A 72,089-nucleotide genomic window follows, 5' to 3' on the forward strand; every position below is an offset into this window, starting at 1 on the left:
AATGGGGAAGGGAATAACCAAACCCTAGAAGCAATAAGAGTCAGTAAATTTCTTCCACAGTTTACAGGGGGTGATGATTTTGATAGTTTTATTCATGTATTTGAAAGGGTATGTAAATAGTATAATGTTGACCAAGAGCTCTGGGTACAGTTCCTGACCCATTTACTCCATGGTAAACCTGTAACTGCTGTTTCTAAATTGTCTGATGCTGATTGTTTAAACTATGATAAGGTAAAACAATGCTTACTAGAATGTTTTAAGTTAACACCTGAAGCTTACAGAAAATGTTTTGTGAGCATAGACTCATGGTAGATGAAAGTGCATGTGATTATATTGCTGAGTTAAGCACTTATTTTCATAGGTGGGTGAGTGAGTAGCAGGTCACCACTTTTTAAAGGCTGGCAGACCTTTTGGTGAGGGAACAAACCCTTAGTACTTTGCCTGAGGACATGAGAATCTGATTGGCAGACTGGGTATGTAACTCTGCAGATGAGCTGGTGAGAAATGGGGATCTCTACTTAGCAAGCAGGGCATCACTGCACAAGGAGGGGATACCCAGTGCTGCACATGGTTATAGGGGAACCCATGGTGGGCAGCCTAACCCACCCCAACAGAGTACACCGATAACAGGGGAAGCCACTAGTTCAGGTACATGGCCCAGACCAAGGGTTAGATGTTTTAAATGTAACCAGAAGGGCCATGTAGCATACAGATGTCCACTAAGGCAATGTGGGGAACAAAATGTGAAGAAGCCAGCAAGTGGGAATAACAGCATGCCAGTGGTAAGTTGTCTGGAGACAACAGGGGTACCAAATTATCACTGAAGTTTGTATCCTATCTTAATGGATGGAAGACAGGCCACTGGTAAGAGAGACAGAGCCTCTGACATAACCATTGTGAAGCCTGCAGTGGTTAAAGAGGAACAGTACTTGCTTGAGCTGTCCACACCAGTCAGAGCTTTAGGAGGGACCCCATTCCAAATACCTTTGGCCAGGGTTCACCCTGACTGGGAGGGTGGAAAAGGAAGCAAGTAGGTAGGTGTGTTTGAGGATGTCCTGCAGATGTCTTGATAGGGAATGATTTTGATAATGCAGTACCTTGTGTGCATGCAATTGCATGCAGTCAGGCTTGGAGACAAGCATGTGGGTCAGGTAGCCAAGGGGAGACCCAGATAGACCCCACACCTAAAGCTGGGGCTAGTGTGGTGGCTATTTCAGGAAGGGAGATATCCTGTAGCAGTGAGCCTGAAAGTGAGCCACAGATGCTGGTAGATTTTGATATTCCCATGGACAGGGTGACTGCAAGGGCAGAGGTGAGTGGTAGTAACCAGGCTGACAGTGAACTGTCAGAAGAGACTGGGCTTCTGGTGGAAAGGGAGCTGAGAGGGGTCACAAAGGTAGAACTGAGACAGGCTCAGCTTTTGGACCCTACATTATGAGGCTTGAGAGAAGGTAGCTAAGGAGGTACCTGATTCTCAAGGAAAAGGCGAGACTGTACACTGGAACAAAGGGTTACTGTATAGAGGGTGGACCCCTGTGAGAGGGCTAGAGGGTGAGGTAATACAGCAGTTGGTAGTGCCCAGAGCCTACCATCTGGCACTTTTAGCCATAGCACATTACATTCCTTTTGCAGGTCATATGGGCATAAAGTGTACCAAGATACATATTATGCAGAACTTTTATTGGCTTGGGATTGCAAGGGATGTAACAGGGTATACAGGATCCGTGAACAGTGCCAAAAGGTAGGTAAGGCAGGACAGACGGTCAAAGCTCCTTTGATGCCTTTTCCAGTGATTGAAGAGCCATTTCAGAGGGTAGCTATGGATATTGTGGGGCCTCTGAGTACTCCAAGTTCCACAGGGAAGAAGTTTATCCTGGGGTAGTAGATTATGCTACTAGATACCCTGAAGTGATGTCTCTGTCCTCCATTGAGACAGATGAGGTGGCAAATGCTTTGTTAGAGTTTTTCAGCAGAGTGGGCTTCCCAAGAGAAATACTGACTGACAGAGATGCCATTTTCATGTTAGACCTGCTGGCTTGCCTGTGGAAGTGCTTTGGAGTGAAGCACCTAAAAAACACTGTAAACCACCAATGACCAGCAAAAAACGATAGTGAACACGCAGTAATGAAGAAATAATGATTATTTATTTATAATTCTTTCAAATCCATACCGGTTTTGGCTATTCAGCCTTTATCAATGAATACAATAAAGTTTTTTTGAATGAAATGAAGCAGCCTGCATTTATACTAGTCTCTGATTACCTGGAAGCAATATTACAGCACCACCCAGTGGCTGGAGTAACAAAGTGCATGTTCCATTCTTGATTAAAGCATATGACCAGTGACATAAAAATGCCAGAGGTATAGATATTAAGTCATATTTTTAAAGATAAAAATCAAAGCTCTGGAAGTAAGCCATTATATGACATACATATTACAAGGTAATAGACCAATACCATAGTCACTATTTGTGAATGCATATCATAGTGTAAAAAAGCAGAAAATATATACCACTAGTATATATATATTTTGAAGGGTGATAACCACAAGTTCAAAAGAACTGAATAATAATGAACCAAGTACTGATCATATAATATATTACAAAATAAGGCAAAAAGAGTATAGTGGCCTCATTCTCAGCTATATTATAGATTATAATAAATTGAAATAATATGCTTGTAGATAATACAAGTTCAACATTGTAATTGTATAATACTTAATGTTTAACACCAACATACCAGATACGAATACCAAACCATACATATACATATTCGTATCCTGAACAATTTTTTGTCATGCTTTATAGAGTATAATATGAGCGTTGGTAGGCCTAACCACCACTGAATGGTTCGTACTAATTCTTAATCTATATGAATGTTTGTTGTTGTAACCATGATTATGAAATCCTCCAGTGTTCAGTGAAACTCACAGATGGTCATTCAGACCTGGGGGAAATAAACATCCAAGGTTGGTTATCCAATATTGTTCCTTGTGGTTTAAAATGGTGTGCCAACCCTGTTGATTGTTCCTATCTCCCTGAATTTTGTCAATGATCATGAACATAAACTGGGCATTGGGATGTTGTATCGTGTGTCTGTATAAAGCATTTGTTTCTTTTTAGTTCCTCATGTCACTACGATGTTCTGTCATCCTTATTCTAAGAGACCTAGAGGTTTGACCAACATAAAAAGCTTTACATTGGCAGGTAGCTAAGTAAATAATCCATGTACTGCTGCAATTACCAAACACCCTGGTTTTAAATACCCGATTGGTGTTGGCACTGGTGAATTCTTTTAGTGTACTAACATGTAAACAGGAGCAGCAGTGACCACATGGAAAAGTACCAATTAGTTTATCACCACTGATAGTGGTCTGATGATATATCGCACCTCCCCCTTCTCTGTTTTCGTAATGTGAAAATAGCCCTCCCAAATTCTTGCCTCTTCTGTATGACATTTGACATTGAGGGCCTAGTATTGACCTTAAAGTGTCATTAGCCAAAAGAATTTTCCAGTTGCAATTAAGTATATCCCTGACAATAGGTTGGTTCCTGCCATATGTGGTGACAAATCTCAAGATAGAATCCTGATGAGCATGCTCTGATTTTTTTGTATTGTAACAATGTTCTCCTGTCTATGGTTTTGCTCCATGAACTAGCTTGATATATATCTATGTCTCTATATCCTCTGTCCTGAAATCTAAGGTATAAATCAAGTCTGGCATGTTCAAATTCATCATGAGATGAACAAATGCGTCTGATATGCATAAATTGAGACTTAGGGATGTTGCGGATGGTGTGGTTCGGGTGCATACTGGAGGCGTGTAGCAAGGTATTGTATTGAGGGTATTTTCTAAATGTTTTGGTACTTAGAGTATCATCTGTGTTACGGTAAACAGTAACATCCAAAAAGTCTATGGTACTCCTGTTACATGTAACCGTAAACTCAGTACCCCAAATGTTACCATTCAGGTACTCCATAAATTTCTTTAGATATGCTTCATCCGTCTTCCACACCATCCAGCAATCATTCAAATATCATCGCCAGATATCAATTTCCACCATGTAAATATTGTGTGATTTGTCATATATCATACATTCTTCAAAATAGGCCATGAATACGTCAGCATAAATGGGTGCAAAGGAAGCTCCCATTGCTGTCCCTTGTAGCTGCCAAAAGCATTCTCCATGGAAATAAAAGACATTTTTGTTTAATACATGTTCCGCCATGCAGACAAGTAAGGTGTTGAAGCCCGGAGGATATAAGTTTGTTCTCTCAAGCCAGTATTGCAGGGATTGTAGTCCCGCCCAGTGTGGAATACTTGTGTATAAAGATTTAACATCCAACGTGCACATTAACCAGTCTGGTTCTAGCTGTGTATCCTCCAAAATTTGTAAAAAGTGCATGGTGTCCTGTAGTCGGGCCCTAACTGATGTTAAAAGGGGTTTGAGATACTGTGTTAGAAATGCTGATAGTGGTTCCGTCAAGGACCCTATCCCTGATACAATGGGTCTACCTGGGGGTTTTGAAATGGACTTATGTATTTTTGGGAGAAGATACAAGATTTGTTTCTGTGGGTCTTTTACAGTAAGATGTTTAACAGTATTTTTTGTTATGATACCCTCATCCTCAGCTAGTTTCAGAAAAGAGTCTATTTCTTTTTTAAAAACCCCAGTCAGGTCAATGTACATTTGCATATAACATCTAGTATCAGCTAACTGTCTTTTCCCCTCATCAAGGTATTCCCCAAATGTTCATAACCACCACGGCACCACCCTTGTCTGCAGGTAGAATGTCAATGTCACGATTATGCTTTAATTCCTCCAAGGCTGCCTTTTCCATGGGTGACATATTCTGGCCCAGAATGTATGATTCATTATGATGAAAATGTAAATCCCTGAGAACAGATTGTTGGAAAATAGACATGTTTGTTCATGGGAGTTTGAAAGTCTGATTTCAAAAATTTGAAATCAAGTGATCTTTGGGAGCTGATGTCTGAAAAGAATAATTTCAAATTTAGGTTACGACAGAAAGACAAAACATCCTTAACAATGCTATGTTCATTAATAAAAAAACTAGGAATAAAACCAAGTCCTTTATTAAGTAGTTTAGTTTGTACATCTGTCAGTTGAACATTAGAAAGGTTCAAAACATTATGAAACTCAAATTCCGTCAACTCAACATTGTTTGTAACAGCCCTTCCATGGAATTGGATCTTATTCCTATATTTGTGCTTGCGACCCCCTCATCGCTTGTTTGTATGTCTAAAGGGTACTGAACATTAGTTTTTTTGCTTCTGGGTGATTCTCGATAGTTATTACAGTCATTGTCTGTGCAAGATGAGTTATCCCCTGAGGTACTAGCTAAAGTCTTGTCAGAGGATTTTAGAATAGACCTAGGCCTTTTCTTGGGTTTGTTTCCTGGTGTTTTTTGACCAAAATCATAGAATCTCACAGTTTTTAATGTAGCAAAAGGACGGCCTCTTTGGTAATCAGCACAGTCCCTATTGAACTTACGTATTTTCCTATCTTTAGTTAGTTGGTCAAAATTAGCCAGATCTTTGGATAATTTACTAACCAAAGTGGCATATGTTGGTTGTGATTCATATTTCTTACATTCTTCACATGAAGCTTTAACTTCCATTAAACAAATGTCCACCATTCTCTCATAATAGGATGCAAGGATCTTGACAAAAGTCATTGATGATTGTTGGAGAGCTTGGTTCCATTCTTTGGTCAGCCTGTCCTCCGACCTACTGACCAAAGGCTGTAACTTAACTCTAAGTCCTGTTGGTGTGATATCTTTATTAATATATGCCTTAAAAAGTCTGAGGTGCCATATATTGGCACGTAAGTTTTTAAGATCCTTGTTGAATTGGTTGAAGGCCATTTCACAGCCATTGTTAAAGTTAATATTTGAGCCACTCGGATTACTGCTTGACATGTTATTCATACCTAACACCCCAATATCATGTCGATCAGCACATAATCCCATTAGTAGTTGCTCCAAATCCATTTTTCCAATGTATTTATGAATTTTGACCAACTAGAAACCAAATCTGTTTCAGTCAATATGTCCAAATTAGTAATAGTTCAACAGGGACTCAATAAAAAAATATATAAATATTTTTCAACAGTTAAACTATAATATATTTGGTCAAAGAACATCACTTAGAAAAAAACATGCTCATGAACCCTGACATCCACACTTGTCTATATATGTGTCTATCAGTATATCTGTATTATGCTTGGCACATATATATTTGTGAACACAATATATACTTTATATTCAAAATGCAATGCTGAAAAGGCTTGTAGTTCTTGTTAAAGAATATAGAAAGATGTATTATTATCTGTCACATGATATCTGGCAATAAAACTTTTGAAACCCCTTAGCACATATTGCCTTTGCCAAAGATTTCAACACTGGGTTGCCCTCGTAGTACATGTAGCAACCTAGTCCATCTGTGAACTGACAATACAATTTTCAAGCGGTGGTTTTGCACACATAAAACGATTACAACACATATAGTTGTTCATACACAAGATAAAAATAAAAATAAAAATAAAGGTGTTATTCCCTCCTACACTTACATTAAGCTGTTATAAATATGATTCACTTATCATTCACCCAAGTCAACTGTACTGTTATGGATCAATTCCTGTTGTTATATATCCTAGACCAACTATGGCATAAATAGTTTGTCAATATACATGCATACTAAGTAACTGTGGTGAATGAGACACTTCAATATGATATCAAATTCTGTAACAAAGACTGTATCCCACTTGGTTGACAAACCTATCCCAACATATAGCTGATGTTATTGTATGTATATCAGATATTTAAAGAATATAGCATTTAGAGTCAACCATTCACTAATACATTTTGAGATCAAATAAATCTCAAAAGTTAAAGTCAATATGATGTTTTCACCAGTTCTAATCCATCAACAATAGTCCAAATGCCTTCCATTAATTTCGGATTTATCAGCCTGTAATCCACCAGTATTGCCAACCTCTAACAGCACAAATGCAAAAAAGATCGCAAAATGTACAAAAATGGTTAATATATAATGAAGCTGAAAATTTAGATTTATGTCCTGCCACTAGTCACAGTACCTGAGTTATTCCTGTTGTTCCTGGGTTTATAGGCTTTTGATCCATAAAATGTTGAATACCATGGATGAATCTCTGAACACCAGTTTGCACAGAAAGGAGTTGTTAAACAGATGCCACAAAGTAGTAGAATGAACCACCATACATGATTTTAGGCCCCCAAGCTTATCCGCATGTAAACCAAAGCAATTCCAAGGTAATTCTTCCCTGGTCAAAATGTTAATTCCCCATCCACTTTGAACTAAACAATTCACCAACGTGGTAAGTGCTGGACAAGAAATATGACATCCACTGCTTCACGACCAGAAAGCAACTAAAAAATATACCAAAATGTTGCAAAAAAACAGCTGCCAACACACCCTTTGTCACCCTAGACTAATGGTCTTCTGGAGAGGTTAATCTTTACACTAAAGACCATGCTACGGTCATTTGCAGATCTGTTAAGGAGTAAAGAGAAATAGTAGTCCCATCTTCTGTTTGCATACAGAGAGGTACCCCAGGAATCCACTTTTTTTTCACCCACTAAGTTGCTGGTTGGGCATAGGGTGATGGGACCTTTAGTTTTGATTTGTGATGAGTGGGAGGGTTAGTGTGACTCTCACAAGGAGTCTGTTGTGGCATATATCCTAAACTTCAGGACAAAGCTTAGGGAGGTCATGGGCTTGGCCCAAGAGAACCTGACAGGAACCCAGCAGCAGAAAACGGTCTGGTATGACTGGAATGCTCAAGTGCAAGATTATGCTGTGGGACAACAGGTTATGGTGCTCATTCCTGTCAGGCACAGTAAGCTGCAGGCAGCTTTGGAGGGACCCTTTAAAGTAGTAAGGAAGGTCAGTGATGTTAATTACATGGTAAACCTGCTAGGCAGGCGGAAAGGACACAAATTGGACCGTGTTAGCAAGATGAAGCCTCACCATAATAGGAAGGCCCTGGTGCTGAGTATTTGCAGTGGATGGCAGGAAGAGTCTGAGGGGGATCTGGTGATCACAGACCTGATGAGGAAAAACAAGCAAGATAAGGTAGTGTGGACCACAGCCTGCAAGCAGGTATTCCAAAAGCTTAAAGGGGCTTTGGGAGGACCCCCTGTGTTAGCCAGTCCAGATTACAGCAAATAATTTGTTGTGCAGGTGGATGCTTTGAACCAAGGGATGGGGGATGTACTCAGCCAGGTTTTCTCACAGGGAGAAGAGCACCCAGGTGTGTATCTCAGCCAAATACACCAACCCAGGGAGGAATGTTATGCAGCTGTAGCAAAAGAGTGTCTAGCTATAGTATGGGCACTGCAGAAACTTCATCCCTATCTGTATGGAAAGAAATTCACTGTGGTTATGGACCACAGTCCCTTAACTTGGCTGCATCGTACTAGCCAGCAAAATGCCAAGTTATTAAGGTGGAGCCTAGGGTTGCAGACAAATGACATGACAGTGCAGCACTGTAGTGGGGTCAGCCATACCAATGCAGATGGGCTGTCAAGACAGTGTATAGGTTAATGTGTTCCCAGACAGGCCCATTTCTCTCAAGCAACATTTTCCAGGGTGACGTGAAAAACTAGCTTGAGTTTTCAAAGGGGGCAGAGATGTGATGTTATGAGGTAGTGTCATCTGTGCCAGGGAGTGTAGGGCAGTACATGTGTACATATGCTAGCATAGGTAGCTGGAGTTTTGAAAATAATTTTATGTTATTTGACTATCACATTGATTTTTACGGATGTTAGAGTTAAAAATATATTTGTAAAGTTCAAACAAATAAAAGCGAGCTGGAGATAAGGTTCACTAACTAAAATAAAGTGTATAAACTAAACAAAAATAGTATAGTGAACCATACAATGGCAATAACTTCACTTAAATCACACAAGTCAAACGTAAAAACAAAAAGGCATTTAATCAGAATGTCACAGTCTGATTAATTGCCTTTTTGTTTTTACGTTGGGCTTGTGTGAGTTAAGTGAAGTTATTGCCATCATATAGTTCACTATGCTATTTTGGTTTATATTTGTAAAGTTATTTGTGCTAAAAATGCATCAACAGTATGTCCTGCTGGACAGAATGAATGTATGCATGTATATTAGGTTGTGTTGTAAATGATGAAAAGTGCATGTTTTATCAGAGTACCCTGGAAGGGTGGAAAGTTTGAAATTGTGTTATAGCTTTCAGATGCTGGCACAGACTTTAGCAAAGCTCTGTGTATGTATTGTATTAGACTCAGGTGACCAGAGGTGATATCATCCTCTAACCAGAATCTGGTTTCTTTGGAACCCTCCCAGCAGCACTTCAGAACATAACAGGAAAGATTTCTGACAGGATATATACCTCACACATCCACAAAGACAAAGAGAGACATCATCTGGCTTTTGCTGTGGTAAGACACTCAGCACACATCAGCTTGCCTTGCTTTAGTAAGTAATTAAGGAATAGTAAATCTTTAGTTAGTCAGGGACATTTAGTATGAATAGTTTAGTAGTGTTTTCTGCATCTGTGGTTGAAACTCTGTTGTTTATTCTATTCAGTATTCTCCTGTTTTCTGTTTTATTATTTATCATTAAATATTTTAATACATTTCATTGTGGTTGGTCCTTTAAAGAATACTTTTAACATCTTGAGAATACTTCTGTTTGTGTCAGTGACACTGTGGCCACTCCTGAAAGCCTTGCTGCTTTGGTCACACCCTACCATTTATATTAGTATTAATTTCACACAGTATAATTGGGTACCCTTTGTAAGAGCCTTAGGGTAGCTGACTGGTGGCAGTGTGATTACCTCAGAGTCTGGGCAGAAAGGGGCACAGCTAATAAATATGTGCCAGCTTTTCCCAGGAGTGTATGTGTGTATGTGAAACTCAAATATCCAAGTGTGTGTGTGTGTGTGTGTGTGTGTGTGTGTGTGTGTGTGTGTGTGTGTGTGTTAGCTACTAGGAAAAGGAACACAGAGCTCTAAAGTGGTCAGTGTGGAGTTTTGTGTGAGTCTGGAGAGAGTAAGATATCCAGCCCCAGGTCTGGAGTGTGCTTCCTGTGGGCCCTTAAGGGAAGTTGTGCTTGGTGCAGGGAGCTGCATTTGAAAATATTGTGTGAATCCATCTTTACTTTTAGTGACTGTCCCTCACCAGGGTCCATTTTGAGGATAGCGTCTCCTTGATTTCTGGCCCGTAGTAGCGAACTGTCACATTGCAAAAAAAAAAAAAAAAAACTTTCATTTGCCAGAAATGGTAACAATGTTTAAAAATATGGAGACAAAGAAAAACTACTACTTTAAAAGTGCTATTCTCTAGAGTGAATGGAATATATATGCATGCAATTTGCCAAGGTTTTTTACACAGAGTTTTATTGTTAAATGACTACAGATGTCAATAGCATAACATATATATTTTTATATCTTTTATATATATATCTGTATTTATATCCACATATCTGTATCTTTACCTATACAGATACAGATACACACACACACACACACACACACACACACACACACACACACACACACACACACACACACACACACACAAACACACACACACTTGCGAATTTAGGCTGTGCAAAGTAATGCTCATTGTTCAGTGTATTCCCCTTCCATCCTCCCCAACATTAATGATGATGTTCATTTCCTAAGGGAACCCCCCTCACCTCTCCCATTACTGTTTGTAGATGATTGTTATCCTGGGGAACCTCCACCACCCATTACTTATAATAAATGTTTTTTACCTAGTGGAACACTCCCTCACTTTCTTTTATCTATAATGAATGCTTGTTATCAAGGGGAATCCCCCCTTCATCTCATAAGTCAGCATCAACAGCATTGTATGGAAGGTCTTTGGTATGCCACATATAAATATGGCTTAGCAGAGTGTTTCTTGACTATGCTGAATTTGCAGCTCATTTAAATATATTTATCATTTTCCCAGATCAGTATGATGCACAGTTCAACCATGTTAACACAAAACACATATGCTCTAAACACAATGGCTTGTACATTTCTGCATGAAACTTGTTTCCTCAAGTACATATATACTCTGAACAGATGTATTTAAGGAGAACAGGAATTTGTTCACCTATGTAAAACTTTGAAATAAATATTTTAGCAATGCCCTCCATGCTGCCCTTTTTTATATATTCACATTCTGAGATTGCTCCAGCTCAAACAGCCATGATTTTAAGAGCATGAAAAGAATAGTCTCTTTCTCCTGTAGCCATCAGTTTCACAACAGGAATAATGCTACTATTTCAAGCTTAAACACATTGCTACAACAAGCAGTGAGCATCAGAAGAAAACAACACTTTAAGCCAAAGATCCTCGAGCAAATAGAAAATTGAGAAATACAGTTGGAGCATGTCAAGGTAAACTGTAGTATACTCATGTGGTGTACAAGCCATGTATGCCTGCATAAATCTGGCAGAAGTAGTCCAGCCAGATACAGTTGCACAAAGTGGGGTGTGTGCAACTGGGAACAGAAGAGCTCATAAACACACTGTCCCCTGTAAGAGAGAAGGTAAGGAAGACAGCTAAGAGAAGACTGCTGTAGCCACATACCTCTCAACTGTCCAGATTTTCACAACATGTCCAGATTTTTGCCTCATATTTTTGGTCAGCTCCTCATAAAATTTGTGGTTGTCTGGCAAATCTTGGAGGAATGAAGTCACTAATTAATGACGGACATTTGAGTTTCAGACTTCATATCCTTAAGAAAATACATACTAACACAAAACTTATTATTCTAGAAATGTTCTAAGTTTATAAGACCAATATTTAAAATCTGTCCCTATTTTTGGGCCTTTGTCCCCCCATTATTTTAGGCTTTGTTCAGATGTCTTGTGCTAAGAAGTTGAGAGCTATGGCTGTAGACCATATTTGTATGTCATCTTGCTGGTTCAGTGCTACATCTCTACACATCTGTGAAGAGGGTGTAGGGCTGAAAATGTCACTGCAGAGCGCTCATCTGCATTCCCTATGCCATGCATTTCTGCACAGACAAATCCACGTAACTCTTGTATACCTTCCTTCTCCATTCCAGCATCAACATGTTGGCAGACTGAATCTGAGACCGGCATGCTGGATGTACAGACTTACCTTTATGCTGTTCTTGAGAACGGTGTATCATTTTATATTCTGCTTGGCAGCAGTGTCTCTAAAAATACTGTATAAGGCAGGTGGAACAAGGCTGGAGAAGGAGCTGTTAACTTTCTCAGTGAACAAATAAATAACTAAATTTAATCTGTTGTGTCATATGTAATGATTTCTGGGCACAGGTCCCATACTGCCAATGAAAAAATGCAAAACAAAACTTTGCAGGCATAATTATGCAGTGCACAATGAAGAAAATATGTTAACAACAATTGTGGCATAACCCACAGATAGAGTCTATATTATCAGCCTACGAATTACATCTGAAGTTTAATACGGTACATAATCCTGAACATTCGACTAATGTCTTTGATCCTTATTACTGCTGTGTTTTAAGCCCCCTAGGCAGTCTGGCACACTCCTAGCACTTAACCCACCCACACCTAACAGGCATCAAATACCAGGGAATGGGCCAACCTTCTCAACCCTCTGTGTTCTACTGCCAGATGAAATCTGATTTAACGTGCTCACAAAAAAACCCCAAAAAACAAAAAAGCAAACTGAGAGTGAAAAAAACAAGACAATGTGGACTCCCTGTTTTTTTTCTGTGATTGTCTAAATGATATTATTTCTACACCATTTGTATTCATAAAGCAGGTTCTGCTACTTGTTTGCAGATCAGTCTTTGCCTGTAGCACCTTTTTGCAAAGTTCAAAAGTGCAATCAGGTGTCAAAGATTAACACTGCCTTAATGTGACAGTTTATATATATATATATATATATATATATATATATATGTATATATATATATATATATATATATATATAAAAATATATATATGTATATATATATATATATATATATATATATATATATATATATATATATATAAAATGTATATAAATTGATCAATCCAAGAAGTCTATGCATTTTCACCCACACGCTAAATGAAAGTCAGTGCAAAAGGACATTTCTTCAGCTCTTAAAAAAGAAAAAGAAAAACTGTGGTTTCTCTTATTCTATGCACTAAATCTGTATGCTTTTCATGCTGCACCCACCTCCAAATAAAGGTTTACATAATATGAAATTGCATTTACCAACTATACCTGCCATTCTGCATAGTTTCCACCATATCTCAGGCTCTGGATAATATTTATATATTGATTATGGAAACTCCCAGCAGGTACTATGTCTTTAAGATATACTGCTGTTGTCGGCAGGGCAGCAACAGTCAAATGTTTGATCAGAGATATTAGAAGAAAACAGAAAGAAAATAAACCAAAACACAATCACCTTTTTTTTCTTTTTTTTTTCCCCCTTCTTCTGATCAGTTGTTTTGTATTTGTATCTCCTCCTCTGCAGCCTAACTGCTACTCTATCAGTGACGTTGATTTTTTTTCCAAAAGCAGCACTATTCCCACTAGATATAACACTCTATAACCACCAAATAAATATGTTGTTCTGAAATCATCCTGGAACAGCTTAAGACTGTCTGTACATTCAAACTGCAGTATGTTGTATCTTAAAGGAAAACTTCACCTAAGATTGGTTATTCACCTTATCCTAGAGTTAATTTTTGTCTATATAATATCACTTCATGGTATTCAGTGCTCAAAAAAGTCTTCAGAATCTTTTCACCTTCAATGTTTCCCTTCCACTGACCATGAAGTTCCCAACTTTTTTCATCCTTTTCAAATCTCACCATTGTTTCAGGAAGGGATTTTTTTTGGGGGGGCTGCATGACCAGGGCTAGATGTAGAAATCGCCAATTCTCCAGTCTCAGTTGTACTATGACCACACTGTAGGTTCCATTTTAATTCTGCATGTTGACATTTCTGATGCTGACATTTATGTTTTAACCTTATGTCACTGGATGTTCATACTTGTTGAGATATTGATGTACCCCCATCTGAGCATTCAGATGAGCTTCAGGAGCAACCTAGTAATATGGCAGACGCTAAACATTACTTGAGTGTGAAATAATCCAAGATAGGGCTTCTTGAGTTAAATCTGGCACATTATGAAGATAGAGTGCATTGCAAGAACTTGCACTTCACTGGCATACAAGAGAAGTTTGAGGTCTGGGACCATATGGCATATGTGAAAAACTTGATTCAGATAAGGATTGTGGTCCATGAAGAAAAGCTTGATTTAGAGAGTGCAAACTAAGTATTTATGATGCCATCAACTGGATAAGTAGTACATAGATAATAGATTTCTCTCCTATGCTGTTAAAGAGCAAGCATTGTGTAAGCTGTGGGCATCTTGGAACATGGTGATGATTATTCAGTGGACATTGGGAGAAGATAGAATGCCTTTCTACTTGTGCTCAAGTTATGTGAGGCAAAATCAATAAAACTCTGCCTACTGATTTCAGATGTGCTCAGGCTGACTTTACTCAGTGGAGGAAAAAAATTCTGCATCTGCTGAAGAAACTAGGAATGACCTAAGCAGTAAGTATGTGTGAGGATTCAAATGGACATCTAAATGGTTTGATGGTGAAAAGGGGCGGAGACCATCACAGTAGCTAGTGGGAAATAAGTAAAGGCAGATGAAACTATTCTAACTCTTCTGCCATAAAATATCTCAGAGAAAAAGAGCAGCTTTTGCAACCAAATCAATTACAACGACTTGTTGAAACACTGCCCATAAATGTAAACATCATTTTCTTGTTGCGGTTCATTTACATATTTTATGTTAATATCCATGGTCCTGATTCACAGTTATTATTTAAGATCTTCTACTGGTGGGATCTGTTTTCCTGCTGATCTACCCTTTAGGATTTCTAAATTTCCTCTTGCCTGTCATTATGCTATAAAAAGTTCTATGGCTCATGAGACCCCCAGCTATATGATTTCTGGAACTCTATTGTGTAGTCTGTCATAACTGCAGGTTCTGGTTAATAGTGTTTTATTCCAGGGTGGGAGCCTTTGATTTTAATCCCTCTGTACTTTAGTTTGCAATGACTGGTTCTTTTGTTTTGCTTTATTTGGGACTGAATGTCTGACTAGGTAGGTATGATGTAACATGTAAATGATGCTTGATGCACTGGATTGTCATTGGGTAGACAGTATGTTTGGGATTTTTTCTATGTCGATTTGTTGGCTTTTATGGACTGGATTCTGTTTCTCAGAGTCTTGATGATTACTGTAGGATTTGGCATGGGGGTGGGGGTGGGGGGCTGAGTGGTCTGATAGTTAAACAATAGTTTTTAAAATCCTAATCCTTTGAATGGTTAGGTTAAGTCTTACAATGTCCATGAATAGTTTCTGGGGATGATGTATTGAGGGGCTAAGAGGTAGAGTTAAATAAGAGGGTGGTATTACAGCGAATATGAAATTTGGGATACAAAACTGGATTATTTCGTCATGTTTATTAGTAGATTTGCTTCATGACAACTTGGCATTGGAGTGAAAATGGACTGAAAATGCAGTTGGAATACAAAGTGGTTAACAAAAAAGTATAGGCTTTAGCTATGGCTTTGACTTTCACTAATTTTAGACTACAGTTTTTATTGGTGATGGATGCTCAATCCATTGGTAGTGATCATATGCCAAGTGTTCTGCACAAGGGAAAGTTAACATTTATAGATCTTTAGGCTCTATGAGTTTAACTTCCTCCATTTTTAATATATCAGCATGCTTTCTTTTTCCATTTGAAAGCCTTTTGCAATTCTGATCACACAAGAGGCATCCACTGTGAAACTGAAGTGCATTGTGGCCTTTGTAGCAAACACTCGATTAAGGCTGGCTCCTAAAGAAGTTTTATTTGGAAATTTCTGTGATAGTTATCAGCAATCAGTTTAATTTCTAATGGGAATGGCAGAAAAACTGTTATTCAGCTGCACACTTTGGACAGCTTGCCTATTATACTACTCAGGACTTACTTTATTTTATCAATTTGTTAACCATATAAGCCCACTGGATACAAGTTTTCCTTTTCATGGGATGAACCAGGAGCATGGTCGGTTAAGTGATTTGGACAAAGTCATACCAAGCAATATACAATGGAGGTGGAAGGAATCAAACTCTGTATCCTTATCTAAATGGAGAAGCTCATTAACAGTGCCTTAATCTTCTGCACTGACTGCCAGTCTGCCAGGACTTATGTTGATTAATGTTTAAATATATCAATTCTGAAGTGAGCACCGGGTCTTTTGCTGTGTCACATTTGCCAGCTTTTGGCTTCTGGGTGTTTTATTCAACTAGTGGCAGTGTGGCTTGTTTTGTAACATAGATGGTGACAGCTGAGAAGTTAAAGACTCTTGTGGCTGTAGTACTTCATTACTTTTGTGGATCTAGCAATGAAAATGGTGGCAAGATTTGTAGCTTGAGGGGCTGAGCCATGCTTTTTTATGTTGATCTTTTTATTATTTTTTTATTGCTAGCATTTATATCTTTGCCATACCAAGGTTTATCTGAGTTTAACTCAATTTTATTTTCACACAAGGGCAGATGAACTGTTTTATTATTGATTTATTTTATTTGCTTTCATTGTCAGCAATTGCATCCATTATATTCCTATAATGAAGATCACTAATTAGGTCGTTTGTGGTATCTGACGTCCTTTGGGGGATGTCTCAGAGGAATCACTCATCTGGTGGTATTTCTCTCATCCCATAGTATGTCTCCTAGTATATCTTACCAGGGCATTACCCAACCACGTCTTAACTGGGATGATATGCCCTCTCATTGGAAGCTTACATTTCACAGATTTTTAGCATTTTGCCGTTTTGGAATTAATGGACAATCTGTTTTATATATGGCTTCAATAATGTATATTATGTTTTTTGCTGTTTATGTGTTGTAGAAAGTTTTAACAATCTCAAATACGTAACTGCATGACAAACAAACTAAGTACAACACAAAGAAATCCGGAAGACAGCAGACTGAGTGTAGTCATATGACACATATTAGACTTTTAAAATGGTGGCAACATTTACTTGCTTTTTGTTGGAGGAAGTTTGCTGATCTTGTGAAACGAAAAGCGTTTCACATTAAATATTTTGTGTGCTACACTCGGTGTGCTGTATTCTGGATTTCTTTGTGTTGTACTTAGAAGGTTTTAACAATACTGATTGAAAGTCTTTAAATATTTAGAAGGGTTGTGCAATGCTTTCATTTAATGTAAATCATGACTAACTAATTATGTGAAGAGATCTAATATATTCTCCTACATCAACAGAATTAATCCTTCACTTGTGAGTCTACAAGAGATGCATTTAGCTTTGCATGAACATGCCGAGTTAATAAAATATGGCTATATTGAGGTGGTTTACTCTGTGTGTGAAGTGGGTTGTAGCAGTGGTACCTGTACTGTAGCAGCCAAAGGAACCTCATTTTAAACTGAAGCTCAACGAGTAGGTGTACAATGTAGCTATGTAATTTGTAAAGGCTGATATAGAGATATAACAATTACTGCTGCCAGTTTTTATTCCTCCCAGTTAAACACAGAGACATTTGAGTAGTTTGTTAGGAAAATTAGTCAGTTAAAATTATGTCACAAACAGACATCTGTTGGTGGTTGCAACTTATATTTGGGTTGTTTACTTTACTTAGTTGTTAGTAACCCAGGTATCAGAGAATATCCCAGATAAGTAGGACTTTGTGTTGCATACACATTTGCATGTATTTCATCTGTGACAACTCATCCACTGTGTTTATCTGAAATAAGATTATGCAACTTGAGTGTTTTGAAAGACAGTGGAGATTAATTGCATACTGTTGCTTGGGTTCAAATAGATAGCAGAGATGAGAGATGCAAGGGGACCACCTAGAAAATTTACAGTGAGATGACTTTAAAACAATGCTCTTGGAATAATCCATGTACTATACAAGCTTCAGATGGAAGCAGGGTGCCCAGTAACTTAAGATTTGACAGAAATGGCTATTAAACTAGCAAGTACACTTTGAGCTTGGTTCACTTGATATATCATAGAAGGTATGTTCAAGCTGAGGAAGCCATATAAGGGATACCAGATAAGAAATTTGTATGAAAATATTTCAAAAACTCTTCTGCTGCTCAGGAGTCTCTGGCACTTCATCTGAGACAAAAGCATAGAGAGTAGTGACACCACCAAGGGATGATCCACAAGGGGCTACCTTATGTATACCCTCTGTAAACATTCTCCCTGCTGTTCTGCCATTATTATAGGTCATGTGTACATACTGCAGGCAGATCTGGGACCGAGGAGGAACTTTTAATGGAAACCCTGTTGTATGGTTTGGATTAACCTGAGTTGCCCCAGAGGCAAGTTGATGTGTTGCTGACCCTTGCATTATAGATGAAGTGCTGATGGTGGTTAAGGAAATGGTTAGAGGGAAACTCTGTGGTCCTGATTGTCTGCCCATTGACTTATATGGATTGGTTGAACAAAAAAAACATATTCCAGAATCTGTGAATATTATAAATTATGTCCTTAAGGCAGTATAGTGGTACCATCTTAGAAAGAAGCAGCCATATCACTTTTACCAAAACTCAGAGGAAACAACATCTTACAGACCCATATTCTTTCTAGATTCATGATTATAAATTATTTATGACCTTATTAACTTAATAGCTGGCTCCCATGATGCTTAAATTAGCCCATTTAGCCCAATGTGATTTCATTCATGATAGCAGGGCTACCTCACTGGAAGGGGCAAAAGATGAAGGTGTCTCACTTTACATCAAAAACAAACACACGTCAAGGATGGGTAAGTGTATGACATACTTGAGCTTCTCTATGTCAAGATTACCATAGGCAAAGTCTCATACCATACATTAGCAAGCTATAGGCCCCTCCTTATGACCCAGGAAGCCTATAACATGTATTTATTTCTACCAGAGACACTCCCCATTCAACTGTATACCATATTCATGAGTGACTTTAACTCCCCTACTATAAACTAGGAATCTGCAGTGACCCCAAACACGCAGGCCTAGAGATTCCTGGTCTTTGTAAACACAAACACCCTGGACTTGCTAGTCTTTGCCCATTAGGTGAACAAACATCCTGAATCTGGTCCTTACAAACATGAGAGAATGCTGCATAACCCCCCTCCCCAACCACCTCCACTGTAATGTCCTGTCTGGTAAGGTTGATCCATAAAACTGTCTCCCTTGAAATAAAAAAGAAAACTTGGGACCCCAGATAATACTGGATCTATTAAGAACTATTCCAAGGCAAACTTTGTAACATCCTAGCAACATTTCAAGCCTCCTTAAACCCTGAGAACATAGCTGTTTTTGCAAAATTGTTCATAGGACACCCTGTACAATCACATTAATAGCTGCATAACAACAGCTGTACCTACCAGGAATAAGCACAGGACAAACTTGAAAAACAAGCCACGCAGGTGGAATCCCAACATCAGTAGGTTGTATAACAAAATTAAGAAAATCATGATAAAAATTATGAAGTGCAAAGCCCAGCAATATAAAAACTCTTTCCTCTATCAAAACAAGCAACGCAGAGGACTAATAAAGTCTACCAGACCAAATTTGAGGTATGAATAGCCTCCTAAGGCAAGGACAATTACAAAACTTTCTTCAGCAATGTCTGTAACCTCAAAGGCAGTACACAACAATGTGTCAGACTAATTATAAATGGAACCACCTCCACTGAATCTAAAAACATAGCAAATCTATTGGCCAACAAATTTAGCTCCAATTTTACCCCCCCCCCCCAGACACCCCTCAGGAGATACCATTGAATATAACTCCCCAACTATCACTAGGGAGCAGGTCCTCAATGCACTCTCCAAGGCCAAGATCAACACAGTGAGAGGTCCCAATAATATCCCAGCATGACTCCAAAAGGGCATGAAACATGACCTATCAGGACCACTAGAATCAATATTTAACTGTAGCCTCCAGACAGACTTCATGCCAGGTGAGTGGAGTTCTGCAACTGTCATTCTCTGCACAAGGACAGGCCATCATTGGTCCCTGGTAACTACATATCCATAAGCCTAACTAGTCTCATATGCAAAGCCATAGAAAGAATTATCATCGAAATGATAAACAATAACATAGGAAATCTTCAAACACTGGACTTAATCTAGTTTGGTTTCATCAAAGATAGGTTATTCCCACTCAACCTAGTGGACTTCTTTGGAAAGGTTTACAAAGCAATGGATGAGGGCAAAATAATGCATACTTCTAACCTTGACCGAGTCAAGGAATTCAACAAAATACACCCCACAGGCATTGTAGACAAATTTATGAAAATAGATAAACCCCCCTCTATCATCTGCTTGGTAGACAGCTGCCCTCACGGAAAGGATCCAGGAAGTTAGGATAAGAGATTCTTCTTCCAGAAAGAGATCAGTCACTCACTGAGCCCTTCAGGGCTTTGTACTGGGTCTGCTCCTTTTTGGCATCTACTTTTCTGAAGTGAAGGCCAACATCAAGGGCATCCGGGTTACCAAGTTTGCAGATGATTGTAAACTAAGTGAAGTCATAAAATCCCTCAAGACACAAATACCCTAGAAGAAGGCCTGACATAGAAAATTAACTGATGACAGAGCCACTGTTTAAAATTTAATACCAAGAAATGTATAATAGTATCCTTCAGGATGTTGGTTACCCCTGGAAACTACCACATGGATAGTACATCAATAAGAGTAGACGCAGTTGTCAGGGATTTGAGAACACATATAGGCAATGACCTCGCCTTTGACCATTATGTGCCTATGGTAGTAAAGAAATCATTCTATGTTGCACAACCTGTAATCAAGGGTATGGCATCTAGGTCCAAGAATGTCATTGTTCCTCACTATTCTGCCCTCATCAGGACAATCATTGAGTAAAATGCCACTTCAATATGTACCTGACCAGTGACTGGAACATCCACAGAGGTTCCTCCCAAAAAGAATATGGTGTGAACATTTTGTATGTGGATCGCCTCAAAGTCCCTGAGCTCTGTCTCCTACAGACTGTTGAGGAGTGATCTATTCCTGGCTGACCAGGCATCCTCACATCCCACTCTGATGGACGTGCTGCATATTTGCAAAATGAATAGCGTCAGAATTACCTGATGTAGGGATGTAAACCTCATATGCAACATAAATGGGACGTGTTGAAGGGATAGGTGTGTCTCAGAGACTACACCTTCTCTGAAACAGGCTTCCATCCATACAAAGTAGAGTTCTTCCCTAACCAACTTCAAGAGTAACTTAAACCAATGGATGGGGTATTGGAAATGTACCCCTCATCTGACACCCATGTCTCTAATAGACAGCTGCAGCATGTAAATGCTTGACCACCCAAGCCCAAGCCTACATATACCCCTTAAAATAATCTTCTGTACCAGAAATCATCAGATATATTTGGAAAGCATGGCTACACTTAAAAAGACTCTTGTTGTCATTAGTCTAGTATATACCTATGAACCCATAAAGGTGAAATCAGATCTGAAGGGTTAAAGCATCAGATGTTATTTGTTGCTGATAGATTTGGTGTATTTAGTTAATCCAGAACAATGTCTTGCAGGCTTGGCCTTTTTACACTTCTCCACCACTTTGGACATATTTTGAGATCAAGAATAAATAAAACAAAAAAAAAAAAGATCTTCACTTGATCACTGGCATAGATTTTTGAGAATGGTTATGTGTATGGCATATAGATGGCACGTGTTGGGATGAGTGTAATGTTAATGGCTAGATCATGCAGAAACCATATATGTCACCCAGGCGCTATGGTACTGGCTGGGGTATCACCTAGTTTGGACATATGTTGCATCTCCACACTGATATGTCCCCATCAGTATTTTACAGGAAACAAACAGATGAGCAGAATGCATACTGGTTACACAAGCAGAACCCAGAGTTGTATAGGTTTTTTCTGTTTGAAGGAGGGGGCCCTGATATACACTGACTGTGTGTGTGTGTGTGTGTGTGTGTGTGTGTGTGTGTGTGTGTGTGTGTTTGTGTGCGTGCGTGTGTGTTTGCCTGTGTGTTCACACATGTATGTATGTGCACTCATGTGCACTCACTGCTGTGTGTCTGTGTGTGTGTGTGTGTGTGTGTGTGTTTGTGCATGCATGTGTGTGTGTGTGTGTGTGTGTGTGTGTGTGTGTGTGTGTGTGTGTGTGTGTGTGTGTGTGTGTTTGTGTGCGTGCGAGTGTGTTTGCCTGTGCGTTCACACATGTATGCATGTGCACTCACTGCTGTGTGTGTGTGTGTGTGTGTGTGTGTGTGTGTGTGTGTGTGTGTGTGTGTGTGTCTAAGAGATTTTAAAGCAGGACAGTAAGCCTTTAAGTGCCACTTTGCAGCAGTACCACCACAGCCATTTGTTGTACTATTCAGTGTTCAGTGTACTGACACCTGCTTACTGCAGTACACTGAACACCAATGAAAGGCATACAATTCCTTCTCTGAATCATGACCCAGGCATTTGGTGCACCATATATGCTTTGAGTGGCTCAGAAGGAAGTATGCTGCAACCCTTTCTGAGTATGAAAGTATGTTTACACCTTTATTTTGGCCATTATAGGGGAAAAAGTTTAGTTTTCTCAGTTCTTTTAGTTTATGAAATTATTGTTTCTTTAATGGATATAGACACTTTCCCATTATTGTTGATTATAATAAAAGGATAAGCATTGTATCCCAGTATTTGAGATATGATGTCATTATTGTTTTTCTTTTTTTTATTCATCTGCTTGAGTAAGAAAATGGCTGCCTTACCTTCACCCATTTATTCCTCCTGAGAGATTAGGACTGGGCCTCCAGGGCAAGCTCACAAAATTCTTTCCACCCTGGATCAAGCAGGGCCCCTGTCTGAGCAAGGGTCCTGGAACTCATTTGTTCTCTACCATTGAGCTCACCACCTTCCTCATTCAAAATACACGTTGGGCCATCCCTTCCTGGAGGCAAGAGCTACATGGTTTTTTCATCCCCCAGGTTGAGCTGACCTGGATAGTTCCTTTATTTATTTATTTGTTTGTTTACCGAGTAGGTGGACTAGTCATCTGACCTTTTTCAGTCCTACCCAGACACTGAGAGGAGCAGAATTTGCAGAGCAAATATTATGCATCCAATGAGCATATAATACAATAAGGTTCAAATTCATATCACAATGATGACGTTAATATGTGAATAAGAAAGGCAACCACTATCCTATAATGTCTAAATGAGAACTTTAGTGCAAGCCTATTACTAGTCTGATCCACACAACCTGTTTACAACCATCAAAAACTGTTGCGCTTATAGGCATGCTTTTGCCAGCTGTACTATTTAAGTGTAGTATAACTAGAATGATTCATTGCTTCTGAAATAACTGTGGGATGAGCCTCTCTCTCCATTTTGCTGTAGTTATTTAAAGTAGGTGAGCCTATATCTCCCTCTTACTTTATCTATTTAAATTAGGTCTATACTTTTAGCGTATTCTTAAACTAGGTTCACTAATAGGTTCATAGGTTCATAGGTTCATACTAGGCTATCTGCCCGAGGGCATTTACAAGCCTAGCTCATAGTTTTGTGGCTTACGCCACCCCTTTAGTATGGGGAACTATACCCATTATTTTGCTGTGCCTCTGTTGAGCAGTGACACTGAGGTAATCCCTGGGGTATATCTGCGATCTCCCATCCATTGGTCAAGATTTCTCTTGAACAAGGCCAGCGAGGTGCTCTGCCTCACATATACCGGGATTTTATTCCACAGCATAGGGAGTCTTTGGGTGATGAATCTATCCCTCCAGCACGTCCTATTAATAGCCGTGTCGAGGTTTAAGTCTCCCGCCCTTGTGGCTCTGACGGATCTAGATTTTTGAGGTGAAGCATATTCATCAAATCTGGGTTTGACATGGCCTTGTATGTTAGGCAAAGGTCACCTCTGAGCAAGCGGTGCGACTGAATAGAGCTGGAGTTCTTTCAGTCGGGCAGCATAGGACAGATGTTTGAGACCCTTTATCCTTTTGGTGAGGAACTTTTGTGGCCTCTCCAGCTGCTGCAAGTGTCGGGTCAGATACATTCCGAATGGGGCATTGTACTCAATCATTGGTCTGATGAGTGATGAGTATAGGGAGACTATGACCTCCCTTGATCTAGATGAGAATCCCTTCATGATAAGGTGGGCAATGTAGAAGGTCTTCCTAACTACTTTAGCTACATGGGTGTCGAATGACAGACTACTATCAACCTGGGTCCCCAGGTCCCTGATAACTTCTTCTGTACTCAGTGGATTGCCACCTATTTGGTAGCTAGGGGTAACCTTGTTTTTCCCGAAGGGTATGACTATGCATTTTTGGCATTTAACTTTAGGCCATGGCTCTGGCACCAGTTATCCGTTTCTGTGAGACCCTTCTGAAGGATATCTGTGTCAGATGTGTTTTCTACTATGGCTCCCAGTTTGCAGTCATCTGCAAACTTTGTCAGCCATAACCCTCCTGTGTTTGCTTGTACTTGGAAAAGTAGATGCCAAACAAGAGTGGGCCCAGGACTGAGCCCTGTGGTACACCACTTGTGACAGGCTTTGAGTCTGACATGGCGCCAGCAACTCTGACCCTGTGGGTTCTGTCACTCAGCCAGTTTGCAACCCATCTTGTGATGTATGGGTTAACATTTAAGCTGATGAGTTTTTCAATGATACCCGAGTGGGGTATTGTATCAAAGGCCTTCGCCAGATCGAGGTAGGCTGTATGGACTGCCTTTCCCTCATCAATGGCTTTGGTGACTGTTTCAAAAGTCAACCAAGTTTAGAAGGCATGATCTGCCTTTGACAAAGCCAAACTGGGATGGATCCAAAGTCTGCAAATTCCCTATGTCTTTATTTATGAGGTCCATTATGATCCTCTCCATGGCTTTGCAGATAAGGCTTGACAAGCTAATGGGCGGTAATTTCCAGGGTCGGTGGAGGCACCGCCTTTGTGAAGTGGGACCACAGTTGCAGTGCGCCACTCCTGGAGTGCGTATCCAGAGGTAAGACTATGATTAAACAGCTGTCCTAGCTGTGGGTTTAATTCCTCGTTGAGTTCGTGGAGCACACAGCCGGGGACACCATCAGGTCCCATGGATGCTGTGTTTTTGCTTTGGAGAGAGCAGTTCTCACTTGGGCGTTGGAGATGTTTGGGGGCTGCAATCGCTTGGTATAGATATCTCTCCTTTTGGGGAGGGGAGAAGTTTGCACTGAACCTGTCAGCCAGTATGTTGGCAATGTCTGTAGGATCAGTAATCTTCACATCATTTTGAACTAGTTCTGAGCATATCTGGGAGTTTCCTCCCAGGTTTCTAACATAGCTAAAGAAGGCCTTATGATTGTCTTTTGAGTCTTTAGCTATTTTTCTCTCAAAATTTGCTTTGGATGATTTTATGAGAGCTCTTAGTTTTTACTTATAGTGATCAAGGGTGTCTTACCTTTTAAGGATTTTGCTCTATCTTGTAGTAGCTTCCTCCTTTTGTTGTAGAGTTTGTTTATGGCTGGGGTCCACCAGAGTGGACGCTTGCCTTTGGTACAAAGAGTCTTTGTTTTGCTTGGGATTGCCTTATCCATGCAGTCCTGCAGGTGCTGGTAGAAGGCATTTGTAAGTGATTCAGCGGCTTGAGTACTGTTTTCCGTAGGCTCGGGGCCTTAAAGGAGACCACACTAGTCTTTAGAAGTGTGAAGTCGGCTTTCGAGAAGTTCTTTACTGTGGTCTTTTTATTTCAGGTGGGGTGGGATGAGGACCTCCAGCGAGATTAGTTTGTGATCTGATCTCACCAGTGAGGGGTATACTTCGGTGTTGAACATTGTGCTCCCATGTTCGTGATGATGAGATCAAGTATGTTTTCTCCTCTTGTGGGGATGGTGACTAGTTGTTCCATGGCATTTGAGTTTATGAATTCCAGGAACTTTTGGGCTAGGGTGTTTGGGCTTGAGTAGTGTTCCCAGTCTATATTAGGGTAATTGAAGTCACCTAATATGATGGTGTTTGGTGATACATTTATCCCTCTAGTGTTTTCAGGAAGGCCATGTGAGGTTCCTGAGTTTGTGAGGGTGGCCTGTAACATGCTACAATTTGCAGAGCAGTCTTGCCTATGGTTAATTGCACCTGGATGGTCTCCGATGCATCGTGCGTTGCCACCAGTCTTGAGGTGTGGGTGTCTTTGATGAATATGGATACCCCCCTCCTTTCTTGGTATTGTCCGGATTTTGGGGCGGAACGCATGATAAGAGGTAAAACCTGATAGTGCTGGGGTGCTCTCAGGAGCCTTGAACCAGGTTTCTGTCACTGCACAGACATCGATGTTCTCCATACTGAGAAGGGCCTCGAGTGCGTGCATTTTGAGATTTAGACTTCTGGCATTGAGCAGCATTACCCTTAGTTTTTTCCTTTTTTGTGTTCTAGGGTGGTAGGTTTAGAATTTGAGCCTTGCCTAAAAAAGGCACTATGGGGGTGGCAATAGCCTTTGCCAATATCCGGAATCCCAGGGGTGACAGGTGCAAGCCGTCCCTTGCGAAGCAGCGTGGCTTGTCCAGCATGTCATCCCAGGCAGACAGACATTGGATCCCCTTTGAATGACACCAGAGTTTAAGCCAATTGTTAAAGCTGATCATCTTATCTCTGTATTGTGGCATCATTCTTGGTGAAGGTAGGATACTGCTCAAGGTCAGGGTCATACCTGCCTGGGCTACATAATCAGAGAGCTCCTCAATGTCTCTTTTCATGTAGTCCAAGGAGGTACGTCTCAGGTCGTTTACACCAGCGTGGACAATGACTGAGTCATATTTGTACCTGCTGTTGAGAGACCTGAGTGCTTGCGTTATGTGGCGGATTCTAGCGCCCGACAGGCAGCTTACTGTGACCTTCTCCTTACTCAGTCTGGTGAGCGGGACGTCAGTGTGTCTGACTATGGAGTCACCAATGACTAGTGTGTCTGGCATTGTGTTTGGCCTTAAGGGCTGTGACTGTTTGACACTCTGACTGTGAGGTCTATGTGTTGCAGGTGTTGTGTTCTGAGGTGGTGGTTGTTTGGGTGTCTGCTTTGGTGGCCTCTGCTGTTTTGGTAGATTTTTGATCAGAGCCGCTGAGTATGTCTTTGTGTGTTTATGTGTATGATTTGAGGTTGTGATGGTACAATGTGAGACTGGGTCTATAGTGTGTGTGGTAACCTTCTCCTCCTGACTGGTCTTGCCAGTCCTATGTTGAGAGAGCTCAGCCTCCAGTTTGGCCGTATAGTTGCATCTCTCGCATGTATTTGTGTTTTGTGGGAGGAGGAGAGGGTTGTCTGTGTACATGAGGCAATTGTAACATTGCCTCAGTATTCCCAGGTTCACCAGCTGAGCAGGAGAGGACACTAGCAACTGATCCCTCGACATGCTAGAAGGACTAGACAAAAAAACTTTAAAAGAGATTCCGGGGACGTGGTGACCGAGAAATGGGGTTCGCCTTCTTGGGGTGCTATCTATAAGAGTGCCGTATCAAGGTAATAAGTACTGTAGGAGCAAGTGCTAGGTTTAACAGATAGAGAAAAGTCTACTTGGAGTCAAGTAGAGATGATCTTTTTAGGTATTAGACAAAGTGCTAGTAACAGGGATGCTTAAAGGTAAGATTGAAAAGAATGCACTCTGCAGTGTGCACTAGAGAAGTTAGATATGAAAGTAGGTAACTTGAGTTTTACCTGTTTAAAAAGTAAAGGTTTAGTGGAGAGTTACTATTTTTAAAACAGCAAGATGGACTGAAAGGGGTGGTTACTTTTGTATTTTGGTACTATGAAATACTGTAGGATGGCCAATAAATTTAAATAATTGAAGGGGTGGGATTTCAAAAGTGATGGTTTTGTGATTACTCACATAAGCCAGTGAAAGTAGAGAGAAATGAGATATATGGACAGATTAACATAAGAGGCGGGCAACTAGAAAGACAGTGGTATTTAACAAGACAACTTAAATGGGTGGAAGGGAGGGAAAAAATTCTGCCTGACTCAGAACAGAGAGAGCTGTGGTCTCTTTTGAAGTTTTAATATGCTGTTAAACAGAATGCAAGCAAAACACAAGGTAAAGAAAACAAACTACAGTATTCAAAATATAGAAAGGCAATACATAAATACAAAAAATAACAGCAAACTAACCTTTCCTTCACAGCAAAGTGTAGCAGAGTCTGGATGAGCCTTTCTGGTAAAGCATACAATCCAGTAATAGTGAGATTAACAACCAGCTAAACATTTTGTAAGTTTATGTATAGCTTCAGCCTTACCTTGACAATATTACTGTGGGAGTCTCTTCATGCCCATTTCCTGAACATATTTATACTTGCAATGCATCTTTGTGGCTCTGCTGCAATATGCAGACGTGCATAGATCAGGAAACCTAACCTGTTGCTCAGTGTTGTGAGGTAAAGAGCCATACTGTCTCTTCTCCTTTTCATCTACTAGAAATCTGAATCTCTCTCAAAGACTTTTGTCAAGGAAATACTGCAGTCCTTTCCTTCAGACTATCTCCCCCCCGGCTGTCTGTATCTCCTCTGTAGAGTTATTCTGTTACAACTGCTCAGCAAGCAAAGCCCCAGCTGTAGCATTTTTAAGGAGCAGCAAGGCCCAATCTTAGAAAACATCAACCTGTCTGTCTCTTAAAAGTCAGCTGAATGCAACTGATAGCGGCTGCAATGTTGTCATGCAGCTCTTTCATTTGTAAGCCTGTCTTTCTCAGGGACTCTTACACAGGAAGTCCCAAGGTATCTTATTCAGATAATTTCTTCCTAGCCTTTTGGATAAATTCTCATCTATCTGGCTAAGACAAGTGTAGCAATAATTATTCAGACTTCTGAGTAGGAGGACCTTTCTGTACAATGGATGAATAACATGCCTGCCAAGATGTTTAGGTGAGGGTTTGCACCACCATACTGATGCCAAGTAATGGGGTACCCATTCTAAATGCAAGCTGAAAGAGTATTGAGCTCCAGAGTGTTTTCAAACATATAATAATAAAATAAAATACGACCAGCCACAGATACCACAATAAATTTATTATTACAAACAAGGGAGCCCGCAGGAATTTTTGCAGGGGGGTGCAAACCCGGAGCACCGCCCCCAACTCCTACCCTTCAAGGCACCGCCCCCAACTCCACCCCCTTCAGCCCTCCCAACGCGCACACACGCAGCCATTCCAGTATCTCATTACTTGGCTATTTCTCCCCAGTTGCCATAAACACTATTCAAAACTCTGTGTGCATACTGTTTTATGCATTACTTCTGCAATGATTACAGATACTTGGTTTTAATTTTCAACTTTTATTTCAAATTTTAGGGCCTCAGGGCCAATAGCCTAGTAACCTCCTATTTTATAGCACAAACACTGACAGACATTTGCTAAACTTAAACAAAGCAATAGTCTTACAATGAAAACAGACTTAGCATTAAAACTTCTCTACCTTTGAAACTCACATACACGGAAACAGCATTGAAACCCACATTCAAATAAAATGCATCTGGCCAGTGGCAGGTTAAGGTTACCTTTGGACTGTTTTCAAATCATAGGCCCCTTGCACACATTTCAGAACCATACATAACTGCTTTGATTCACCTTCCTGATTGTATTAATTATAATATACAATAACTGAATTATATCCCTTGTTAATATAGCACCACTTAGAGTGTGTTTTATAGTTTTGAACATTTTTCCATTAAGCAATGAAACAAAACATATGAACCAATAATGACAAATTGCCCAATTCAGAACATTTCAACCATAAAAGACCACTTAAACGTCTATCATTACAATCTACCAATATCAGTCAATATGCATAATCTCTGCAGAAGTAAAAGTCATCTGAATAATTTCACATTAAAGAGATCTGAAACTAATGGAGAGGTTGTTGCTAGAAAACAGCTTTATATTTCAGTGTTTCATCTACAAATTCAGTGCCTACTGCCCTTAAACAATAAATTGCCTATGTTACATTTAAAAAAAATGCTAAGCTTGTATATTGCAATAGAAATAAGTGGCAAGCGGAAACACAGGTTCATAGTTACTAGGCATCTCATCCAAAGGAGGACTGCAGCACTCCACCCCCTTAAAATACACATGTGGTGGGAGCAGAACCTACAGCCCTCTACATTAAGATGCAAGTATGCTACCTACTGTGCTAATAAGACTGTTTTGAACTTCTACACCACAACAGCGATACCATTTGCTGAACAAAACAGTTGCACATTTTAAGCAGACTTAGCATAAGCAGTAGTAAACTTCTCTTCCCTTGAAGCTCACAATTCCTTGAAAATAAATTCTACCTGCTGACTTTAAATATGGCATTTCACTCTCTCTCAAACACACACACATACCTCAACCTCTGTGAAAATCTGTATGGCTGAGAGGTATGACACACACATACATACCCCGACCTCCTTAGAAAGTGGATAGAACAAAATTGTTGCATTAGTATGCATTTTCTGAGGATATGAAGTCTAAAACTCAACTTCAGTCTTCAATGATTTGCCAGAAAAAAGACAATTTTATGAGAAACAATCTGAAAATATGAGGCAAAAATCTGGATAATTGTGAGGTATAAACCCCCCATACACCTCTCCCCTCCCTCTTACACACACACACACACACACCTTTTAAACACACACACACACCATAGGCGCCAGAAGCTGTTAAAAACTGGGGGGGGGGGGGGAGGGAGACAGGGGCACTTAGTGAACTAAAAAGGGTAATTTTTTATAACTATTTGCTACCACAGCATAGGTTCACTTGGAGGACATTTTAAGCTTTGCCAATTCCCTTTTGGTGCTTGAATTAACGATTTCTGATTGGTCTTAGCTATCCCCATGGCTGATAATTGTATATTAGCCCTAGTGAGAACAACTGTGATCATACCATAGATAATTTGAGGGGGCCATGTAAGGGATGCAGCATTTAGGAACTGCCTCTGTCCATTAGTGGCATGAGGGGAAACCCTGGAGTACATTTTCTATTACCCATCCTTAGATCCAAGTTGCATTTGAATATGGATGGATGAGCTTTGCTTTATTTTTATGGAAAGTCTGTTCCAGCAGTGGTAGTCTGTGATATAGATCCATCTCCCCACAACATTCAGTTTAGATATCTGGACTGAGTATTTCTGATGCCATTTGACTTGCTGATGTTCACTAGGTCCATCTGTATTATGTCAGAGGATGCTTTGTATGCCAGACATGTCACCTCTAAGGACTCTGTAGGATACTGAGTATAATAATAAATCTTTGAGGTAGTCCATGCAAGACCTATTGTTTAGGACTTGTATCCTTTTAGTAAGGTATCTCTGAAGATATTCCAATTGTTGCATGGGGCTGGACAGATGCATGCCAAAGTGAGCATTATACAAAATGATTGACATAATGAGAGCTATCTAAAGGGGGACAACAACATCTCTAGATCTAGTCACAATCAATTTGTATATAAGCTGTGCAATATAGAAAGGCTTTATGATGTTGGGCACATGTTGGTCAAAAGTTAGGTCACTGTACACACAAGTTCCCAAATGCCAAACAATTGGATCAGTTCTCAGAGAGCATTTTCATGATTTTGACACCAGTTATTATTTGGTTAAGTCATTTGGGGATTCAATAACTTCTAGCTTGCAGGCATCTCAAACTTAGCTGGCCAAAGCTCTTTGGTATTTCCTTTTACTTTTGAGATGTATATGCCAAACAGAAAGTCTCAGCACCAAACCCGGGGGGACTCCATTGGTGACTGGTCTCTTCCCCTGTTTTGATCTCCTGCATCCTGTGAGCCAAGCTGGCGATGTAAGTGTTTGCCTCTACATTATTCATCTTTTGTACTACACCTGAGTGGGGGATTGTGTCAAAGGGCTTGGCCAGGTCAAGGTAATATGGTGTAAACTTTTACCTTCATCCATTGCTTTGATAACAAGTCTCATGTCCCAACACCTTTGCGCAACGGTTCTTGGAATTCATAAATTCCAATGCCCTGGATCAGCTAATCCATAGTCCCACCAGGGGCTCCAATATCCTAGACCTGGTCATTACCAACATGGGAAATCAATGCTCCATACCTATGGTCACCGCCTGGTTAGTCAGGTCTGACCATAAGCTAATCACCCTTAACATCCACATCCCACCCCGCAGTAAAGAAACCACCATAAAAACTTCACCAAAGCCAACTTCATGCTACTCAAGTCAGAAGTGACAAACTTCATAACACCCATGCAGACGGGAACTGAAAGTTCAACTGCTGAATCCTACACTAAGGCACTGTACGAGCACATCCACTCATGCATGAATCGTGCCATCCCAAATAGAACCAAAATGCTCTCATCCAAAAAGGAAGCCAATCTGGTGGTCCCCTGCCATAAACAAACTTTACAACAAAAGGAAGAAACTTTTGCAGAAAAGAGGAAAATCCCAGGATGCAAAAACTCCTTACTAACCTCAGTAAGAAACTGAGATGCCTCATAAAATCCTCCAAAGCTAGTTACGAAAATAAAATTGCCAAAGATTCCAAAGACAACCACAAAGCATTCTATAACGATGTCAAGAATCTAAATGGCAATGCTCAGATCTGCTCTGAGCTAAAACAGAATGGCATTAAATATACTGATCCAAAGGATATTGCCAATATCCTGGCAGATCGATTCAGTGCCAACTTCACCCCCCTCTCACCCCTAAATGGCCCATCTCAATACCGGAAGATTGCCAAATTCCAGTAATAACGGCCACACAGGTACAAAATGCACTCTCTAAAGCCAAGAATACAGCATCCATGGGACCAGATGACATCCCGGGCTGTGTACTACATGAACTACAATATGAACTGGCACCTCACCTAAGTGTCATGTTTAATCATAGCCTCACCTCAGGTTTCGTGCCCACTGAGTGGCGCAGAGCTTCAGTTATCCCAATCCACAAGGGGGGATCCACCTTGAATCCTGGAAACTACCGTCCCATCAGTCTGACAAGCCTTATCTGCAAGGCCATGGAGCGTATTATCATGGAACTTATAAACAAAGACATTGGCAACCTTCAAACACTGGACCCCACCCAGTTTGGGTTTGTGAAGGGCCGATATTGTCTCCTGAACCTGATTGACTTCTTTGAATCAGTCTCCAGAGCCATGGACAAGGGTAAGGTGGTCCACACAGCCTATCTAGACCTTGCCAAGGCCTTTGATACCATCCCCACTCTGGAATCATAGATAAACTTACTAAGTTGGGCATTAATCCCTATGTCACCCAATGGGTTGCTAAATGGCTTACTGATAGAACCCACACTGTAAAAGTAGCCGACTCCAAATCCAGCTCCAGACAAGTGACAAGTGGAGTACCTCAGGGTTCAGTCCTGGGGCCGCTCTTGTTTGGCATCTACTTCTCTGAAGTACAGGTCAACACTAAGGGACTCTGGCTAACAAAGTTTGCAGATGACTGCAAACTGGGAGCCATTATTGAATCCCAAATGATGTTGATACTCTACAAAAGGGCCTTACAGAAACAGATGCTTGGTGCCAGAGCCATGGGCTCAAGCTCAATGCCAAGAAATGTATTGTTATCCCTTTGGGAAAAACATGTATCCATGAATTACCATATAGGTGGCAGTACACTAAACACAGAAAGTGTGATAAGAGACTTAGGGACACAGGTGGACAGTGGTCTCACCTTCGATAACCACATCGCCACAACAGTCAGGAAATCCTTCTATGTGGCACACCTCATCACGAAGGGCTTTTCATCCAGATAAAGGAGGTCATTGTCCCACTGTACTCATCCCTCATTAGACCCATTATAGAATACAACGCCCCATTTGGTATGTACCTCTCAAGACATCTGCAACAACTGGAAAGGCCTCAGAAATACCTCACTAAAAGAATCACAGGCCTAAAGCAGATGCCCCTCGCTGACCGCCTTAAAAACTCCAGCTATACTCTGTTGCATATCGTCTACTCAGAGGCGATCTCTGCTTAACATACAAGGCCATGTCAAACCCAGAGCTGTTGGACATGCTACACTTAAAGAAATCCCAATCCCTCAGAGCTACACGCTCCAGGGATCTAAACCTTGTCATCACAATAAACAAAACATGCTGGAGGGATAGGTTCCTGACCCAGAGACCCCCCAGACTCTGGAATAGATTGCCCATACATGTCAAGCAGAGTGCCTCTTTGGACCTCTTCAAGAGGAACCTTGACTATTGGATGGGAGAAAGGAAATTCACCCCAGGGATCACGTCAGTCGCCCTGCTAGACAGGGGTCCAGGAAAGTAAATAATGTGGGAAGAAATAGCCAGGGAATTGTTATGGCTAGGCTTGTATAGGCCCTAGGGCTGATAGCCTAGTACCAACCTATGAACCTAAGAGTAAAGCTTAACATTTTCTCATGATTTTGAGCCTTTCACACTTTCCTCTGGGCTGTTTTCAAACATATTTTAGGGCCATGCATACATGTATGCATTCCTTGATTCACCTTCTTGATTGTATTAAATTATATTCCTTGTATAATACAGCACACATTAGACTTGTTAGAGTGCATTTTTAAATTTATTGTTTAAACATTTTTCCAGTAGGTAATGAAACAAACATGCATTAACCAATAATGACAAAACTGCCCTATTCAGAACATTTCCATGATAACAGCCTACTTCCACACACAACTGCATTTTAAATTTATTGTTTGAACATTTTTCCAGTAGGCAATGAAGCAAAATGCATGCACCAGTAATGACAAAACTGCCCTAGTCAGAACATTTTCATGATAACAGTCTACTTCCACACACAATATATAAATACAGAATCACAGTAGTGTAAGCCATAGGCATGTTGGCTACAGTAACCTTTGTGAGATACTCTGCAGGTGTGGGTATGTCTGTCTAACAGCGTACAGCTTACTGTGAAAAAATCAGTACTTAAAATGGCAAGAGCTCTGTATCATATATAGCAAAGCAGCAGTCAATCCCCTGCACACTGACATATAAAATAAGCTCTTACTAATCAAAAATATTTCAGTAAATTCTCAGCTCCTACCTGCATTATGCATGCAATGAAAATTTTGCCAGTCTGGAAAAGGTGGGGTCTACAACCTTGAATCTTGGGGTACTATAAGTAATTATAGCCTGCTTTAAAAGGAGCAGTCAAAAATGTTTCACCTTTTTATTCAAGAAATTTGGGCAAAGCCAAAACAATGGACAGAGTCCCAAAAAGGAACAAATTTTAAACATTCTTTTTATTTGTAAACCAGGTAAGCCTACTGAAAAGGTAAGGAAAAATACCTGCCCCAAAAATGAAATGAGCAGCTGCAACTGTCCCAATACACCTTGCATTGGTGTGCTGTGTTTTCATAAGTGGTGTGCATGTTAAAAGAAAAAGCACTTGTTTAAAGGGGAAAAAAGTTAAAAGAAAAACAGTTTGTGGAGCAAACAGCAGTAGGTATCCAGCTTCTTTAACCGGCAGCATATGGCATCTGTTTGAGCCCTTTGATCCTCTTATGAGGTACTTTTGGGGTCTTTCCAGTTGCTGCAGGTGTCTGGTAAGGTACATCCCAAAAGGGGCATTGTACTCAATTATGGGCCTGATGAATGCAGAATAATAATAGAAATGATACCATTCATTCCACTTGGCAGCATTTTTCTTTCATGTACCAAACATAGAATGAATAGTGAGTTTTGTAGGAGGTTGAAAAGACATGATTAACCTCAAGTCTTTTCATGAGACTGCATTTAAGTTATTGTATTTTTACACAACCTCACATTCTTTCAACATCTCAGTAAGCCTCAAAAGAGCATCACAGAAAAGAATGACTTGTGTATTTGTTACTCATTCCACTATAGAACACTGGTGGCACTGAAACACATGCAGGGTCTTATCTTATTATTTTAAATCCAACAGCAGCTATAAAAATACAACTTTGAGAAGCACGCAAATACTTAAAATGCAGCTTTGTTTAGTTTACCTAAATACCAGAAGGCTATGTAGTGGAATAACTACTCAAGGGAAGGAAATCTAATTTTAAATCCTCAGACTCTAGCACTAATAGAAACATGATTCAAGTAATACTCTATGGACTTGAAAGGTGCAAGGAAGAATAAAAAGTAAAACCAGCTTAAGATTCACCAGCTCCTTTATCTGATTTATTTTTATACTCTGCAAATAAATGACAGGGAACTCCCATTTATGCCAAAAGTATATTTTGATCCCAGTGCATAGACGTTAAGAAAATATATCTGTGTACCTTATATCTTTTGAAACATCACACATGAGCCCACACAGGATGCCATTTACTCATGTCTACCATTCTGTAGTTTGAAGAACATGCTGATTGTGATATTGTCAGACTCAATAATTTTAGTACTCCTTGGGAACCAATAGAGTTAAATGTTTTGACCAAGCATTTGGTTACTTTCAAGTCATTCAGACCCAGGCTGAGTCTGGAAGTTTAACAGGCACTGGTACATGACAGAAATTAATTAAATGCCCTATCCATTCTCCTCTCACAGACACAGACCTTAACTAGAAAAATAATTATTTACCACCATATATGATTTAGAAGCATGCTCGCTATCAAATTGGCATGAACCCACAAGAGTATGTACATGTGCACACACACAAGCTCACACTACTCTAATTCACTGCTTACAAGAATTAAAAAAAAAAAAAAAACACACTTTTAGACACCAGCTCATAGAAGTTATTGAGTGTAAGCTCTAGTCTATTAAATGGTACTTCCTAAAGTGTCTTCCTTCTGTAGATCTATCAGTCAAAATATTCAACTGAACTGTTAAGATTGTTGACTAACCAAATCCTTCAAATAGACATAAAAACAAAGGACAAAATACATTTCTGAACAACATTGGCTCTGTTGTAAGGTAATACAAAATAGGTCTGCAGTTTGAAAGTTTGCAAAAGTAAGGGCTGTGAAAAACCCAAAAGATGACCAAACATGGTGAGTGGCAGAATAAAACTCAACTATACAGACAAAAGAACTAGCACTAAATGACCAGACTCCCCAAAAGACCCATACAAAAGATTTGAATAAAACTCAACTATACAGACAAAAGAACTAGCACTAAATGACCAGACTCCCCAAAAGACCCATACAAAAGATTTATATAACTATTGTCAAGATCTCATTAGACCTGCTACACAAAATTGCAATATAAAATGATTAAACAGTCCCTTCAACTCCTCTAAATCTGGAGTATAATAAAAGACATGACAACAAAAAAACATACAGTGCATGCAAACCCCTTCTTTGTGAAAACCCACAATAATATTGTCAGTATATTCTTACCTGTTTGTATCTTTTCAAATGTCTACCAACACATAACTTACAATTGCTGTCTAAGAACCTGTATGGCACATTGGCACCCTCTCTTTTTAGGTAACTAAGGTAGTAAACAAATACAAATATAAATCTCACTCTTTCTAGTATGTATGTACACACACACACACGCCAGCTTACCCACTCTGAAAAGCGTCCAGATTCCACAGCACACCTGTTTCCACTCCACTCCATCTTCAGTCAGTCCTCGCAAAAGAAAAACCCGTCAGACCATCAGCAGAAACTGCTTCTAAAACCATCCGTTTCAGTTCCCGCTCGCGCCATGCGATGATGTCAGCATACGTTTCCACCCATAGTCCACGCTAGAGTCTGGAATTCAAATTCCCGACATAGAAACAGGTTGCAAACACCTGTTGCGTCTGTGCGATGGGACAGGATGCAAAGGGCGCTCTTAAGGAGGAACGCCTGCCCTTTAAAAAAAAAACTTTTTTTTTGAAAATGAAACTAATCCCAATTAGCCAATTCCAGGGGGGTGCAAGTGCACCCCCTTGCACCTGCCTGCGGGCGCCCTTGATTACAAACAAGAATTTCTTTCTCTGATGTCTCGGCTGAAAAAGCCTTCAAGGAGAAAAAAGACATCTGAAAAATTTGTTTAAATACTATAAAACATAGCACAATTAAATAATTAAACAAATCAACAACCTCCAATTTAACTCTTCATTTAACCCACATGAGTAAAGTGTGTTGAACTTAAGAATATATACTGCTTCCTTAAACTGAAGCAGTTTTTTAAGATTATTATTGTCATATACTGACACATTTATTTTCTCTGAAATAGTACCCTCTAACTCTTCATTATTGCTATTATGAAATTCATAAAAATGTGTTGCAATAGAACTCTCTAGTTTGTGATTGTAAATATCTCTTGCATGCTCCAACAATCTTACTTTGAAGGCCCTCTTTGTTTCTCCTATATAAAATAGGTTGCAAGGGCACTTAAGAGCATACACCATACCCACAGTATCACAAGAAAAAATATTCCAAGTTTGAAATGGAATATTATTTATAGTAGAAAAACTTTTAACTATACATTTACATGGTTTACACTTATTGCAACAAGTAGTTCCTGCCAAATATAAATTACATAATATATTAATTGGTGGCAAACAGAACCTGCCTTTAACTAAAAAGTTATGAATATTTCTCCCCCGTCTATAGGAAATACCTAAATTAGCATTTAACCAGGGAATAACATTTTTCAACGAACATAAATATTTCCAATGATATTTTACCTGTTCTATGACTACATCACTAAAACTTCCATAAGTAGTCACAAAATAAATCATCTCTTTACCATCTCTATTCCCAAAAGTTAAAGGGGCTGCAACATATCTATCACTACAATGATACCCTGTAGGTAAGACATTACATAATTTATTCCAACTCTTTTTCAACAGGGTATAATTATAGCCCCTCCTACTAAACATACTTACAGTAGTTCCTATTTTCCTTTTAAAATCATCAATATTGTTACATAATCTAGCAATCCTAAGCATCTCCCCAAACGGGAGTGCTGAAATAGTATGGGAAGGGTGACAACTATCACCATGTACATACTGTGTACCACAACTGAATGTTCTGTATACAGAAGTGGATAGTTTAGTACCATGATTGATGCTAAGCACCACATCCAAAAAGGGAATACATGTCCCCATCTTAAGGCCATCAAATTTTAAATCAAATATATTGTTGTGTAACATATCAATAAAACAAGATACCAATTCTGAGCCACCTTTGCATATAAAAATTAAATCATCAATATATCGAAAATATCTAATAACATAGTCATGAAAAAATTGATTTCTATAAATATATTAATTCTGAAAAAGACCCATACATAAATTAGCATACATGGGGGCAAAGGCAGCCCCCATAGCTGTTCCTTTAATTTGCTTATAAAGGTCATTATTAAATTTAAAAAAAGTATGAGTCAAACAAAAATAAACCAACTCAATTATATATTCTGTAACAGGTGAACTACCTAAAAAAATCTCAAGGCTTCCAGGCCAAAATTATGGTTTAGATTCGTATAGAGACTATTAACATCAATCGAGAAAAAATACATATTCTTGTTCCATTTAATATCATTTATTTTTACCAAAAAATCAAATACATCATGAATGTAAGAGGGCAAAGTATAAACCACAGGGGTTAAATAATTATGTAAAAATGAGCCCAACTTGTGAGTAAAGTACGCACAACCTAAAACTATTGGTCTCCTGGGAGGCTTCCTTAAATTTTTATGGATTTTATGGAGACAATAAAAATGGGCCATTTTGCATGCCTCTATTTTAAACTTCTTCTTTCTATCTTCATCAGAAAAATAACCAAGCCTGTGGCCTTTATGTAGCAACTCATTATATCCAGCTAAAGCCTGTTGATAAACAGATACATCAATTTTATCATATATCTCCACATCATGTAGATGTTCCATACACATATCTAAATAGTGTGCATATGCATAATAACCAATTTGTTTCCATTATTCGAGGGTTTAAAAACAATCTGCCTCTTTTTACTAAGATTCTGAAGAGCTTTCCATTCCATAGCAGTCAAATTACAATTAACTAAATGTCTATTTTTATTAAAATCGGAAAGTGCAACCTCAATCTCATAATTAAGCATATTAGAACATTGAGTTACCTCTTCATTCAAAAAAGGTGGTAGAAAATCACTATTAATACCAATATTATGTGTTTCTAATTTGCAATAAGCATTAGGTAAACTATCAGAGTCACATGTATAAAAACTCTCATACGAAGTATTGCAACTATTCTCACTATTAATTATATTTGTTCCAGCATGATGGTCACTGAAAAAATACTTCAAATGTAGTTTCCTACTGAATTTAAATACATCCCGTTTAATATCATAATTTCTAGGAAATACAGTAGGAATACATTTTAAACTGCGGTTCAAAACCGCCATTTCACTGTCAGTCAAATCATGTCCTGATAAATTAACAACATAGCTGTCCTGAGAGGATAAGAAATGATCTTTTACCTCTTTTATATCCCCTCTGAGGATAAAAGTCCCTTTGGTAGTATTCTTGTTGTTCGCGAGCCCTTTTTGTACCCTGTTTACCTCCCCTAAAGTTGTTATTAACATGCCGAAAAGTTTGCTGGAAACGTTCAGTTTGTTGTGCAGGTGGTAAAACTGGGTACTCTTCTTGGACATCCAGCTCTTCTTCCCCCGATGTAAAATGTCCATCTGAAAATGAGGAGTTGTATGTGTACAAACCATCTTCCTGCTTTTGAAATCTCATGTGCTGATGAGCTTTCTTCCGATTGGCTCTGGAGATAAATGTCCTGTTGTTCTCATAATCACGGAGATCCCGAAGCAATTTATATTTCTTTCTATTTATCAGTTCTGTTTCATAATTCTTGAGTTTAATGTTCATATCACTCAAGAAAACATCAAGCACATGGGCATATGTCCCTAATGAAACAGTATTACACACTTTTTTGATTTGGTCCTTCAACTCAAGTTGTTTAACCCTGTCGCGATCCAACAGGATATTCACCCATTCTAATCTGCACCTATGTGCTGCTGCTACCCATCGCTTATGAAATTGTACATCAGCAGCATTTTGAAAATCAAAGGGTAGAGTAGGGTCTTTGAAAACTCTTAGACCCCTCGGTGTAATGTCTAATTCAATATATTTTTTGTAATCCAGACATGCTGAGAAAGGGAGATGATTCTCTCCAAATAAATTTCTCCAGCTGATCAAAAAGAGACTTACTTTCTTCCGACATAGTAGTAGGCAGTTTTCTTCTGACTGTATCGAACGGATTCTGACAACGTTTATTTCTATCCTGCTCCCATTTATCCCATGTAACAGTAGCTGTAGAGCCATTCACAGCCCCATGATTAACTTGTACATTACGGTCTGGAGCAGAGTTAAGGAAACCATCCAACGATAGTTGAGAGCCATCTCCAATAGTTTCTTGCAGGACACGAGGCAAATTATAATGTGGATCTGTGGCCATAAACGCAAATAGTATATAACCACAAACCAAAAATAAAAAAATAAAATACGACCAGCCACAGATACCGCAATAAATTTAATTTTACAAACAAGAATTTCTTTCTCTGACGTCTCGGCTGAAAAAGCCTTCAAGGAGTAAAAAAGACATCTAAAAAACTTGTTTAAATACTATAAAACATAGCACAATTAAATAATTAAACAATTAAATCAACAACCTCCAATTTAACTCTTCATTTAACCCACATGAGTAAAGCGTGTTGAACTTAAGAATATATACTGCTTCCTTAAACTGAAGCAGTTTTTTAAGATTATTATTGTCATATACTGACACATTTATTTTCTCTGAAATAGTACCCTGTAACTCTTCATTATTGCTATTATGAAATTCATAAAAATGTGTTGCAATAGAACTCTCTAGTTTGTGATTGTAAATATCTCTTGCATGCTCCAACAATCTTACTTTGAAGGCCCTCTTTGTTTCTCCTATATAAAATAGGTTGCAAGGGCACTTAAGAGCATACACCATACCCACAGTATCACAAGAAAAAATATTCCAAGTTTGAAATGGAATATTATTTATAGTAGAAAAACTTTTAACTATAAATTTACATGGTTTACACTTATTGCAACAAGTAGTTCCTGCCAAATATAAATTACATAATATATTAATTGGTGGCAAACAGAACCTGCCTTTAACTAAAAAGTTATGAATAGGAAATACCTAAATTAGCATTTAACCAGGGAACAACATTTTTCAACAAACATAAATATTTCCAATGATATTTTACCTGTTCTGTGACTACATCACTAAAACTTCCATAAGTAGTCACAAAATAAATCATCTCTTTACCATCTCTATTCCCAAAAGTTAAAGGGGCTGCAACATATCTATCACTACAATGATACCCTGTAGGTAAGACATTACATAATTTATTCCAACTCTTTTCCAATAGGGTATAATTATAGCCCCTACTACTAAACATACTTACATACTTTTAGTCTTGGTTTGTTTTCAAGCATATGTCTAATCCCAGATGCATTAAGCTTAATACTACATCACTGAATTAAACCAGAACAATGTGTAGAATTTAGGATCAATAGTTGGAAGATGGGAAGGGAGTAGATGGCTAAGAGCTGCCAGAGTTTGCTTTTCAAAGCATAACAGTAGTAGTGGGCGTTTTCCAAGGCCAAGCTAATGTGCTGATCCTGCAACAGGGCTACTAACTAGTGCAGCATTTGTATTATTCCATCACCTTATTCCAGACTGAAAAACTTCTGTCATTACAATCCACCAATATCAGTTGATATGCACAATCTCTGCAGAAGTAAAACTCATCTGAATAATTCCACATCAGAGAGATCGGTAACTAATGAAAATGTTGCTGCTAGCAAACATAATTATATTTCAGTGTTTCACCTACAAATTTAATGCATGCTATCTTTGAAAAATAAACTGCCTAGTATGTTACATTAAAAAAAATGGTAAGCTGGTAATATTGTATAGGCCAGGGAATGAATGGCATTCATAGTTACTAGGCATCTCATCTAAAGGAGGACATACTCAGGACTGCAGCACCCCACTCCCTTATAATACAACACAGTATTAGCAATCCATCTACATGCTGTGGGAGAAGAACCCACAGCTTTCTCCATTAAAACACAGGAATGCAACCTGTTGTGCTACTAACAATGCTTTAAAATTCTGTACAAAAATAGTGATATCATTTGCTGAAAAACAGTTGCATATTGTAAACAGACTTAGTATTAGCAGCAGTAAATTTCTCTTCCCTTGAAGCTCACAATTCCTTGAAAAATTCAATTGAAACCAAATTCCTTGAAAAATGCACCTGAAACTGAGTTCCTTGAGAAATGCAGCTTGTCAGTTGGGGTAGAGAGGATTCAGGCTCTTGGTTCCTGTAGCTAAGGTAGAGGGTTTGAGCCTAAGCAAAGTATTAACCACCTAACTAGGGCATTTCACATAAACATACACACACACATATACACCTGAACCTTTTACTGCAAGAAATTTGGACAAAACCTGTCATAAAGGGGGGGGGGGGGCAACAAAGGCCAAAAACTAGGGACACATTTTAAATATTGCTCTCATGAACTTTAAAAGTTCAGTCCTCAATGATTTCCCAGGGATTTGTCAGAAAAACACAGTTTTATGAGAAATCAACAAAAATATGAGACAAAAATCTGGACATTTTGTGAAAATCTGGACAGTTGAGATTTTTATTCATGCCTTGCTTAAAAAGGAAAAAGACAAAAAAAGGGTCAAAAATCAGGACATTCTGCAAAAACCTGGACAGTTGAGGGGTATGCTACATACCTCTCTCTCCCTCTCTCTCTCTCACACACACACACACACACACACACACACACACACACACACACACACACACACCTATCTCCCTCTTACTTACTTACACACACACACCTCTGCCTCCCTTTTACTTACACACACACACACACACACACACACACACACACACACACCTCCCTACCTCCCTCTTACTTACACACACACACACACACACACACACACACACACACACACACACACACACACACACACACCATATCGTTCAACTTCTTAGAGCAAGAAGTCTGAACAAAATCTGTCATAATGGGGGGGGCAAAGGCCCAGAACTAGGGGCACCTATTAAATATTGCTCTTACAAACTTTGAACATTGATAGAGCAACAAGTTTTGCATTAGTACGAAATTCCTGAAGGATATGAAGTCTAAAGCTCAAAGGTCTGCCATTATTTTCTGAATTCAGTCCTCAATCATTTCCCAGGGATTTGTCAGAAAAATGCAATTTTTATGAGAAACAGACCAAGAATTTGAGGCAAAAATCAGGATGTTCTGTGAAAATCTGGACAGTGCAATGTTTTTTATTCAAGTCTTGCTTAAAAAAATTACCTTTGGGTTCTTTGAATAAGATTGCCAGGATCAGCTACGCAGGACCGGTTTCCAGTAAAAGGGAGAGACATGAAACATAAAGCCACAGAAATAGTTTAAAATTTCCCTCCAACTTCCAGCTGCAAGCAGAACACAGGGCAAGAAAGCAACTGCTCAGCCTCTGCCGCAAATGTGGAAGTTATTAGTTCTTCATTTTTTTAAACTCAGAGTAAGCAGCTGCTTAGCCACGAATGCAGAAATCTCTTTGTTTACTTTTTACCGAGGGTGAGCTGCGTAGCCATAACCCCATAATGGAAAATTATTATTTATTTATTTATTTTTATCACAGCAAAGTCAGACATCAGGATGTGAAATCCAGGTGGGTGCAATGACTGTGTGGACCCCTAGAAATGATCTTACAGACCCCCAGTGATCTGCGATCACAGTTTCGGAATCAGACATACATTAACCGAAAAGAAAACAAACCATATTAACATTTTCTTCCCTTTACATACATTATACAACATATATATTTCTTTTTTGTAATTATAATCAGTCCAACATTACATAAATTGCTGAATTCCTGCCTTCCCTTAAACTTCACTCCTCCTCCTGAATATTATTCTGCATGTATTGTTCCCACAGTTTCTATTTATTTGCATGCAATTTGCTCCTTCCCTTTTCCAAAGATATCTCTTCCAGTTCTTTTATCTCTTTTATAATATTCAATACTTTAAATACTTTAAATACAGTCGGTTTTCTTGTTAATTGTTTTTTTGGCAACTAAAAGAATTAAACTTAATAAGGCCTTACTATGTCTAAGGAATTCAGATCCTGTATCTCAGCTAAAAAAAAAAATCATATCCTTAATTATAGCCATTTGCTCACCCACTATTTCTGACAGAGCACTCAGTAGTGAATTTTTTAAATCTGTCAGCTCATTACTCTTCCAGAACACATGTTCCCAGTTACCTTTTTATTCCCAATCACGCTGCCAACATTTGCTATCTAACTGAGGAAAAATTCTATGAAGTCTGTTTCTGGTATAAAATATATACGTAAATATTTACAAGCAAAGATCTTACATCTTCTGGACTTTGTTGCATATATGGGAGTCATACATATATCCTCCCATTGTTCTCTTGTAAATCATTTTTCCAGTTTCTCTTCCCGATCTTTTCTAACCTCGACTTATTGATTCTTTTAGTTATTGAGCAATATTTTATATTATCTACCAATTATCCATTTTTTTAAAAGAAGCTTCTGTTTTAGATTCGACTAAAAATCCCCTTAACACAGTTTTTCACTTAAGATTCCCCTATCCCCTTCTCTTTGACTATAGTCTGATATAAATCCCTGGTAGGTAAGGCAGTCTCCAGCCTGCAGTCCAAACATCTTCTTGGCCTCATTCCGCATTACCTTTCTCTCTCTAGTTATTTGCTCCCAATGCCCTGTTTTCTTTGCCAGTTTTGCCAGTAAATCCCAGACTTCTTTTGCCTATTTTCTTTACCCCTACTCTCAATAATCCATATTGGCAAAATCTCCTTTCTCCATTCTCAAGTTGGTTTTGTTCTTAGAATGCTTTCTGCTACTTTATGAATATAATATTCTGTATGGTTGTTATTATTTTCCTTAAGGATCTGCATTCAAAATCCCACTTTCCCTATTTCTTGCACTTCCCCCCTGCTTCTTCATCATCCCGTTCCATTTTGAATTACAATCTTCTGTGTTACGTATATGAGCCTTTACTGTACAGCTCTAAAATATCCCTTCAAATCAAGTAATCATAAACCACCTTATTCTGGTGAAAGGATCACCTTATCCCACTGAACTCTTGCCCTGTTCTCCTCCCATATAATTCCTTCAGCTCTTTATTAATTATTCTCCACATGTTGTCCACAACTTCTCCTCTGGTTGATAAAAATATGTCTGACCCATATATGAAATTAAAGGGAATAAAATATTTTATTGCTTTTATCTTACTATCTATATCCATGAACAAGAGCTTCCAGTTTCTTAGTTTTTTGTATTATTGTTTGTTTAATTTATTCCAACATATTCTTAGCTGCTTTAACAGAAGCATTTTAATCCATACTCCTAAATACTTCATCGTATTGTGTGCCCATAAATATTGGTATTGCTGAACCAATTCATGTGTGCATATATAACTTATGGCTATAGCCTTTGTTTTATCTTTATTAACATTATATCCCCAAAAGACATGGAACTGTCTCAAAATGTTCAACAGCACTGAGATGTCCTTTTCTATATTTATCAGGTACAAAATAATATCAGCTGTAAATAAAGTCAACTTTTCTTTATTACCATGCCGACTATATCCTTGATTTTCAGAGTCCCTTATTTTCTTTGTCAGTGGCAAATAACAATGTGAAAAGAATATATCCCTAACAGATTCCTCTGTTTAAGCACAACTTATCAGAGAGGAATCTTCCCATTTTATTTCATGCCTCCAATCCTTCATATATCCTCCTAACTGTGGTGGTGGTGCTGCGGTAGTGTTGTCGCCTCACAGTAAGACGTTGTCCTGTTCGATTCTCAGCTAAAGCGTCTTCTGTGTGGAGACATGCGTGAATGAGCGTACCTTTGTTGAAGGTTGTGCATCAGGCCTGGCGAGTCAGTATGTAAAAATGTACTGCCAATCATTAGTGGACCGGAGTTCCACTGTGGCGACCCCTAACCGGGAAAAAGCTGAAAGATACAACATTGTATCACAGAATGCAAATGCTTTCATCACCCATCTCATAAAATCCCAGCTTAATCCGTCGAATGCTTTTTGTGCATCAAGACCCACCAGCAACAGTGATTTTTTTTATATTCTGCTTCTCTCTGGATCATCTTGTTCTATTAATATTGTCAAATGCTTGCCTACCCTCCACAAAACCACATTCATCCATATCTATCAAATTGGCAACAACTTTGCCATTCTTTTAGCTAGTATAGATGCAAACATTTTTATAATCATTGTTTAAAATGGAAATGGGTCTGTATGAAGCTGGGCCTGATAGGTGTTTACTGTCCTTGGGTAATACATTCACCACAACTTTCTTCCAAGATGTTAGTGCTTCCCTTCCTTTTAAAATACTGTCAAAATCTTCCAGATCTGTATCACTTTCTTCCCTTCTAACTTACAAATTTCCATATGAATATTATCACTTCCTGGAGACTTTCCTGAAGATTGATTATACATCACCATTTTTATCTCATCCCCTCCTGTCTTAACTGTTAGTTGTTGAGCTTCATCTCCCTCTAACCTTGATATATTTAAGTCTTCCATAAATATTTACATTTGTGTTCTTTATTGATGTCTACATTCCTCTGCTTTATACAAATTTTCTTAACATTTCTGAATTATCTCTAAACTCTCTACCTCTACAGGATCCTTTGTTATATTTTTTGTTATAGGCTCGCTACATTTGATGACAGCCCTTTCTACTTTCTGTTGCCTAAGTTGTTGTACTAAAAGTTTTGTGCTGTAGAGTCATTATCAAAAATAATTGCTTAGTAGCTCTTTCTAAACTCATGCATATTATCCATATACTCTCTTATCTTCTCTTTAGCACTCTGCAGTTGCATTGCTTCTTGCTCTGTGAGATTCCACTTATTCTGTAGTGCTTTAACCTTTGTCAGCCCCTCTGAGTAATTCCTGTTACTTTTTAACCCTATCTCCTTTTTGTTTTATTTCTACCATATTTTTAAACTCCAGCTTCATTTCATCCCATTTATTAGCTATAATTTCTGAAGATATTTCTATCTTCCCTAATAACTTTTGAATAATTTCCACTATCCATTCTTTAAATTCCTCTCTATTTACCAGGTAGGCGGGAAAGCACCAGTGTCTCATGTTTACTTTATTACCCTGCATTTTATCTTAGTTTTTGCTAGTGCATTATCAGAAATAGTTATTGGATGTGTGTCAAAGCTTTCAATTAAATGCAAATGCTCCTGTGAAATATAATTTCTATCCAGTCTAGCTCAGTTTCTGCACTTTTGGGAATGATATATAAATTCTCTCCAGTTTATACTACTGAATTTGTATCTTCCATACCAAATATTTTCAGAAATCTACCCTCTTTTGTTATATACATATCCCTTCTAGGTTCTCTGATACATCCTCACTATTGCAAATCAAGTTCTGTTCCCTGTTGAAAGCTGATTATTTCTCTCCCAAAATTCTTAAGGTTTCTATTGGTAGTTTTTGTTGGAATCTAAATATGTACCAGCATAATACTCCTCCTTTGCCAATAGAACCTTGCTACCACAAGTCTACCATTATTGTAATTTTTCCCTCCTCTATCACAATTGAGTCAAACTAGAAGTTATTATAATTACTCCCTTTTCCTTTGTCTCTGATATTCTGCTGAATCCATCCATCCATCCATCCACAACCCGTTTTTCCCATTTTGCACATGAATATCCATCCTGAAATCCTTTCTTCACCAAATATACATGCTCACTTCTTTCCAAAACGTGTCTCTTGCAGCACTGCTATTTGCAGTCTTCATTTTTAATATAATTTAATAATATTTCCTATTTTCATTCAACATTTACATTCCAGGATACAATGGCTAGAGTAGCCATTATGATAAATAGTTATTGTTCCTACGTATTATACTTGACATTATTTTTAATGTGTGTTTACAACTGTGAAGCCCTTGCCCTGGCTGAGCAATCAAGGAGACTCAATCCTCACCACTAACACCAGACAGGGCATCTCATATGGTGAAAGGATAACAAATACACACAGTAAAGGCAATTTCCCTTAAGAGCACACAGAGATCACAGTCAGTCTGGGGCTGGTTGCTCCCTTGCTCTCCAGGTTCCCAATAAGACTCCCCATTGGCACAGCTATAGGGTCCAGATCTCAGCCTAGCTGACACACTAACCTCCAGTACCCCCTCTGTCCAACCAGTGCTTCATGTCCATGCCCAAGTAGCTGACACACACACACACACACACACACACACACACACACACACACACACACACACACACACACACACACACACACACACACACACTTTGAGGTAAGGATTTATACAACTTCACAGACACTCCAGGGAAAGGCTGACACAGATTCTCCAGCTGTGCCCCTATACCCAGACTATAAGATAGTAATTCCTGCCACCACCAGCTAATAATTATCAGCTACCCAAAGTCCCTTAAAAGGGTGTCCAATTATTACTGTGCAATATTATTATCCAATAGTAGTATAACTAAGCAATTAAGGCTTATTGGAAGGGCTTATTACAGGATCACTTATAAGCATGCAATGTACTCTAGAGCTTAATTGATCTCTACATAAACCAGCCACAGTTGAAAAGTGTTTAAAAATATTTAATAATAAATACTAAAAACACAAGACAATACTACTGCACCACAGTGCTATTCAAGAGTTCAGAGACAACACAGAAACATAAAATAATTCAGTAGTGCAGTTCTGACATAACAGAAAAACACTTAGTCTAAACTTTTCTAATTCCTAGCTATTGCTACAAGAAAACATACTTCTAAAGTAACTTACTTACATAGAGCAAGGCAGTGCTGAATCTAATAGTCAGACACAAATGCTTACAGTCTCTCCCTGAGCAATAGTTTTTAAAATCACTAACAAACATTTCTGCTGGGCCCTCCCAGATTACATCTTTTTGACACTTATGTTTTCCCAGTATACACATTACATCATTTTGACAGCCTGGAGTTCCCAGGCCAACAGGCTACATTAATTAGCAAGCTAACACCCGCCCAGGAAGCTACAACAATAAAAGACATTTCACATGTACACTCTGGTAATTATTCCTTAAGTTAAAACAATAGAAAGAATGTGCTAGCCCAAACAGGCTGACTCCAAGCTCTACAGATCAAAGGATAGATTTGAAATAATTTTAACTTCAAAAGAAATATTTGAAATGCTTGACTTAGTTTTCCTTATAGCAGATGGCAATGTTGCTACAATCTTGAAGTTCAACATTTTAGTATTTTCTTTCATTTAAGAAACAAGCCTGTATTTTACATTTATATTTACAAATGACAGAATTATTTGCACAATTCTATCTGGCTAGGCTGGCAGCCTTCACCCTTCTCTACCAGTCTTCACATTTCTCCCCCAAGGAGAACTCAAGCTAATTTTTCCAAGTGACCCTTGATAAACGCAGCTTTAGAGGGTTAGGTCTATCTGAGTATACCTTACCCCATTCCCTGTCTTGAGAGCCCATCTGCATTGCCAATCCCACTGCGGTGCTACACTGATATATCATATGCTTGCAACCCCAGGATCCATCTTAGCAACTTGGCATTTTGCTGACTGGCTCTGTTTAACCATGTTAGAGGGTTGTGATCTGTTATAACAGTGCATTTTCTTCCATACAGATAAGGTTGAAGTTTCTGCAGTGCCCAAACTATGGATAGACATTCCCTTTCTACAGCTGCATAGCATTCCTCCCTAGGTTGGAGCCTATGACTGAGATAAACCACTGGGTGCTCTTCCTTCTCTGAAGAAATCTGGCTAAGTACAGCCCCCACCCCATGGTTCAAAGCATCCACTTGCACAACAAATTATTTGCTGTAATCTGGACTGGCTAACACAGGGGATCCTCTCAAAGCTCCATTAAGCTTTTGGAATGCCTGCTCACATGCTGGGGTCCACACTACTTTATCTGGCCTGTTCTTCCTTGTCAGGTCTGTGAGGGGAGCAGCTATGGTACTATAACTAGGGACAAACTTTCTGTAGTACGCTGCTGTCCCTAAGAATGCCCTCACCTGCTTTTTAGTAACAGGTGCAGGCCATGCCTGAATGGCTTCCACTTTGGCAGGTTCTGGTCTTATCGTACCACTCCCCACTCTATGTCCTAGGTAGGAGACATCCGCCATAACCACCTGACATTTGCTCAGCTTAATGGTCATCCCTGCCCTCTGTAGTCTGCCCAACACCTCACTGACATGCTGAAGGTGTTCTGGCCAGGAATGGCTGCAGATGGCAATATCATCTAGGTAAGCAAGGGCAAACCCTCTTGCTTCTGCTAGGATATTATCCACCAACCTCTGGCAAGTCGCTGGGGCATTATTCATCCCAAAGGGCATCTTTGTGAACTCATACAAGCCAAAAGGAGTCACAAATGTGACTTCTCTCTAGCACTGGGAGTCAAGGGCACCTGCCAGTAACCCTTGGTAAGATCAATGGTTGTAAGATTGTTAGCCCCACCCAGCTGCTCTAGGGCCTCATCTGTCCTAGGTATGGGGTAAGCATCCGACTCTGTGTGACTATGTAATTTCCTGTTGTCCACACAGAACCTGGTGCTACCATGCTTCTTTGGCACCAGCACCACTGGGGAGGCCCAGGGACTGTTGGACTCTTGAATCACCCCTAGTTCCAACATCTCCTGTACCTCTTCCCTCAGAGTCTGTGTGACTCTCTCAGGCACCCTATAAGGGGCCTGCTTAATAGGCCTTTGGGGTCCTGTATCCACCTGGTGCTGCACCAGGTGGGTGCACCCTGGTTTTCCAGTGAACATGTCCCCAAATTCCTGCAACACTGCTCGGATTTCTCAAACATGGGTAGGAGATAGGTGCTGGGACATTGCTACCCCTTCCACTGAGGTGTCAGCCCAAGCCTCACTGAGGAGATCAGTCCCCAGATCTCCCTCAGACATCTGCTGCAATCCACTGCAAATGCTCAACACAAGGGCCTCCCTATCATGGTAAGGTTTCATCATGTTAACATGGTACAATTTGTGCCCCTGCCATCTGCCTAGCAGTTCCACCATGTAGTTAACATCACTTACCTTTCTTACCACCTTGTAGGGATCCACCCAAACTTTTTGCAGCTTGTTGTGTCTGACAGGAATGAGAACCATTACCTGCTGCCCCACAGCATACTCTCTAGCTCGAGCATTCCTGTCATACCTCACTTTTTTCTGATGTTGGGCTTCTGTCAGATTCTCCTGGGCCAAGCCCATGAGTACCCTGGAGTCTCTTGTCCTGAGGTTTACAATGTATGCCTCAACAGACACCTTGTGAGACTTGCACTCACCTTCCCACTCATCTTGAATTAAGTCTAGAGGTTCCCTTACCCTATGTCCATACAGCAACTCAAAGGGTGAAAAGCCTGTGGATTCCTGGGAAACCTCTCTGTAAGCAAACAACAGATGGGGCAAATATCTGTCCCATTCCCTCTTAAACTGATCTGCAAATGCCTGTAGCATGGACTTGATTGTAGAGTTTAACCTGTCAACAAGACCAATAGTCTGGGGGTGGTAGGGGGTGGTCTTCATGTGCTTCACCCCACAGGACTTCCACAGACAAGCCAGCAGGTCGGACATGAAATTGGCACCTCTGTCAGACAGTATTTCTATTGGGAAACCCACCCTGCTGAAAATCTCTAACAAAGCATTTGCCACCTTCTCTGCCTCAATGGAGGACAGAGCCACTGCCTCAGGGTATCGTGTAGCATAATCCACTACAACTAGGATATACGTTTTCCCTGTGGAACTTGGGGTACTCAGAGGACCCACAATATCCATAGCTACCCTCTGAAATGGCTCCTCAATACCAGGCAAAGGCATCAAAGGAGCTCTAACCTTGTCTCCTGCCTTGCCTACATTTTGGCACTGCTCACAAATCCTGCAGTACCCTATTACATCTCTGAAAATTCCAGGTCAATAGAAGTTTGCATAATACGTCTCTTTGTACGTTCTATGCCCATATGGCCTGCAAAGGGAATGTCATGGGCTATGGCTAGAAGTGCCAGATGGTAGGCTCTAGGCACTACCAATTGCTGTACTTTCTCACCTTCTTGCCCTCCCTCAGGGGTCCACTCTCTGTATAGTAACCCTTTGTTCCAGTATGCAGATTCCCCCTTCCCTTGAGAATCAGGTACCTCCCTATCTACCTGCCTCAGGCCTTGCAATGTAGGGTTTGAGAGATGAGCCTGTCTTAACTCTCTCCTTGTAACCTTTCCCAGCTCCCCTTCCACAGGAAGTCTGGCATCCTCTGACAGTGGTGATTCACTGTCAGCCTGGGTACTACTACTCACCTCCACCTTTGCAGTCACTCTGTCCAAGGGACCATCAGTACCCACAAGCAGCTGTGGCTCACCTTCAGTCCCACTGCTACAGCGTAGCTCACTCCCTGAAGTAACCACATCACCAGCCCTGGCTGCAAGTATGTAGTCTATCTGGGTCTCCCCCAAGCTACCAGACCCACATGCTTGTCTCCTAGCCTGACCACGTGTAACTGCATAAGCACATGGTACTGCCTCATCCAAATCCTTCCCACTCAGGACATCTGCAGGATGGTAGTTTAGTATCCCTGTTGTCTCAAGACAACCTACTATTGGCATTTTGTCTTTCCCACTTACTGTCTCCCTCACCTCTGGTTCCCCACCTTGCCTCCATGGACACCTGTATGCCACATGGCCCCACTGGTTGCATTCAAAACATTTAACCCTAGCTCCTGGACCTGTACCTGGACTAGTGGCTTCTCCTGCTACTGGCAGATTCTGTTGGGGCAGTCTGTGCTGCCCACCATGGGTTCCTTTGGACCCATGAGCAGTACTGGGGGTCCCCATCCTGTGCAGGGCTGCTCTGCTTGCCAGGTATAGGTCTCCCTTCTTCCCCAACTCATCTGAAGTAGCACATTGTCTATCAGCTAACCAGATCCTCATGTCCTTAGGCAAAGTGCTAAGGGCTTGTTCCCTCACTAAAAGGTCTGCCAGCCCTTCAAAAGTGGTGACCTGACATCCACTCACCCAGCTATGAAAATAAGTGCTCAGTTCAGCAACATATTCACACATACTTTCATCTTCCTTGCATCTTATGCTCACAAAACTTTTTCCTATACATTTCAGGTGTTAGCTTAAAACATTCTAAAATACATTTTTACAGCAGTATAATCAAAACAGACAGCATCAGGCATTTTTTGACAAAAAAGTTACAGCTTTCCCATAAGGGGGTCAGGAACCATACCCAGAACCTTTGGTCAACACTATACTGTTTGCATACCCTCTCAAACATATGAATGAAACTATCAAAATTATCCCCCTTTTTAAATTGCAGAAGAAATTTATTGACCTGTTGTGCTTTTGGGGTCCAGTTACTCCCTTCCTCATTACCTCCATGACTCTGGTGAAGAGTCAGCATTTCCCTCTCGTGCCTCCTCTGATGCTCCTTTTCTTTGGCTTCTATCTCCAAACACCTGGCATCTAACTGAAGTCTCTTTAGCTCCATCTGGATTTTTAAGTCCACTGCAGAAAGGTTGAGCTGTCCATTCTCTGAGGATATTGTACCTCCACTGCCAGTCTGATTGTCCTTCACAAAAAGGTTGAGCTGTCCATTCTCTGAGGATATTGTATCTCTACTGCCAGTCTGATTGTCCTCCTGGATGCTGTTTTCTGATGCAGCTGTAACCAAGGCTGCAATCAGGTCTGCCTTAGTCAGGTTTCCATGCACCAGTCCCCTAGCCTGGCACATCTCCACCAGCTGGCTCCTTGCCATCTTTCCATACTCCTCTGCTAACATGCTGCCTGACTAAGTTAACAAAGGAAAACAATTGTGATCTTAACTCTGAGTATTCACTGCATGGCTGTGTTAGAATACAAAACACCTTCAGAGATCACTGTACATAAGCTACAGGATTCACTTTACCCACACCACTACAAGCCAATTAGTATTTGCCAACTAATTAATATGTGATGTGGATATCCACTAATGCCCACCAATTATAATATGTGAAGTGGATCCCACCACTGCAAACAATTAATATGTGAGGTGGATATCCCAACCACTGCCACCAATTAATATGTGAAGCCCGTGCCCTGGCCCAGCAATCAAGGAGCCTCAATCCTCACCACTAACACCAGAGAGGGCATCTCATATGGGAGAAAGGGTAACAAATACACACAGTAAAGTGCAGTTTCCCTTAAGAGCACACAGAGATCACAGTCAGTCTGGGGCTGGTTGCTCCCTTGCTCTCCAGGTCCCCAATAAGACTCCCCACTGGCACAGCTATAGGGTCCGGATGTCAGCCTAGCTGGCAATCTAACCTCCAGTACCCTCTCTGTCCAACCAGTGCTTCATGTCCTGCCCAAGTAGATGACAGACACACACTTTGAGATAAGTATTTATACAACTTCACAGACACTCCTGGGAAAGGCTGATTCAGATTCTCCAGTTGTGCGTCTATACCCAGACTATATGGTAGTAATTCTTGCCACCACCAGCTAATAATTATCAGCTACCCAAAGGCCCTTAAAAGGGTGTCCAATTATTACTGTGCAATATTATTATCCAATAGTAGTGCAACTAAGCAATCAAGGCTTATTGGAAGGGCTTATTACAGGATCACCTATAAGCATGCAATGTACTCTAGAGTTTAATTTATCTATACGTAAACCAGCCACAGTTGAAAAGGGTTTAAAAATATTTAATAAAAATAATTCAGTAGTACAGTTCTGACATAACAGAAAAACACATAGTCTAAACTTTTCTAATTCCTAGCTATTGCTACAAGAAAACATACTTCTAAAGTAACTTACTTACATAGAGCAAGGCAGTGTTGAGTTGAATAGTCAGACACAAATGCTTACAGTCTCTCTCTGAGCAATAGTTTTTAAAATCACTAACAAACATTTCTGCTGGGCCCTCCCAGATTACATCATTTTGACACTTAGGTTTTCCCAGTATACACATTACATCATTTTGACAGCCTGGAGTTCCCAGGCCAACAGGCTACATTATTTAGCAAGCTAACACCTGCTCAGGAAGCTACAACAATAAAAGACATTTCACATGCATACTCTAGTAATTATTCCTTAAGTTAAAGCAATAGAAAGAATGTGCTATCCCAGACAGGTTGACTCCGAGCTCTACGGATCAAAGGATATATTTGAAATAATTTTAACTTCAAAAGAAATATTTGAAATGCTTGACTTATTTTTCCTTACAGCAGATGGCAATGTTGCTACAATCTTGAAGTTCAACATTTTAGTATTTTCTTTCATTTAAGAAACAAGCCTGCATTTTACATTTATATTTACAAATGACAGAATTATCTGCACAATTCTATCAGGCTAGTTTGGCAGCCTTCACCCTTCTCTACCAGTCTTCACAACAACTTTTGTGTTGCATGCACATATTAATGTCTGGCAGGCTGGTCTTTCATACAGTAATTTCTTCTCATCTCATCTGACCCTATGTCATGTTTTTTGAAGACTTTTTATTTTAATGAAAACCCTCAAACAAAAACTAAATTCATTTTCAAAACAGCCCCATTCCAAATTAATTTAGAACAAACACAAAACTATCTACATCCTCAAAAAATGAAGTCTGACCCCCAGATAGGAACAATGTCCCGATCAAAAGCTGCACTCACAGGCATTACCTACTATAAAATTAAGGTTAGCCACAATAAAGCTGATGCTACAGCCTGTGTTCCCACTTACAGTGATTTGTGTCTGTTCTTATCTTATCTCCTTTCCCCTCCCAAATGTGAAAGACTGCTTGTATGCTTTCAGAAAACATTAACTTTTAGCCCTAAGAAAATCTAGACTGGCTATCTTTAAATAAAACAAAATTGTACACTTTTCAATTAAATGCATTAAAATATTAAGGCTGCTAGGGAGTCTGATATCTATTATTCACTTCCCATAATTTCAGACTTTATTTTTCACTTACCTGCTTACAATTATACCTTTAAATTTTGCATTTCCCTCAGCAAAGAATACAGAGAACTTTCAAGATTAACTGCTTGAATGTGCAGATGCTCGTCTCAATGGAAATGCACTCAGCAATGAATCTTCGTAAATTTACTCAGAAAATAATTTATAGCTGCCCTTAGCTGCACACTTCTTGACTCCCACTGAACATTTGCTAATGGAAAAAAAAAAGTTAATATCTTTGCAGATGTAAGAAACCTGGCATTTTCATGTCTTTCATCATTTTGTCTTTTTTTAAAGTGTACTTGTTTACAAAAAAAAACAAAAAACTTGTTTGTAGTTTAAGCCAAGGACATTAATTTAGGCATTCACCATTGTGAAAATAAGAGAAATTATCTTTATTCTACATATAATATAATCAGTGCACATTTACACCCCACCCCCTCCCCAGCAGCCCGAGATCAAAGCATATTAGCATTATACTTGCTTTTGCCAAGACTTTTGTCTCTTGTAATGCAGTAAAGACTATATTTCTTACAACTAAAACATACTTTTTACTTCAGTATCGTTAATGCATACAACAGTCAGTGAAAAGACTCCATATTTAAAACATCCAAGTACACAATAAACAAATCGTCTTGACTTGTAAATAAAAAACCAAGCCGGCTCCGAGAATTCTTAAGCCTTTTAATGGACCGAGCAAACGAAACAACAATGAATAAAACCGTAAACAACAGTAGAAAGTATTTGTAACTATTAGAGGTCAAAGAATGTCTATGGCAGCTTAGGCTTGATGCATCTAAGCCACCAGGAATCAATGACCATATTTCATTGTCCAGTATTTTAAAACAGGTCTTATTGTATATAAATTGACTATCAGTAAAGTGTTTCATTAACTGACAGTTTAAATATGTTATACAAAACTTTTTCAGTTCATTTTTATGGGATAGTTTTAATACATTTATAAATATATACACATATTTATATTTACTTTCATCTTTACTATTACTATTTAATTACAAATTTATTGAGATGTAAGGGGCATAGATTGCTTTATATCGTAATGAATTCCCTGTTTGTGAATGTCACCAATTGTTTATTTATTTTTTTTATTTTCAATTTAACATTGTAAAGGGACACATTTTTAAACTACCTTAGTGGTTAACAATAACTTTTTTAGTGTCTAACAACAGATTGACATATATATTTTTATTAGATACATTTTTACATTCTAGCATACATTTATATATTAGTATATTTATTTACATTTTGTATATTTGCACATCAGTATACTTGTACATTTGTATATTAATAGGATTTATTTAAGTATGCAAGTATTTTTTATTTTTTATTTTTCACACAACATTGAATTTACAAACATAACAATCTAGTTAGTTAATGATTGTGTTTGAGTTGCCATTGGTTCTAATTTGGGGGTGGGTGATTTTGAGTTAGTTTAAAAGCTAAAATTTTAGACAGGTTTTGTTACTCTCATGATGCCCGACTGTTATTATGGGTGAAAGCCCTTAATTACAAATACTTTCTACTGTTGTTTATGGTTTTATTCATTGTTGTTTTGTTTGCTCGGTCCATTAAAAGGCTTAAGAATTCTCAGAGCCGGCTTGTTTTTTTTATTTACAAGTCAAGATGATAAAGTGGGGTATATTCTTTATAGCCTACCCACAAATTTAACAAAGCCAACAAAAAACTGTCTTTTTAAGGCACTTTTTCTTGCAAAGTTATATTTAACAAATGTGATTGATGATTTATAGTCCCCAATTTATTCACTAATTTCAGTGTTCCTGGTGTTCTTCTTCATCTCCATCTCACAACAACATACTCTGGTTCAAGTCCAATGTACTCTTCATTCTTCTAATCAACTCCTGTGCTTTTTTCTGTCTCTCAAGCATTTTCCTTTCAAACATTGGAAAAGGTTTCACTAGGAAAGTCTTTGTATAAACTTTACTGTCAGATGAATGAGAAGCAGAGCCCCCTTCTGCCTGCTGGCTCACTTTCTGTTGGATAAACTTTTTTATTTCCTCATTAGCCTGTTCTGTATCAAAAATGTCTTTGATCCTCTAGGAAAATGTACCCTGAAAACACCTGGATGTAGCTACTTGATTCTCACACCTGCCTCTAAGCATTCCCTGATTGCTGGGATAAAATTGCTTTTCTTCTGCCTTTACAGTGAATAATTGTTTTCTGCTAACACTCTCCAGTTTTTAATACTTTACCCTTCTGCCACAGTTTTTCAGGATCAACTATTTTTGCTATTATGACTGCATCTTTAGTAATATAGGTCTTGGCTGATTTCTTATGGCCAGGTTTGGAGCATATACTTGATGTGCTCTTTTGGTTAACAAATCCTACCGTGGAACACCAGTTCAGTTTCTTATATGTGCTTTCATAAAATTAATACAGTCTGTTACTTCCAGTTTCTCTGGTACAACAGAAAATCTCAGGTTTTCTTTGAGAACTCGGTCTTCTAATTCTACAATTTTTTGAAACAGTTCCTCTTGAGAAACATCATATTCCAACAGCTTTTTTTTCTTTTCAACCCCTGATTTTGCAGTTTTACCAGTTTACCTAAACTCAAGTTAAAGGTTCTTTTATTTTCCCAGCCTTTTGTTATTTGAGTTGATATATTCCTTCAGTGTTTATTTTAATCACCTTTGAGTATACTTGATTTATTTTTTTCTCTAAATTACCGGAAGCTATCTGTTAAACCAAAGCTGAAGTTTGAACTGCTCTTTGCCGATCAGTTGCACAATCCTTCACAGACAGTGTTTTCTCTTCACTTTTTCTGGTTAATTTTCTTTCATGTTTTCCAAATTTCTTCTTTGCTGGCATCCAGGCAGTGTATTTACTAGCCAGTAACTGAACTTTACCCAAGAAATTTTTAATTTGTATCCTTGTGAGGGCTCCAATCTCTGATGAGCAAGAATCAGGAAGGAGGACATCATATATGTGGCTACAGAAATGATTTTTGTGATGCTATAAGAAGGAGGGATCCTAACTGGGGTGGAGCACATGATGACATCATGCTTCTTGCTAAAGTATCAGCTCCCTGCCCTTGCTGTCGATGACTTGGCATGCCTCTAACTGTGAGATCACCCACTGGTCTCCACTTGAGAGTGACATGGTCATGAGCAGAAACCCACCCCTGAAGATGGAGAGCTAGCACTGGCCATGTAATTCCCCACTTTCCCACCAGACTCCCATGCTGCTAAATGAACTTGGGTCATGTGGGTCACAGTTGCGGCCACAGAGGTTAGTTTACTTCACTTTAGAGCAGAAAGTGCCTTTTGTGGTGGCATGACTGCCAGATTAGGTGGGTCTCACTCAAATTAGATATTAGAAGATATTTAACCATGGCAAGGTGTAGACAAGTCAAATGAGTTGTCAGAATGATTAGAAGAGGCTGATAGGATATTTAAAAAAGCTTGGGACACTTGGAATGAGAGGAAGGAAAGACAGGAATTAGCTGCCCTGCCCAAGCTATAGCACTCCAGCAGACCAGAACGATTCATTGTCTCCTGATGTCTATTTTTTATAATATGCTAAATATAATCCAAATTTTTATCTAGCAACTAATGAAATGAGCAGACTGGGTAGGCCAAATACAGCATGCACACTGTGTGCTGTATATTTCCATGTATCTATGGTCCTTTAGACAAATTTATGTCTTAACTGACAGATAAACTGCTTGGCAGCTCTCAAAGTTAAACATAAAATTATTAATTTAAGCACTTGTGAATCAGTGTAGTACAGCTCTTTTTCAACAAGTTTTGTGACATTTATCTCTACTTTATGTAGATAATTGCCAGCAATGATGTTCAGCAAATTGTGAGAAGTAGTAAGGCAAAATCCCTGATTGTAAATAGAAGCAATGACCTGCAGCACTGATCCCTGCTGTCAGATTAAATGATTTCCTAAATAAAGCAGAAGTAGAAAGAGACAGTGTGTGTGCATGTGCACGCGCATTTGTGTGTGTCTGTTTGCAAATTGCAAATCCTTAAAAAAAGGAAATCAAAAAGAACTGAATCAATATCCAGTCATAATCAAACATAACCACTATCCCATAAAACAGTGCAAAATCAAGATTTCTCTTCAGAAGACTGAAATATAAATTATTCACACCTAAAACTGGAAATATAGTTATGTAGTTATGAAAGATGAAAATGACTGAAACACACAATCCCAAAATCATATGACTATATACATGAAAGTAAATACAACTTATGAACTTAGCAAGTGCAATGAAAGTAAATAAACAATATTTTGCAGGGGAAAAGTTCATTGCCCCCTATCTATAAATATGTATTCTGACTCCCAGGTCATACAACCTTTGCCAAAAAAAAATGTTTGGTTTCACTGCAAAATAGCTGTTTATTTTTTAGATTTTCAAGCTTGCATCTTGTATTTGATATTATGCATATGCTTGCTTTTTCAGGGTTTTATTTTTCACTGTTTTGTAGCTTTCAGGATTTAATTTTCAGTCTTGCATGTTTAAGTAATTTGTGCTTCAGTGTTTATAATGGGAACCCAAAAAGGACCACAAAGAATGCAAAAAAGCAGTTCCTTCTACCCTTCACTTTGGGAGGACTTGATCTATTCCCACTTCAGGTTAACTTGAAGCAGACAGAAAAACTCTTACTTCAAATGCATATTCCAGCATGAGCACACATGAACACACACATGCACAGACCTGACCCTCTTCCAAAACTGATGAACCAGTTAGTAATGTAATTATCCCACCTTTATTCAACATTGTAATTCACCCACCTCACACTGTAGTGTAACAGGAAAACATCTGGCATATCATGCTTCTGCAATTTCCACATGGCAACCCCAGCCTAAACTACATCTGTGCACTCATATTCTCTGTCTAACACACGCACACACACATGCACATACACGTATACACACATGCTGATTCATGTCATTTAGAATCTGCTTATGCTTATAAGGCCTTATCACACAGATCAACATTCCTATAGTTGGTTTATAAAAATCAGCTTGTGTAGCTCAAGCCTGTATGCTCTGAAGGCTTCTGTACTGAATTTATACTGCGCTGATCTATTTTTTTTTATTTATTAGAGTATTAGTTATACTACTAGGTCTGGCCTGGTACCAACAGACATCTGCCACTAACATGATAATCATCCTTCCCACTTAAAGAGTGCTGAGCCTGCTTGTGAATGACAAACTATGTATGCTGTTTTGTTGTTAATAAAAGATAATATAACTAATTGAAGTCAGGCATGAAATGCATCCTTTGAAAGGTTGTGTGTAAGTCCAAGACACCAGTGATATTCTAGAGCCTGCACTTTGGTTAACATTTGAAGTCTCTATTGATGGTTCTGTAGTAGCTTTCTCATTTTTAGGAAAGTAACCTCTTACATCATAGCCCACTGTTATATAGTATACTGAGCTGCAATGTGCAAGAGCTGAATCTGTCATTTATGAATATGCAACCCTCTTTCATGCCAATAAGTTGCCTCTAAAGTGCTGCAAGTTAAGTTTCTCAAACCAGTCTGAACATAAAAATATTTGTTCTAAAAAATAAATAAATAAATAAATAAATAAATAAATAAATATAAAAATATATATATATACATATATATATAGTTGCTCTGCATTTTCTGATGCACGCCAACTCCCTCTTTGAAAGCTGAAGCCTTGAACAGCAACGCATAGTAAACCCTTGAAAACTGTATAGAAAGCCCATGATCTGTGAAGTCAGCATTTCTCTTATTGCACAATCATAAACAACACTTAAAAATCTGCAGAACTGATTGCTCATAAGTTTAATATGAAATATAGTTGCATAAGGAACACAACTATTTCCACCATTGTCAATTTGTATGTAAACAGTTTTATGTTTCTGTTTATTTTTAACTGATTTTTCAGTTTCAGGATAGCTTATCTACTTGTCCTTGAAGTGCATTATGACATTGCTGCAGTCTGGTACATTCTCTAGCTAATATAACCCAAATGCATTAAAATAAGGAGCTGATAAATACAAAGTTCTTTTTAAACAAGATAGTCATGTTTGCTCATAACATATAGTCACTGTTATGTTTGGTCTTGCATCACTAGAGGAAAGGTTAAGAAAATTCTAGCCTTTAGGTCATACCATCTGCATTTGGTATGATAGATCCTACACGTAAATGTCATTAAGATAATAAGCTAAGATGTGATGTAACTATAAATGCAGTGTTGTTTTCTATTGCAATTTGTATGCTGTTTCTTGGATTTGTTTTTGAATGAGATGCTAAACACACTTCTACGGAATGTAAGAATGGTGTTAGGTATATGAATGTACCTTACACACTAGATTACAATGAATGCAGCACACAGTTAAAGTAGTGCTGTATAATCACACAACATGTGATGTTTTATAATGTCTATTGTCATTAAGGAGAACTATCTTTGCTCAGTTTGCTGACAAAGAAATGGCAGGATAGGAAGATCAAGCATGTTAAAATCATATTCTAAGATACTCTAAATATCTTATGGTTAGGTGATAATAATAGCTGTTTGAGAAGACATTCCTCCATGTAAGTCAGTAGTTCGCAATACCTACATTTTTCTTGTTGTTCCATGGGTGTTTTTCATACGCTAATTGGTAGCTAATATCAGTGATATATATTTACATGGGATACTACAGACTGCCAGTATGTAACTGAATGGAGAGATGATAGGGGTGTGAAAGGACAGAAGATCATATCAGCAAGCAAAGGATAGTAGTATTGCTGGAAATGACTTTATCTTCTATTCTTGGTGAGTACTTTCACAAGGTGAACCTGCTTTACAAAATCTCACCAAGACAACACTTCTATATAGACTGTATTTTATATAGCATATGGCATATATCATGGACAGAATTAGGTTAAAAAATAAAAAGTACAGCTGGGTACACAAAGTCCCAATATAAAAAGTGCCCAATCCTGATATGTCCACTGGTGCCAGTACTGAAAATAAAAACTTGTGCAGTCCCTGCTCAAATAACTTAAGAAGGCCCTTACTGCTACAATAGAATTACCAGCATCCTGTATATATGACATGGCTTATGTAAATGTGCTGTTTGAGCTTGTTTCTAGCTCTCCCAGTGTGAAAACAGAAACTCAGCAGAGAAGGCCAGAAGACTTGTGTTTATGGGTAAATTTCAGTAACTGGCTAGTAAGTGCACTGCCTGGATGCCAGGAATAAAGAAATGCAGAAGACTTGGGAAAAAATCAGCTACAAAAAAGTGAGGAAGAAACACTGACTGGGGAAAGTTCTGCAACTGTTCAGCAAAAAGCAATGCAACATTCAGACATGACTTCTAATAACCTAGAGGAAGATATAAGACAACTGCATACAGACCTGGTTAAATTAAACAAAACACTAATGGAGTATATCAACACAAACAACAAAAGGTAGGACAAAATGGAAGAATCTTTATACAGATATTTAGATGAGATGATAAAGCTGCAAAATCAGTGGTTGAAATGAAGAAAAGGCTGGCTGAATTTGAGACTGCACAGGAAGAGATGTTTTAAAAAATAATCGAATTAGAGGACAGAGCATGTAGGGAAAACCTGAGATTTTCAGCTATACCAGAGAAGCTGGAAGGAACAGACTGCTTTGCTTTTATGAAGGCACAGATAAACAACTGGACTGGTATTTCACAGCAGGAGTTGTTAGTTGAAAGGGCACATCATGTGTACACTCCAAACCTAGTTATAAGAAAGCAACTTTGACCTTTAAAAGTAAAGATGCGATCCTACCAGCAGAAGGAGTTGATTCTGACAAAACTGTGGCAGAAGGGAAAAGTACTAAAGGTGGGAGACAGCAGAGTATTTGCAGAGAATGACTACTCATTGTACAAAAGACCGAAGAGGAGCAAATTTATTCCACTATTCAGGGAATATCATGATGTAGGTGTGAGATTCACACTGCTGTACCCAGCTGTCTTCGAGGTATTCTTCCCTGGAGGAACAAACTATTTTTTGATGAAGTACATGCTAAGGAGGAAATACAAAAGTTTGTCCAACAAAAAAGCTGTGAAGCAGAAGGAGATTCTGCTTCTTGTTCTTCTGTTACCAAAGACCACCGAGGGACTGTACCTGTGAAACTTTTTGAAAATTTTCAACAGAAAATGTTGGAGAGAAGGAAAGGAGCATGAGAGTCAACTAGAAGAATTGAGAATATGTTGAAAATGAAGCAGAGACAGGATTTTAGAGATGAACAGTAATAAAACCAGTAACTTAATGCAGAATTGCAATGCAATAATTGTATTTGTGAAATATGACAGAACAAGAAAATCTGGAAATATTGGACTTTTTCAGAATTTGTTTAACGTGTGGGGGACTCTAAAGCATATGCCCTACTTCATGTCATTAATGTTCAGAAAAGTGCTTTTGGGAGGGAAAGAGGAGGGAGAAAGTTAACTGTAAGTAAAGAATTTTTTTCTCTTAAATAGTACAAATTTTGTGGCATGTGGTTTTCTTTACATGTTATAAAGTAAAGTTTTTTCAGTTATTTGTAAATATAATGGGGGTTGTAAACAGGCGCTGTTGTTCTTTTTTTCTCTTTTATTTTTTCTCTCCTCCTTCTTCTCTCTTTCTTCTTATTTGGTTTTAAGAAATGTATGCACTGCAATATAAAAAAAGCCTAGTTAAAAAGCATGATAAAAGAAAAATTTATTTGCTTTTTCTCATTCTTGCATGCTGGAATGACTGGATTAATGACCTTAGATTGATATGTAACATGTTTTAAGAGAGAACAAGTAAATGATTGGGGTTGGGAGGGTGGCTTAATGGTTAAGGTGTTTGCCTTACAAACACAAGGTGCAGGGTTTGAGTCTCACAAGGGATAATTGGCTAGGCTTACAATGGCTCACAAGGGCAGTTAGCCTAGTACTAACCTATGAACCTATGAACCTATGATAAAGAACATTGAACATTATAAGGCCTTTTTCTAGAAAATACATGTATGCTCTGTAACAATTCTGCAGCAGGTCTTCATGTTTCCATGGAAACTGTTTCAGATCATGCACCAATAATAGCTAAAATAAAAGCACAGGGTAATGGAATAAAAATGAGACATTGGCGCTTTCCCACCTATCTGTTGAAAAGAGAAGAATTTAAAGAATGGGTAGTGGAGATTATTCAGGAGCTGTTAGAGAGGATATAAATTTCTTCTGAAAATATAGATAGGGAGTGGGGTAAATTAAGGTGGAGTTTAAAGATAGGATAGAAATAAAAGAAAGCGCTATAGTTAAGAAGTAACAAGAACTATTTAGAGGGACTGACGTGTTAAAGTATTGCAGAATGGGGGGAATCTCACAGAACAAGAAGAGGATCAACTGGAGAATGCTAGGCAGAAAATAAGGTATTATCTCAACAATATGCACAAGCGTAGATAGATTACTGTTAAGCAACTGTTTTTTGATAATAACACTAGAGCACAAAAAACTTTTAGCACAATGACTCAGGTTACAGAAAGTAGAAAGGACTGTTGACAAACTTAGGGAGTCTATAACAAGGAAGGTAACAAGTGATCCCGTAGAAGTATTAGAAATATTTCAGAAAATCTGTGAGAGTCACTATAAAGCAGAGAAATATGAAAATCAAGGAAAGATACAAATGCAAATGTTTATGGAAGAATTAAATATGCCAACGTTAGAGGTAGATGATGCTCAGTTACTAATGGTTAGGATAGAAGGAGATGAGATAAAAATTGTGATGTGTAACCAATCTACAGGAAAGTTCCCAGGAATAGATGGTATTCCTGTGGAAGCTTGGAAGCTAGGAGGAAAAATTGATAAAGATCTGTAAGGTTTTGTTTAACAGTATCTTAGCAGGAGAAGTGCCACCATCCCAGAAGAAAGCACTGGTAGCTGTAATACCTAAAGAGGGTAAAGATCCTTCAGACCCAGCTTCATACAGGCTCATTTCAATGCTAAACCATAATTATAAAGTGTTCATGTCTATAATGGCTAAAAGAATGGCAAAAGTAATGCCAAAACTGATAGATACGGATCAATGTGGTTTTGTGGTGGGGAGGCAAATATTTGACAACATTAACAGAACATTGATGATCCAGAGGGAAGCAGAATGTAAGAAAGTTCCATTATTGTTGGTGGGTCGTGATGCACAGAAAGCATTTGACAGAGTAAGCTGGGACTTTATGAGCAGGGCAATGGAAGCATATGCATTTCCTGAAAAAATTATAAGGTTGATTAGGAGGCTATATGCTGGATCAGAGGTGAAAATTAAAGTGGGTAGGGTCCTCTCTGATAATTTCTGCTTAAGCAGAGGAACCAGGTAAGTATGTCCTCTTTCCCCTTTATGATTTGCATTTTTATTTAGAACCATTGGCAAAGAAAATAAGGGATCAGAAATTCAAGGATATAATTGGTATGGTAGTCAAGAAAAGCTGGTTTTATTTGTAGATGACAATTTTATACCTGACAAAACCAGAAAAAGACATTACAGTTTTGTGGAGCATTTTGAGATAGATTTAGATCTTTTCCGGCTACAAAATTAATGAAGCTAAAACAAAGGCAATAGTCATAAATTATGGATCCGCACATGAACTGGTTCAGGAATACCCATATTTATGGGGACATGATAAAATTAAATATTTAGGAATATGGATTAAAAAGTGTTCTAGTGTGGCAGCTAAGGATATGTGGGATGAGAGTAAACAAAAGATAATACAAAATGTGAGAAATGGAAGCTTTGTTACATTGATATGGATAGTAAGATACAATCAGTAAAAATGTTTTTAGTTCCTTTAGTTTTATACACAGGTCAGATGTATTTTTATCAACCAGATGAGAAGTTGTGGGTAGCAGTTAATAAAGAGATGATTCTTCCAGTAGAACAGGGTGGACTGGGATTACCCAATTTGAAGGGGTATTTCAGAACTACACAGTTAAGGCTCTATACATAGCACAAATAGAAAACTATAATTTAAAGTGTAATGGATAAACTTTTTTATTTCCTCATTAGCCTGTTCTGTATCAAAAATGTCTTTGATCCTCTAGGAAAATGTACCCTGAAAACAGCTGGATGTAGCTACTTGATTCTCACACCTGCCTCTAAGCATTCCCTGATTGCTGGGATAAAATTGCTTTTCTTCTGCCTTTACAGTGAATAATCGTTTTCTGCTAACACTCTCCAGTTTTTAATACTTTACCCTTCTGCCACAGTTTTTCAGGATCAACTATTTTTGCTATTATGACTGCATATTTAGTAATATAGGTCTTGGCTGATTTCTTATGGCCAGGTTTGGAGCATATACTTGATGTGCTCTTTTGGTTAACAAATCCTACCGTGGAACACCAGTTCAGTTTCTTATATGTGCTTTCATAAAATTAATACAGTCTGTTACTTCCAGTTTCTCTGGTACAACAGAAAATCTCAGGTTTTCTTTGAGAACTCGGTCTTCTAATTCTACAATTTTTTGAAACAGTTCCTCTTGAGAAACATCATATTCCAACAGCTTTTTTTTCTTTTCAACCCCTGATTTTGTAGTTTTACCAGTTTACCTAAACTCAAGTTAAAGGTTATTTTATTTTCCCAGCCTTTTGTTATTTGAGTTGATGTATTCCTTCAGTGTTTATTTTAATCACCTTTGAGTATACTTGATTTATTTTTTTCTCTAAATTACCGGAAGCTATCTGTTAAACCAAAGCTGAAGTTTGAACTGCTCTTTTCCGATCAGTTGCACAATCCTTCACAGACAGTGTTTTCTCTTCACTTTTTCTGGTTAATTTTCTTTCATGTTTTCTAAATGTCTTCTTTGCTGGCATCCAGGCAGTGTATTTACTAGCCAGTAACTGAACTTTACCCAAGAAATTTTTAATTTGTATCCTTGTGAGGGCTCCAATCTCTGATGAGCAAGAATCAGGAAGGAGGTCATCATATATGTGGCTATAGAAATGATTTTTGTGATGCTATAAGAAGGAGGGATCCTAACTGGGGTGGAGCACATGATGACATCATGCTTCTTGCTAAAGTATCAGCTCCCTGCCCTTGCTGTCGATGACTTGGCATGCCTCTAACTGTGGGATCACCCACTGGTCTCCACTTGAGAGTGACATGGTCATGAGCAGAAACCCACCCCTGAAGATGGAAAGCTAGCACTGGCCATGTAATTCCCCACTTTCCCACCAGACTCCCATGCTGCTAAATGAAACTTGGGTCATGTGGGTCACAGTTGCGGCCACAGAGGTTAGTTTACTTCACTTTAGAGCAGAAAATGGCTTTTGTGGTGGCATGACTGCCAGATTAGGTGGGTCTCACTCAAATTAGATATTAGAAGATATTTAACCATGGCAAGGTGTAGACAAGTCAAATGAGTTGTCAGAATGATTAGAAGAGGCTGATAGGATATTTAAAAAAGCTTGGGTCACTTGGAATGAGAGGAAGGAAAGACAGGAATTAGCTGCCCTGCCCAAGCTATAGCACTCCAGCAGACCAGAACGATTCATTGTCTCCTGATGTCTATTTTTTATAATATGCTAAATATAATCCAAATTTTTATCTAGCAACTAATGAAATGAGCAGACTGGGTAGGCCAAATACAGCATGCACACTGTGTGCTGTATATTTCCATGTATCTATGGTCCTTTAGACAAATTTATGTCTTAACTGACAGATAAACTGCTTGGCAGCTCTCAAAGTTAAACATAAAATTATTAATTTAAGCACTTGTGAATCAGTGTAGTACAGCTCTTTTTCAACAAGTTTTGTGACATTTATCTCTACTTTATGTAGATAATTGCCAGCAATGATGTTCAGCAAATTGTGAGAAGTAGTAAGGCAAAATCCCTGATTGTAAATAGAAGCAAGGACCTGCAGCACTGATCCCTGCTGTCAGATTAAATGATCATTTCCTACATAAAGCAGAAGTAGAAAGAGACAGTGTGTGTGCGTGTACATGCGCATTTGTGTGTGTCTGTTTGCAAATTGCAAATCCATAAAAAAACGAAATCAAAAAGTACTGAATCAATATCCAGTCATAATCAAGCATATCCCTATCCCATAAAACAGTGCAAAATCAAGATATCTCTTCAGAAGACTGAAATATAAATTATTCACACCTAAAACTGGAAATATAGTTATGTAGTTATGAAAGATGAAAATGACTCAAACACACAATCCCAAAATCATATGACTATATACATGAAAGTAAATGCAACTTATGAACTTAAGTGAAATTAAAGTAAATAAACAATATTTTGCAGGGGAAAAGTTCATTACCCCCTATCTATAAATATGTATTCTGACTCCCAGGTCATACAACCTTTGCCAAAAAAAAATGTTTGGTTTCACTGCAAAATAGCTGTTTATTTTTTAGATTTTCAAGCTTGCATCTTGTATTTGATATTATGCATATGCTTGCTTTTTCAGGGTTTTATTTTTCACTGTTTTGTAGCTTTCAGGATTTAATTTTCAGTCTTGCATGTTTATGTAATTTGTGCTTCAGTGTTTATAATGGGAACCCAAAAAGGACCACAAAGAATGCAAAAAAGCAGTTCCTTCTACCCTTCACTTTGGGAGGACTTGATCTATTCCCACTTCAGGTTAACTTGAAGCAGACAGAAAAACTCTTACTTCAAATGTATATTCCAGCATGAGCACACATGAACACACACATGCACAGACCTGACCCTCTTCCAAAACTGATGAACCAGTTAGTAATGTAATTATCCCACCTTTATTCAACATTGTAATTCACCCACCTCACACTGTAGTGTAACAGGAAAACATCTGGCATATCATGCTTCTGCAATTTCCACATGGCAACCCCAGCCTAAACTACATCTGTGCACTCATGATCTCTGTCTAATACACACACACACACACACACACACACACACACACACACACACACACACACACACACGTATACACACATGCTGATTCATGTCATTTAGAATCTGCTTATGCTTATAAGGCCTTATCACACAGATCAACATTCCTATAGTTGGTTTATAACAATCAGCTTGAGTAGCTCAAGCCTGTATGCTCTGAAGGCTTCTGTACTGAATTTATACTGCGCTGATCTATATATATTTTTTTATTTATTAGAATATTAGTTATACTACTAGGTCTGGCCTGGTACCAACAGACATCTGCCACTAACATGATAATCATCCTTCCCACTTAAAGAGTGCTGAGCCTGCTTGTGAATGACACACTATGTATGCTGTTTTGTTGTTAATAAAAGATAATATAACTAATTGAAGTCAGGCATGAAATGCATCCTTTGAAAGGTTGTGTGTAAGTCCAAGACACCAGCGATGTTCTAGAACCTGCACTTTGGTTAACATTTGAAGTCTCTATTGATGGTTCTGTAGTAGCTTTCTCATTTTTAGGAAAGTAACCTCTTACATCATAGCCCACTGTTCTATAGTATACTGAGCTGCAATGTGCAATAGCTGAATCTGTCATTTATGAATATGCAACCCTCTTTCGTGCCATTAAGCTGCCTCTAAAGTGCTGCAAGTTAAGTTTCTCAAACCAGTCTGAACATAAAAATATTTGTTCTAAAAATATATATATAAATAAATATATATATACATATATATATATATATATATATATATATATATATATATAGTTGCTCTGCATTTTCTGATGCACACCAACTCCCTCTTTGAAAGTTGAAGCCTTGAACAGCACCGCATAGTAAACCCTTGAAAACTGTATAGAAAGCCCATGCTCTGTGAAGTCAGCATTTCTCTTATTGCACAATCATAAACAACACTTAAAAATCTGCAGAACTGATTGCTCATAAGTTTAATATGAAATAAGGAACACAACTATTTCCACCATTGTCAATTTGTATGTAAACAGTTTTATGTTTCTGTTTATTTTTAACTGATTTTCAGTTTCAGGATAGCTTATCTACTTGTCCTTGAAGTGCATTATGACATTGCTGCAGTCTGGTACATTCTCTAACTAATATAACCCAAATGCATTAAAATAAGGAGCTGATAAATACAAAGTTCTTTTTAAACAAGATAGTCATGTTTGCTCATAACATATAGTCACTGTTATGTTTGGTCTTGCATCACTAGAGGAAAGGTTAAGAAAATTCTAGCGTTTAGGTCATACCATCCGCATTTG

The sequence above is a fragment of the Protopterus annectens genome, chromosome 13.part0 (assembly GCF_019279795.1).
Source record: "Protopterus annectens isolate FY-2018-M chromosome 13.part0, PAN1.0, whole genome shotgun sequence".
Taxonomy (NCBI): domain Eukaryota; kingdom Metazoa; phylum Chordata; order Ceratodontiformes; family Protopteridae; genus Protopterus; species Protopterus annectens.